Raw genomic sequence first — 72089 nt, forward strand, 5'->3', positions numbered from 1 at the left:
GTGATTCACAACTGGTAGTGAATCAGGTCTTAGGGGAGTATCAAGCACGAGGTCTGAAAATGGTGGCCTATCTGAACAAAACCAAATATTTGTTGGCACAATTTGAGAAATATACCCTCCAGCAAATACCCCGAGATCAAAATTCAAATGCAGATGCGTTAGCCAAACTCGCGTGTAATGCCCCGAATTCTCCGTTGTGTTTAACGGCGTGAACAGTAGGTCGGGAGGGCCATACTTGCTTAATTATGTTATTAATTTATTAAATGCATGTATATGTTGATTATATTATGATATGATGTGAAATGCATGCATGTGAGTCCATATTTTTTATCCACAGGGGTGTGATGGTAATTTGGCCCGTTGAGGGTAAATTGGTTATTTGTTCGCATGTTGGTGATATAATTTGAGACCACATTATGATGTGGGTTTGTTCGAGCTATTTGGCATGAGACGATCAAGGAATGTTAAATATCGGTTTGGTCATAACGGGCTTAAGCTCGGGGCTCGGGGTGAGTCACGGGGTGCTTTTAATGATTAGAGTGTTACCGGGGATTAAATGGTAACAGGATGTGAAATATTGGTGTTTGAGAATATTGATATTAGCGGGAATTGGGAAGCGTTAGTTATCATTAACGGTGTAGGTGGAAAATATCAAAATTACCCTTGAAGTGGTTATAGGAGCTTTATTAGACCTAGGGGTATAATGGTCATTTGTGATTTGGATATATATGATGTATAGATGGCTGTAAAACAGAACCCAAAACAGAGTTTGCTTCATCCTTCCCGTACCTTCACCTTCCTTCATTTCCCTTGTGAGTTTTTGTGATCTTGTTGAGGATTTGAGCTTGGGAGCTAGGTCTTGACACTTTGGGAGAGTGTTCCACAGTGGAAGAGCACCATAACCTGAACTTGAGGTAAGATTTTAGCCATTAGTTTCCATGTATGCTCTGTTTTCGTTCATAGTTTTCAGCTTTAGATTTTGGTATGGAAAGTTGGAATCAAGGGGAGTTCTTGGGATGTTTTACTTGGGTTATGATGAGGGATAGTTATGGGTGATGTTTGGAGGTTTAAATGGGTGTTTGAGAGAGGTTTGGGTGGTGTTTAAATTGGGTTTGAAGGGTTGGTTTCAAGGGTAAACGCAAGGGAGGAAAAACAGGGGTTTTGGCTGAAATTGAGCTTGCGCTGCGGCATGGCAGGGGTGAGCCGCGACCCTTGGGAGCTGCTGGGTTAGGCGCCTCTGTCTGAGGGGCGGGCCGCGGCATGGCCAAGGAGGGCCGCGGCCCTTAAGGCATTTTTGGCCAAAGTGAGCTTTTTAGCATGGGGATTCAAGCCAAAGGCCTCGGGATTGAACCTACTACCCGGTTGGGTAGTGTTTGATGTCCCAGAGGTTAGGTTTTGGTTTGGGAACCTTCTATTATTCATTTTATTGATGGAATCCCATAATTTGGTTATGACCAGGTAACCGCTAAGGGACCAAAAGGTCGAACGTTCTCAGAGTCACTCTTTTATTTGTTCTTGCTCGAACCAAAGGTAAGAAAACTGCACCCCAAGTGTGACATGCATGGATACTTGTAAGGCACGTTGATTGTGTAACATGGACATGGATTGAACATGGAATGCTTAGCATACGTTGTTCGCTTGTGCATAGCACTGACTAATTAGTCAGGTTTGGCAAAGGTGCTAGTATCAACTGTGAAGCTGTGACTGATTAGTCAGGTTCGGAAGTGGTACTGGGCACTGGTCGCGTTGCACTGACTTGTCAGTCAGAATTGGCAAAGGTGTTAGTGTCAGCTGTGAAGCTGTGACTTATTAGTCAAGTTCGGCGGTGATACTGGACACTGGTCACTTAGCGCTGACTTATTAGTCAAGGATGGACTTAGCGTGGTTCACGCAAGCCAACGGAGATTAGATCTAATCGACTACTAGCATTGAATGACTCAAGGAACATTAATGCCTGACCAACCCTGAGGGTCGGTCAACAAACAGAGCTTGGAGGCTGGTGGCTTACCTAGCAGCCACTCTCCCGCTAGAAAAGAGAGCTTGGAGGCTAGTGGCTTACCTAGCAGCCACTCTCCCGCTAAAATCATGTGATGTTCATTTGCTTGTTGAAAGCTTTATGTTCAGTATGATTATAATGATAATCATTTGATAATGTTTATGAGAAGTATTATGTTTTCTTGCTGGGCTTTGGCTCATGGGTGCTATGTGGTGCAGGTAAAGGGAAAGAAAAGCTCATCTAGCCTTGAGTGGAGAGCTGATGTGGTGTTGTGTACATATGCGGCCGCTTGACCACCACGGCCAAGGAGTTCTCAGAGGAACTAGGGGGTTTACCCTATTTTTGCCACTTAGGTCGGCAGGATTGTAAATTTAAAACAGTAGTGACCATTCTGTACTGAGAACCACTTGTAAATGTTTTGTTTAGCTCTGCAGAGCAGTTTGTAATAAAATCTCCATTTCCTTTTTATTGGTTTTATACCTTAACCTGTTAACTACACTTAGAGCACGTTTTTGACCAAAGGACTCAGGTAACGAGTCAAATTTCCGGTCCACCGTTCACCGTAACTGTTCTGGGGTAGCCAGGGCGTTACATCGCGAGTGCAAAGGAAGTTGACACTTTAAATATAGTGCTAGTTGAACGGCTGCACACGCCAAGCATACGAACAGATGAAGACAATATGGAGGTCCGGTTAGCAGATACCTGGATGGTAACATACTTGGAGTATCTCACGAGCGGTATACTACCAACAGATAGAAACAAAGCCAGGACCCTTCAGAGACAAGCTGTTAGGTATATCCTGGTCGATGGGGTTCTATACCAAAGAGGATACTCAATGCCACTGCTCATGTGCGTTACATCAGAAAAGGCTAAAGAGCTGATGAAGGAGGTACATGAAGGCTTTTGTGGAGATCATGCTGGGGGGCAGAGCTTATCAAAGAAGATTCTGAGGCAAGGTTATTTCTGGCCGACCATGAACGAAGACTTGATGAAGTTTGTGTGAAAATGTGATAAGTGTCAGAGGTTCTCCAAGATCCCACGGGCAGCTCCTAATGAGTTAAAGCAGATGCAAAGTCCATGGCCCTTCGCAGTATGGGGTATATATTTAATCGGGTCCTTGCCAACAAGAAAAGGTGGGGTGAAATACGCAGTTGTGGCGGTCGATTACTTCACCAAATGGGCCAAGGCTGAACCACTAGCAACCATAACGACAAAGAAAGTACTTGATTTTGTCATCAAAAACATTGTTTGTCGATATGGACTGCCAAGAAAGATTGTCTCAGACAATGGCACCCAGTTTGATAGTGACATGTTCACAGACTTCTGCGAAAGGCATGGCATCATCAAGAGCTTTTCTTCAGTTGCTCATCCGCAAGCAAATGGACAAGTAGAAGCAGTAAATAAGACACTAAAGGATACCCTGAAGAAAAGGCTCGAGGAAGCTAAAGGAGCATGGCCAGAACAGCTGGCTGAAGTACTCTGATCATATAGAACTTCTCATCGAACAGCAACAGGTCATACCCCATTTTCCTTAGCATATGGGTATGAAGCTATGTTGCTAGTCGAGTTAGACCCGTCCTCACTTTGAAGAATCACATACGACCAAGACCAAAATAGTCAACTGTTGATGGAGTCCCTAGACCTGATCGAGGAGAAACGGAAGAAAGCCCAACTCCGAGTCGCTGCGTACCAGCAAAAAGTCGTTCGATATTTTAACTCCAAAGTAAAAGAGAGAAAGTTCAGCGTCAGAGACTTAGTACTTCGAAGAGTTTTCTTGAACACCCGCGACCCAGCTGCTGGAGTACTCGGACCAAACTGGGAAGGACCTTACCAGATTGAAGAAGTCCTTCATCCAGGCACATACAAACTTGCACGCTTAAATGGAGATCTCGTTCCGCGTTATTGGAATAGAGAACACATGCGCAAGTATTATCAGTAAACAGTCCTTCTTAAAGGACTGGCTTGTATTAATTTTTACTTTTTACAAGTTTTGAAAAAGGGTTAGTCACGTTATATGGCTAATCGCTTATAAGTGTAAGATCTTTCAAAAATCACTCGTAAAGACATGTTTAGTCCATTTAAATACAAGAATTATAAGGGACTATGCGCAGCCAGTCATTCTTGCCAAACTTTGTAATTTTTTACAAGTATTTGTTCATTACGTGTGTTGTTTTGTTGTATTATAAGTTTGCATTTTATACCGAGTAGTAATGTTCGTACAGGTTGTGGTCAAGGCAAGTGACCAAGGACCTAAAGCTCCTCAATCACTTGGGGGGCACATAAGGCACATAGAAAGCAAAGCATACCAAGAGGTATGTAAACACATGAACAAAATAAGTAAAAGCATGGTACGGTACTTAGAGTATTTTTCAAAATTTATGTTTTGTTAAATCTAGCCAAAGTACTATGCTAAGTTCGGTCATGCGAACAGATATTATAATAAAATAGAAATATTATAATGTCAAAGGAATCCTTTTACACCACGAGCAGTATTGCTCGGATGTAAATGTTAAATTAAAAGGTAAAGCTGCCCATGTAGCAATAAAAAAGTAAACATTGTCTTAACATCATGACCCGTGGGTCATGTAAAGAAAAGAAAAGGAAATAACATAAAAACAGACTAAGAAGCAGCAGGAGGATCTTGGGGAGCATTTTGGTCGATTGCGTCTTCTGCAGCTTCCCCTCCGTCCATCCCCGTGGTCAGTGAAATCTCTGGGGAGGCAGGGACTCTGGCCTTTTCTTCAGCAGCCAGCCGAGTAGTGCAACGGGCCAACTCAGATGTCTTGGCATCCTCTGGAAGGTAGCCGAAGTTGGCACTTTGATTGTGTTTCCAGAAGTCGTAGAAACACCGAAGTGTTGCGTTCTTGTACCTCTCCAGGTCCTTGGCGTTTGTGAGCCTGAGTTGCTCCACTTGGCTCTGGAGGACGACAATGCTCCTATCCTTCGCGAGATTTTCCTTCCGGAGCCTCTTGACTTCGCGCCAGTGGGTTCGGTCGACCTCCTGGTATTCATCTCTCTGTTTTCTGGCATTTTCCAGAGAGGCTTGCGTCTCCTCCAGCTCCGCAGCCAAGGAATCCTTTTGTTGGGTTATCATCTCCAGCTCTCCTGCGTGCCTTGCCTCCACGGCTTGAAGTTCCTCCATTAGCTTCACCTCCCTAGCACGGGACTGCTCGACTCTTGCACCCGCGCAGGCACGAGCAGCCGTCATGGTCAGCATTGCCTGCAATCAAAGAATAAGAGTTAGACTGGCTTCAAAAGAGAAAATCAGGACCATGAGAATAAAAGAGAATGAGGATCACTTACACTAGCTACTTCGTTGAGGGCTCTATTGAGAATCTGGTCGACCCCCATTGTAACGACCCGAATTTGCTAATCAGGCTTAGGGCCTTGATTAGTGTGCCTGGAGGGCAATAAGTGGTTTAATATGCCTATATGTGAATTTATGTGTATATATGATTATGATGCATGTTTAATTGAGTTAAATGTGCATGTGGGCCCCGTTTGGATATTAGGGGCATAAATGTGATAAATGAGATATATGTTGTATATGTGTGATATGTCTGTACAGCACGATCCGAGACAGTCCTGGGGCGCAGTTAGCCGGAGAGTCACAACGGGGTTGAGATTCGGACTCAGGGCGAGTCGAGGGGTAATTCGGGTATTAGTTGAGTTATGGGATTACCGGGTTATAGAAATAAATATTTGGAGATATATTTGAGGATAGAATGCCTAGGCAGGAATATTTGGGGAATTTACCATTTTTGCCCTCGGGGATGTTTTGGTACCCCGAGCCTTGAGGTAACCTTTAGACTTAAGTTATATAAAACAATAAAAGAAAGGAATTGTTTAGAAACTTGTGAAACCGACCCATAATTCTCTTTGGACTGAAGTTAGCTTGAGCTTATCTCTTTCTCACTCTCTAAGACAAAACTCAAGAGGAAACTTAAAGAAATTGCCTAGGATTTGAAGGGATTACAGCTGGGATACTTTAGGAACTTGAAGTCTGGGAATTTGAGGATCAACTCAGGAATTAAGCTCAGCAAAGGTAAGCTTTTCATGGAAGTTATGCTTAAGTTTCAGCTGTGTTTTCAAGCTTTGCATGTGAGTAGAAACTAGGCTGTTTTTGGGTACTTTAGTTGTGTTTTGGGGCAGATTTCTGTTGAGTTTTGGTGTTGATATTGAGCTGGAATGATGGTGTTATTATCTAGAGTTGTTAGCTTAGCTTTGGTGGAAATTGGCTTGAAGAAAGGATGGAAAACTGATGTGAAAATCTGGGTTCGCTGTATAAAGCCGCGGCCCGCGTGCACGCGTGGCCATGGGAGGCCGAGAAATTCAAGCGCGCCGTGGTGCTTGCTAGGCGCGCTGTGGCCCGCGTGGGGGTCAGTGAAGAGCTAGCCTCTGTTTTGAGGCTAGCCGCGGCTCTAGTGAGTGGGGCCGCGACCCTTAGTGACAATTTGGATTTTAATGATATTTTAGACTTGGGAACTCAAAGGGTAAGGCTCGGGATGGATTTTATCATCCGGATTGATGGAATTCAAGGTCCCGGAGGTTAGGGTTATGGTTTGAGGTTATTTATTGGGTTGGAATTTGATGGACGATATTGTTAATGCATTGTGTCTAGGATTTCGGCGAGGCCCATGTTAGCGGACTGTGCTCGGGGCATCGGTGCTCAGGAAGCTCGGAACTCAGGTAAGAAAACCCATGTTTCCATAGAGCTTGTGTGTAGGGCTGAGCCCAATGTGTTGAATGGAAATGATATGTAGGGCCGAGCCCTATATGTTAGAATTGCAGAGCATGGCTCTTTATCTGTCTATGCTTGAATTATGTGCTTGTTGCTATATCATGTTTGATATTATATGTGTGATCGGCAAGAGCCGGGAACGGTGTAGACCGAGAACGGCGTGGGGCCGGAAACGGCATCAAGCACGATGAGTGCAAGACCGAGAACGGCAAGAGGCCGCGAGCAGCTTTGAGCACGTGGGGTGCGGGTTGCTAGGGCGAGTCCTTAACAGGATACCTGGGATATCCTTATGGCGTGGTCCGCGAACCCAGGGCTTGGTAAACGCCTGGGACGGCTAGGCCGTATGTGTTTAGCCATTGGTGGCCTGTTTATATGTTTGATTTGTGTATTGCATATGTTATCTGTTATGGGTTTTCTTGCTGGGCTTCGTCTCACAGATGCTCTGTGGTGCAGGTAAGGGTAAAGAGAAGATCAACCAACCATGAGCACAGCTGGCGTGAAGCGGCGTGTACATGTCCGGCCGGCCTGGCTGCCACAGCTAGGGGATTTTGGGAGATGTTTGTATATGAACTTAGATTTTGTCGTTTAGTCGACTCTGATCAGTTTTGTGTTGTAAATATTTTCTAAACCACGTTTTGGGATCCCAGGTGTAAACTTTTATGATTAGCTATGAAAAACTACTTTCTCTAATATTTTCTTTTTAATTATGGTTTAGTTACACAGTTTGAATTAAAACCTCGATTAGCGAGTTGAAAGCACGATTTTAAACACACTTGGTAACGTCTCTAAGGAAGTAGAGCATTACACCCATTGTTTCCGCGTCAGCCATCGCCTCCTTGCAGCGGTCATGCTTAAGGATGTGAGCAAGGCGATCCTTAGCTGACCTTAAGGCGCGACCCGATAGTTTGGCCCTTGGGGGAACCCCCTCAGTTTGTTGGGCCTGGTCGGTAGGGGCCGAAGGTGAAGGAGTCGTGGCAGCAGGAGCAAGAGGAGGCAAAATTTCCTTCTCGACAGGAGCAGGAGGCCGGGCAGATGCTTGGCCAGAGGGCCCATCCTTCGAAGGATCGGTAGCGTGATTCTTCTTGGCCGAAGGCACCTGGTTGGGCTCACCGTCGTGTTTCCTTGTCGATTTCCTCTTTCGGACCAAAGGAACTTCTTCCTCCTCCTGAGTGCTGTATAAATCGAAAACGTTTGCAGAAGCCATTTCTGCAAAAGAAATAAACATGCAGACAGTAAGCCAAAAATAGATGACAAGTCATGTTGCGTCAGAAAAGAAATATAGAAAATTACAGAGTCAAATACCCGAGCTATTACTACTGGTCGCTACATTATTGACTCTACTAGTCATACACTCACTCTTTGGCATGAAGAAGTCTGGCCCTAGGTTTGGAGCATATGTAAAATTGCCGTCCCCGTCGAATAAATGACAGGGAATTGACAAATTATCTAAGAGTGAAATAATAATACCGTTTTCGTCAGAGGACTCGTCTAAATCTACGACAGTCTCGGCTGCCTTTTGTTTTCCCTTTCCTTGAGGGGCAGAAGACCTTTTTGCTAGGGGAGTGCCAGTAGGTTCCCTGATTGTAACCCCAATCGGTCTCCGTCGAGGAGGAGACGCTGGTGGTTGCTGCTCGAGATTTTCCTCAGCAATGGCACTTACTGCCGCGGGTTCCCTCACATCCTGGTGAGGGGCCAGGAGGCCAGCTAGCCTCAAGTTGGCCTTGGTGACCAGAGACTTGATGCTATTCTCAATGTCCATCATGCTGGTCAACATAGCAGACCTCAACACCATGTCTGGTGTTGGGTCTGGTCGTAACCATGGGCCTGAAAAACACAAGGTGTTTCAGAAAAATGCAAGGAAATTTGCTAAGTAAAAACAGCGACCAGTGGAAAAAGGCACTTACCTCCTCGAGTTAAGGCCAGGTTATTCGCGACCATGTCAGGCATAAGGAAATACTCCTGACTGTATTTCCCCACGTTGGAGATGTGGGTGATGTCACTCAGGAAGGTTTGGGTGGTCTCCTTGTGACAAAAATGAAAGAACCCCGTACTAGATTGTTGGGGGTTGGACTTCAGGTCAAAGAGATAATTGACCTCATGGGGGGTAGGCTCTGGCCATTTTTTATGATTATAGAGGATATAGAGTGCAGCAAGCATTCTATATCCGTTGGGTGTAATTTGGAAAGGGGCAACACCAAAGTAGTTCGCCACCCCCCGGAAGAATGGATGGAGAGGAAGGGTAGCCCCAGCCTCTATGTGATACCTCGACCAGGCGCTGTAAACCCCTCCAAGCAAATTTGTCCTCTGATCTGCAGTAGGGATTTTGAGAGTTACCCCAATTAGGCCATACTTTCGGAGGTAGTTGGCTAGCATCCTGGGGGTTACTTGGCTAAGTGGGGAAAGATACCACTCGACATCAGGAAGAACTGAATGCCGAGGACGGGCCCTAACTTGGATGTGGGGGTCTGGAACAATGTTTCTCGACCAGTGGTCTGGAACCCCAGCCTGCGAATCAGGCCGGGCTGAAGGGTTTGAAGGGTGTTCAGGTTTTTTCTTCTTTTGGGCAGTGGACTTAACATGACCCATTCTGACTGGAGTTGGTTGGGTTTTGGCAGGAGAAAGTCTAGAGAAAGGAATCTCGTGAACGCACTGAGCTGGCTGTTCTTCGCCCTCAAGCAGCTACGCAAGAAGATCGTCGTCGATCGGCCTCTCACCTCCCCACAAATCTGGCATTAAAATCTGTGGACAGAAAAATGGGGAGGTGAGGAAGAAGAGCCTAAAAAGTTAGTTAGAATAACGCTGCTCGTGTATAAAAGTCTAAATTTTATACAGCAGTATTCTAACAAAAAACTAAATTTTTCATGCGAACAATTTGAAAAACAGATCAAAATGTGAAAGGAAAAAGTTTTTTCTGAAAAAGCTTTTTCAACTTCAGTAGGGGCGGGAAAAACTCAGTTTTTCAACTAGCATAAAAATCGAATTTTTACTTCGATTTTACGTCCTAAATTTATGATCTCAACTATCAAACTAATTCATAACTCCTAAATGGATAATATACGCCACCATATCTAGCCTCACTCGACAAATACTCTATTTTTATGCATCTCTACCCAAGAACACAGAGCAGTATCAGAACTTAAAAAACTAGCTTAAATCGGCATGCACAGCAAAGTAAAGGATGCAAAAGTTCTGAAGCTTACCTAGACGAAGATTGTGGAGTTCTGGAGAGATTCCGAGTGTAGGTGTGCGAACGGCCGATTCCTGGAACGACGAAGGATGATCTTCAAAGAGGTGCTGAGTTCTGAATTGGGGGTTCTTGGAAGAGTTCTTGATAAAAAATTAGCTTGTAAAAAGGAAAGAGGAAGTTCTGGAAGTTATATATATCGCCTGAGATATGGAAAAAGAGATAATCGTAAGTTTCCTTTTTTCAAGGCGTGGGGAAGAGTGATAGCCGTCATAGGATTGCTTGGGAACCGAAAAGGCATGATTAGACATGAGTATGTCACTTTTTCCAAGGAGGCACGAACTACTCTGACAGATTTGGTGGGGTAATTGAAGAGTCGTTTTCCTACAAGCTTATTTATTGTTGGTCGTAATAAATAAACTTGGGGGGCAAATGTTATCCAAAAAGCAGGCGTGGATGATGTGGCAGACATTTTTAATACGTGGCTGACACCTGGCAGAAGTTCTGTCCGATCATCGACTAGTGAGATTCCCCTGACATAACATTTGGATTTTATATACGACCAACTTGGTCGTATACTCCATATATTTTGAGATAATCTTGTACAATTGTAATCATATCCGAGATTATCTCCCATGATCCCTGATGATCCGATTATTTAGGAAAGAATATCTGTAACTAATTCATGTAATCCTCCTTGAGCCTATAAATAGAGAGAAATAGCTCAAGGAATGGACTTTTTTGGTTGATTGAAGTTTATGCTTTACAAGAGAAATATAGCTATTATCTTCTGATTGTATTATTCATCCCTCTAAGGCTTGTGAAACTCGGAGAACCCTAGTTCTTTGATCACCCCTTTGAGAATTAATATCAATAATATCTTTAAGTGGACGTAGGTCATTACCACTTCGTGGGGCCGAACCACTATAACTTGTTGTGTCGTTTACTGTTCTTTCCATTAGATCTATTTCAGCACTTCCCATCACATCAAGCATTTGACTCCGTGTTAGTTGACCAAAACGAGGGTCAACAGTGCACTTTATATATATACATATATTCAAATAAATACTAATTAATCTCACTAAAACCTTAAATACAAGCTCATGCAACCCAGTGTAACCTCAAATGCAAATAAATCAAGTTAAGCAACCTCATTATGCAACTTAATCATCCTAATGCAACTCATGCAATCTACCGCAACCTCAAATATAAGTCAATGCAACCCCAAACAACCCATTATAACCACAAATGCATGCTTATGCAACCGAATGCAAGCCCAATGCAACATAAAACAACTTTAAAAATCTCAATTACAAATTTCATCCTTATGCAACTCATGCAACCCAAATCAACATCAAATGTGAGCCCAATGCAACCTAAAAAAACCCACTGCAATCTCATATGCAAGCTAAACGCAACCCCAAACAACCTCAAATGCAAGTCTAATGCAACCTTATGCAATCTCAAATGCAAGCCCATGTGTTTAACGCCCAAACGTGACTTCCACTTAGTGGTAGTCGTAGTATAGATCGGGCGGTTGATTCCACATGGAGGCAAAGAAATAAAGTTAATCAATAAATAAAGTTTAGAGAGATAAATAATATGAGGAAAATAGTACAAGTGATATTTTTGTTGTTTTTGAGATTTAAAGATTAAAAATAAAGATAGATTAAAGTGTGATGTAACAATAGGTAACAAGTATAGGAATGATCAAGAGTCACCAATATGCATACTTATTTATTTGGATCTTTGATTCACAAAAATTACACAAATGGATAGTTCACATCCCAACTATTCATTTGGAAGATTTAACATTGATGCACAAATATATTTTACAAAAATGTATTCGAGTAATTATTATTCTTTATTATGGAAGGATGAGATAAATCTTATGAGAAATCTAAAAATAACATTATACCATTGGCAATAATGCAATAAAATATTGGACATAAAACCTAACACAAATATTACTTTTACTATTTATAAAATACATAGAAATAGCATGACTAATTCTATATAGATTTTAGCAAAAGTACATATATATGAGTGAGATGGAGAAAATGATAAATATATTATCTATATTATTTTCACTAATTTGATACTACATAGAAAGTGCATGACAAAATCTATATACTATTAGTAAACATAAATATAGATAACAAGATGAAGAAATAGAGATGAAGAAGTAGAGATGAAAGAAAATCACTCAAATATATAAACTTTAAGTACATGGTGAATAAAAAATACCAAACAAAGTCATAGTGCATATAGGATCATCCTAACCTTCCTAAGAAGGTTAACCTATTATGCTAGACATTCTCATGAAATTCTAGAGAGAAAATATGAGGAATGAGACTAAAATTTGGTAAAGTTTTGCTACCTAAAAATTACATACAAAATGTGAAACGAGAGTCCCTATTTATAGAGGGAGAAAATGACTAAAAAAAAATTAAACAATAAAATGGGGTTTACAAAATAAATCTGAAATATTAATAATAAAATATGATTTTAAAAAAATCAAATCTTATTATAAATATTAACCTAGTTATTTTGGTGTATGGTCAAAATACCATTTTTCAAAAATACCAAAAAAGATGAGCTTTAAAGCTCAAAATGGCAATGTGCATGGCCCAAGGTGCATGAAAGGTTAGGCCAAAGGTGGCTGGTTGGGAGCTGGTCCATTGACCATGCCCAGCCAATGAGGGCCTGCCACGTCAACAGGGGGGCTGAAGGGAGAGGCATTGGGCTTGTTGGAGGAGCTGGCAGAAGGGAGGTGCTGGGCCTACATTGGGCTTGTTGGGCTTCAGCTGGTCACGTTGGAGGAGGCCTTTAGAATTGATGAGGGAGGCTGGGCTTATTGTGTTGGGCTGCTAGAGCTGAAGGGAAAGGAATGCTGATGGATATGTTGGGTTGGTGCTACGTGGGTTGCTGGGGATTGACGCATGGCTGAAGGAGGCGAACAGGTGACTGGCAGGCATTAGGCGTCAGATGGCTCTGCGGCTCGGCGGCTTGGCTCGGCTGGCTTCGACTTGGTGGCTGGTTGGGCCTTGAGTCATAGGCCGAATTATGGGCCTAATTTTGGGCTTCAAGAATGTCATTTTTTTTCAATTGATTTTCAGTTTTAACTCTTTATTTATTCTTTCTTTTTCTTTATGCCAAAATGCAAATTTAATTCCTACAAAATAACAATAAATTAAATCATGATCAAATATTTTCATCCATAAAATATATCATATTAATTAAATGAAAATAATAATCAAAATTTAATTTATTTTGACATTTAAGATCAATAAAGTTGCATTTTTCACCTCTAATCACCATGCAACCTAATTCAACTTAAAAACTCATATGCTAATTTTATCCTTATGCAACACATGTAATTCATTGCAACCTTAAATGCAAATTATAGCATGTTAAGCAACTTGTTGTTATGCAACTAAAACAACTTAAAAAAATTATTTGCAAATTTTATCATTTTAAGCAACTATAGCAACCTTATTATACAAATTAATCATCCTTATGCAACTTCATGCAACCTAAAACAACTTGTTAAATTACCTAATTAACATTTTAAAACAACTAAGTCAATTTAGAAAAGCAACCAAAAATAACATGTAAAACAACCCATAAATCGCCTTAAGCAACCCATAAATAGATCCAACCTAATGTTTATTCTTATGCAACTCACTACAACCTCAAATACAAGTCCAATGTAACTTTGTGCAACCTCAAATACAACCCAATACAACCTAACAAACCCATTGCAACTTCTAATGTAAGCTCATGCAACATAATTATAAGTATAGTGAAATTCTTATCAACTTTGAAATTTGTATTATTTGATAAATGGAGCAAACCTTTTTTTTTTTTTAATCTGAAGTAAGTGGATAAAACCTGGCGTGTGATGTAGATGACTTTTTTGGATCCCAATTACGTGTAATTGCATGATTTGTATAACTTGACTGTGATTGTCAATATATTCTTAATTTTATTTTAATATTTTGGGAACACTATCTTATTTAATTGTGTTATTATTACAACTTTATAATTAAATTGCTTATTACATAAATACTTTTTAGTACACATGATATAGCTAGGCTTTAATAAAGGATTGAGGAAATTTTGTCTTCTATTGTAATTCTACCCTTTACAGTAAAACGGGTGTATTAAGACAATTATTTAGGTTGTTAGTCCATCTGTTTCCTCTTCCACTATTGTTCTGCCCTTTAGTAACCAAAAGAGGTGTATTGGGATAATTAGTAGGCTGTTAGTTATCTTTAACTAACATATGTAGAATTAATTAGTTTCAGTTAGTTTCAGTAACTAGTTTTAGTTACTAGTGTTCCTCTTTGTAACCACTCATTTAAGGTTGCCTTTATATAAAGGTCCTAGTTTAATAATATCAAGCATTTTCTATGACACTAAACTTTAATAGAGAAAATACCAGTTTGGTGCATGTATTTTTTTGAATACGCGATCTGCCCCTGTGTTTTGTTAAATGACAATTTAGATCATGTGCGTTTACAAAATAAATCAAAATAGTACCCTCGACCCGATTTTGGTCAAAATATTTTCAAATATAATATTTCATTCTAAGCTCCTCTACTGCCTTCTCCACTTCTCTGAACTCATCGAATTGCCATCGACTTAAAAATGGATCTTATAATTGAAAATATTTTGACCAAAATCGGGTTTATAATACTATTTTGATCAATTTGATAAAGCACTGAGTCTGAATTGTCATTTAACAAAACATAAGAGCTAATTGCGTACTCAGGAAAAACGCAAGGGACAAAATACTATTTTTCCTATTAAAAACTAAATGATGATTAGTGAAGTGACCCATGTTCAATATTCTCAAACATTTTTCATGTGGGACACCATACTTTAATAAATGATTCACGATTGTATTATCTTTTAGCGTAGAACAAATACTGCTCATCCGATTAGAAATGCATGGATAATGCATCGTTCGATTTATAATATACATATTATACAATCCACATTCAATCAAAATTTAAGTTACTTTTTTGCAATATATAACTTGTTATTATTATGTTAATTTACATATTAAACTATATAAAATGTAGAAAAAAGATAACTTTTTTTAAATAAAAATAACATCACATATATAATTAGGGAGCGACTACAACGCATCCTTTTTTTTTTGCAACATCGGTGCATACTTTTTCTATTTCGTCACCTGAATAGTTATAATCCCAATTTTTTTTTATATGATGGTGTACATTATAACTATATAGAACATCCTACAAATTTTTAAGAAATTTTGAATAAATTATGGTACCGAAACAGGGTCTAAACTGTTTGTTGCACGCGTGCCTGTTTTTTTGTGTACGCGTGTAAAATTTGACAATTTAAACTTTGTTTTTGGCTTCGTAAACTATTTATAATTTTTTGAAAATTTACAGGATATTTTAAATACCTACAATGCACACCGTCATATAAAAAAATTTGGGATTATATCTATCTAGGTGCCAAAATAGAAAAAGAATACACCGGTGTTGCAAAATAAGAGGATGTGTTGTAGTCGTTATCTATATAATTATACAATTATATAGATTTCTCCAAAATAATATCTTGGGTGAGTCTCGACCATGTAGATCCATCTTTGCAGACAATCACTTATTCTGATAAAAGTTAGTTGTTGAATAAAAGGTAGGACACCAAATTACAACATACATATGGTGTCTTTTTTTTTTTTTATAGGCAAAACAAGGTTGAATATATATAAAATTAAGAAATTGAAAATATATTTTGGGTTTAATTTTTTTTTATGGCTATTTAGCATTTTTGCCCCCGAATTAAGACCTATATAATATCGTGCCCCATGATTTTTTCGGGCCGTTAAAAATTCCCTCAGAACTATTCATAGTATTGTAAAGTGGGTCTTCCGTCCAATTTTGTCCATTATGGCTAACGACATGCTGACATGACTCTTTGCTTATTGATGTGGCATTGTCACGTGTATAATTTAAAAAATAAATAAGATTTTACCATCCGAACTATTACCACTACCAAGTTATGTCCCTAGAATTCAAAATTTTAAATTTAAACAATATTTTGAATATTAAAAAGAAAATATAAAATATATTAAACTAAAATCTATTTAGATTAAATCATACAAAATTTAAAAAAAATCAAATAAATAAAAAACAAAACTATATTAAAATTTTCTTTCACATTTTCTTACTTTCTTTCACTTTCCCCCACTTTTGCATTAACCAAACAATCTCAACAACACTCATCAAATTATCACAACTTATACAAATCAAATTTTCAATCTCTCAAATTCATACACATTTTAATCTGATATTAACAACATAACGAAAAATCCAGATTTTATATTCTTTTTCTCACACTTTTGCACCATTCAAATCCCCTAGGATACTAAACAAATGAGAGAGAGGAGATATATGAGATGGGCATGGAAATGGAGAGATGCAGAAGGACAACATAAGCGACACCAACGCTGAATATCGCAAGGGAACTTGCATGAGCCCAGCCTGTCAATGATGTCGTTACCCAGTTAACTTCAAGCTCACTCAGACGCATGTCCAACACCTAAGCCAATTTTTTTGTCACCATCATTTTTTTTAATTTCAATTGATTTTTAATTTAATAGTTGTTTTTTCATTTTTAATTTCAATTGATTTTTTTATTTTTAATTCAAAAAATTATTTAATTTTAAATTTTTAAAATTTGGGGGGCACAATTTGGTAATGGTAATAGTTCGGGGGCAAAAATCATATTTATTCTTTAAATTACAAACGAGGCATTGACGTGGCAATACCACATCGGCGCCCAAACTGCCACATCACCATTACGTTAGTGAAATTAGATGGAAGTCCCACATTTCATTAACGTGAATAATTGAGGGAAAATTTTTAACATGTTGAAAAATTCTGGGGCACGATTTGGATTGGTAATAGTTCGGGGGGAAAAAATCCTAATAAGCCTTTTTTTAATAACAGTAAAAATATAATAATTTTTTCTTAATTTGTTAATGTTAAATAATTAATTTTATTAAATTAAAGTTAAAATAGTAATTTTCAAACTTTTGGTGCTTCAAATTTAAGTATTAAATCTCAAATGATTAAAAATAATAATAATAATAATAATAATATGTGTGTCTGAATTGGCACAAAATAATACACAAATAAAACTAAACGAAATATGCATAAATCATTTAATTAATACAAACCATGACAGCTTGTTTAACATCTCTACTTTTGTCTACATTTCAAAAAGAAATTCATAGTTCAGATCCAAAGGTTTTGTGATAAACGATACAGCCTAATTGAAGTTGTTATTTATGCATGTATAAATTTACCAGGAAAAAAATCAAGGTTAATACATATATGTATAAATATTGAAGAATTTTAATAATTATGTTTTCATAGGGATTTATTAAAAAAAATATATTACTATTAATTTTAGATGTTGAGTTGTCTTAATTCATTAACTATTTTTGATAAATTATCCATTTCACACCAATATTATGGAATAAAGATTTATATAAGTATCTATAATAAAATATAAAAATAATATTGAGTGTTAAATTATACGGGGCTGAATATAGTAGGGTAATCCTTTTTACAATATATATTATCTTTTACTAATGTGAAATTTGGAGTCATCTTTTTCTAGTAGTAGTTGGGTGTAAATAAGAAGATATAGTTTTGGAGATTAATATTATTTTAAACTTTATATTTTGTAAAATAATTTAAATAAATTTTAAATCTAAAAAATTTAATATAAATATATCTCCTAATTTTTATAAATACAAAATAAAATAATAAGAATGTGATTGAAAAGCATAATTTGATCGGATAAAATATATATATAAAATATGGAAAAAAAAATAAGTGGGCCCCAAGAAGGTTTGAGCCATATGAAATGATAGAGAAAGATTGACATGATAGAGATAGATTGACCACTTTTCAAAATTTTTGTAAAATTGAAAGTAGTGGTTGCAATTATAGTATTGTAGTAATATGTCTACTCTCATCTAACCCCATTATCAGTTTCCTCCTTTTCTTTGTTATATAATATTCAATTATGAACATGAACCGTTTGTTGGGATTGTTTTTAATTAATATTTTTAGTATTTTTTTTGGATGAGGTATACGTTTTAATTTTTTTTATATGATGGTAAATAATATAAATTTTATATAATTTAAGATATTGAGAATTCGAACAACTTATTACACATATATATTTATATTAAAATAAATTTTAACATCTTAAATTATTTGAAAATGAGAATTTCAAATACTATGTAACTACTTTATGCACTATCAATTATAACTTGTATCGAAAATACTATAAGTGGTACCTATAAATATATATAAATATAATATGGTTGCTTCAAGCTCAAACCACACGTGCCAATAAATATATATATATATATAATTCAAGTCTCAGAACAGATCGACAAATTAATATATATACAGATATACATATATTCAGTCTACATTGATAAAAGAAGAGCGATTGAAGATCATATATATTGGTATAAATCTTCAAATTAGCTAGAGAGTTTTTCTAGATGGAGGGCAGAGTCGATAGCAAGGGAAAATCAATACGATGCAAAGGTTATTATTAATAATTTTTTTTTTATATATATATAGTATTGGATTGGATTAATTAGAAGTAAATATTAAGTATATGTCTATGTGTTAAATTGGGGTTTGTGGTGATTTAATCTGCAGCTGCAATCTGTAGAAACTCCGGCGAAGCACTGGTTATTGAAGAAATAGAAGTGGAACCACCTCGACCTTGGGAAGTTCGCATCAAAATTCTCTGTGCTTCTCTTTGTCACACAGATGTTACCTTCTGGAAAATGAAACCAGTAAGTAATTATTAATAATAATTAACCCCAAATTAAACAAACAAACAAAAAAAGAGTATGTACTTGATCTTGATCATTTAATCATGTATTCATCTTCATTCATTCATCATTTTACTCCTCAATTTTTTAGGGACCCTATGCAGTGTTTCCAAGAATCTTTGGCCATGAAGCTGTTGGGTAACAATTTATTTATTTTTAATTATTAGTTTTTGTTTTTTATATATATCATTTTGGAAATAGCCAAAAAAAAAAAAGTTAGACAGCATCTTAGTTGTATTCAACAAGGTGTTAAATTTTACTAAAATTTATATTATTTTTAGTTCTTTTGTTTCTTTAGTATATCATTTTGCACACTCAGTTTTAACTAATTACAAACAATGTATTTTTTAAAAAAAAATTAGTGAAATATAGTATCCTCACTTCAAATTTGGTCAAATATAAACTAAAAAATAATCTAAATTTTAGTTGTTAGTATCCTATGCCAGTGTATCTTGTTTGTAATTATTTGAAATAAAAAGTCTAAACTGAACTGATATTAAAAGAAATTAGGGGAACGTAAAATTGGTATAAACCCATTATATTATTTTACAAGTGATATTTATTTGTTTATAATTAATAAAACTACAGAAAAGTGGAAAGTGTGGGAGAGAATGTGGAGGAAGTGAAAGAGGGAGACATAGTGGTGCCGGTGTTTCATGGGAATTGCGGAGAGTGTGGAGACTGCAAGTCGAAAAAGGGCAATGGTTGTCGTGTTTTTAAGAAGAAGAAGAAGACGATGGACATGCCCAGGGACGGAACCAGCAGATTTCGGGACCAAAATGGGGAAGTTCTGCACCATTTCCTATGCGTCTCCAGCTTCTCCCAATACACAGTCGTCGATATCACTCACATCGTCAACATCTCTACTCCTCACTTTCCTCTTGACAAGGCTTGCTTGCTTAGTTGTGGTGTCTCCACAGGTAATAATAACTTTTCTATTTTCGATATTTAGAAAATTTTTGGTGTAATTTTTTTTCCGACGATTTATAGTATCCGGTAAATTTTACAAAATTTGGAAGAATTTACAGTATAAAATATAGAGTTGAAATATGTTTATTTTTATGTATATTAAAAAAAAATATGTGTCTAATAAACTATTTAAATTCTATTTTTGATATAATAAATTATTCATAATTATTTGAAAAATTGGTTAGATATTTTAAATAATTATAATATTCACGATTATAATTTTTTTTTCCAAAAGTACAAAAAAGAGTGTACCGATATATCCAAAAATAAGATGTGCATTATAGAATTTCTCATTGTTTTTATTTTATCTTCGTTTACTTTATTAGTATTAGAGCATTTTTAATAATTTATTAGATTAAAGAATGAGTCACGAGATATTATTCGATCACATTGTATTCTATCAATTTTATTTATTTTTTGCTTAACAAGAACCACCAAGCCACCATAATACTAACTAAAATAATATAAGAAAAAATGCGAAAAATAAGAAACGTTATAACTTTTAGTTTGATGATAACTTCATTTAGAAAATTTGAAATTCCTCTATTTTTCTTTTGTTGAGCTTTTCTTTTTCTTTCCTTATATAAATTGGAAGATATTATTTTTGTAATAAATATTTATATGTATATATATATATATATTAATTGGGGGAAGTAGTACGCTAATAGCACTCTCAGTAGATGATATTCTCTATCTTTTAAAATACTTCATCAAAATATTACTTTATTTATTTTACCTCTAACTTTTACATTACACCATACATCAGCTTCTCTATTTTTTTCTCTATATCATTTAAATATATATTTTTTTATTCATTTAAATTTTTTTCTTTCATTATCAATAGTATCTTTATATATTTTAATATTTATGATATTTATTCTTATATAATATCAAAATATAATTATACTTTATTTTAGATTATTCCAAAATAAATAAAATACAAATTAATACAAAATTTAAAAATAATTCTCAATATAATAATTATAACAAAATATAAAATAATAATATGTATATAAGTTTTAAAAAAATTACTAAAACCATATAATATTATTCCTAATATCAAACATATATATAGAAAAGTTAGAAAAAAAAAATATTTATAAAGGAATGAATAATTGTTTCTACATATAAATAATGAATAGTGTATTAAGCTAAAAAAAAATTAGAGTAGCTCATTTGATGGAGAACTATTTTATCACATTTGAGCTATAATTTTAAAATATAACTATTTTAAGAGAGTCATTGGGAGTGCTCTAACGCTTTATTAATAGAATTAAAGTAAAAACTCTTCTCATCAAGTAGATTTGAATTTGGGACATCTTTTAGTTTTTTGAATAGAGAGACATCTCTTATGTTAGAATGAGTGTATTACCATTTATCATTTTGATGTGTATATAATTTCAAATTTATTTATGTTTTTTTTTTATAATTACTATAAATCAATATAGCCTAATTTTGACTATTGATTTTTTTTAATGAATTTAACTTATTATCTATTTATATATTACACGAACGAACCTGCTTCACTTCACAATTCCCTATTTAAATAAGGGATATTATTATGAACTCTTTTGTGCTTGGTGGGCCGTTATGTATATTTTTATGTATGGCACATGTGACTTGAGATTATATAATATGATAAAAGTATGAGTTGATAATTGAAAGTGACAAAAAAAAACCATATGTACAATACACTAAAATAATACGTTGTATCAGCCTGCAAATGTCGTTTATTTCACCAATAATTAAAGGATTAGTTTATTTGAATATTAATAAATTTTTTTTGTTTAAAAAAAAAGTAGCAGAGAGTGATAGAACTTTAATTAATGGATTATGGGGTGCAGGTGTTGGAGCAGCATGGAAGGTGGCCATGGTGGAAGAAGGTTCAACTGTAGCCATTTTTGGACTTGGAACTGTTGGACTTGCGGTATGTAAAAATTATGGAAAAATCCACCTATTTTATTAATATTATTTTTTTCTAATAAATGACATTTTATGATTATCTCGAAATAAAATCATTTTAGGATACTAAACCTAATCTCATCTCCAATGGGAGATGTAGTAAACAAAAAATTAATATGTAAAATAATGTGCTTTATATTTAATTGTTGATAATTAGAGATAATAATAATAAAGTAAAAGTTCTCGCATTTAATGGTTATTATTAAAAATAATACTAAGATAATAAAAATGGCATAAAAGTAATAAAAAAATGTAGCATTTATGGTGATGCAAAATATGCACCATGTTATATTGTGTGTCAAATTTTGCATATCATTGGAGCAATTTTTTTGTAAAGTGAGCTATATTTTATGAATGCATCACCAATTTGACACTCTACTGGAGATGCTCTAAGATTATATCTAATGGAGATATAAATGTATGATGCATTACTAAAATATAGCATACTTCAAAGAAAAACTTCTCCAATATGAGCTAAAGGTTGTGCTATATTTTGCATATGCTAAAAGTTTATCTAAATTTGAATCAAAATATAGCACAATCCAAATTTGAATCACCACTTTTTTATTTACTTTTTTATCATTACTTATTATTTTATTATATTTTTTTATATCTTATTTAGAGTGCTAAGAAAATTCTTTGTTGCACTCTTTTTTACACTCTCATTTATCCATGCATGATACGTGGATATTATTTAATTTTTTATATATTAATATTTTTTCAAATCATTAGTGAAATCTACATGTCATTCATTGATTTAACAGAATACAAAAGTGTAATTGTTTACCGAGTTTTTCGGAAACTATAATAATAAAATATAAGAGAGATTAAAGAGAAAGAGTTTAGAAGTTGTAAGCAAGATTTTTACGTGGTTGGGGCGTTAATGAGCCTTAGTCCACGAGACCGTTGCATTAGAGCTTAGAGAATGTAACGCCCTGGTTACCCCAGAACAGTTACGGTGAACCGGAAATTTGACCCGCTACCCGAGTCCTTTGGTTAAAAACGTGGTCTAAGTGTTATTATCAAGTTAAGGTGAAAAACCAATAAAAAGGAAATGGTACATTTCATTAAGTAAATAAACTGCTCATGAGCCTTTCAAAATGTTTACAAGTAGTTCGTAATACAAAAGAGTCGCTACAGTTTCAACTTTACAATCCCCGCCGGCCTAAGCGGCAAAAATATGGTAAACCCCTAGTCCCTCTGAGAACTCCTCGACCGTGGCAGTCAAGCGGCCCTGTATGTACATCACATCGCCCAAGCTCTCCACTCAAGGCTGGCCAAGCTTTTCCTTTCCTTTACCTGCACCACATAGCACCCATGAGCTAAGGCCCAGCAAGAAAACATAATAAAACATGATATAATATCAACAACGATCATAATAACCATTCAGGACTATCCGTCCAACAAATATGTGACAATAGCCAAAAGTCACAATAATGAGCATCGCTCCCTCTAGCCATGTGACGATAGGGTCACCAGGGCTTAACTGATAGGTGATTCTTTCATAAGTTCGACCAGGACAGGTGCATGGTGATTAGTCACCAACATAACCTTCCTCACGACTCTAGAGTCGAAGCTATGGACAACGTCCCTTAGCCACGTGACTAACGGTCACCGGGGTTGTATACCTTGGCTAAAGACATCTGGTCGTAGACCAGGCAAGCACTTATAAGTTCTTTGACCTTAGGGTCGGTCCTGCATTAATGCCATAGAGCCATTCAATGCGTGATCATCGACTTTAGAGTCGGTCCCTGACTATTCAGTGTCTTAAACAGTTAATCAGCATTCATTAGCATTTAATATGCAATCCACGTTCACATATATCAACCAACTTGCCTCAATATCAAACCATGCATGTCATATACCTGTACAGGGTGCAACTGTATTCATACACTGTTTTCTTACCTCAAGTTCGAGCGAGAAATATGATAAGGACGACCCCTGAGAACGATCGATCTTTTAGTTCCTTTGCGGTTACCTAATCACAATCAATTATAACCTCCATTAATGAGAATCCAAAATAATAGGGTCTTAACCTAAGCACCACCCTCGGGACCTCGAAACACGCCCACACGGTGAGTAGATTCGATCCCGGGCCTTAAGAATTGAAACCCCAAGTCAAAAACCCTTAAAAACACTCAAAACGGGGTTTGGAAGGAACAGGATAGCGCTACAGCGCTCAACCCCTAGCGCCATAGCGCCCTACACAGAACCTCCCAAGAGCCAGAAAACCTCCTGAGGAGCGCTATAGCGCCCTAGGGTGGGCGCTGTAGTGCTACCTCCAGGCCCAAACACCCCTGAACCGACCTTCTTCATCTCCTTCGATTCTAACTCGATTTCCAAGCTTCCAAAGCCTATTCTTGATGCCAAATAAACCCAAAAACCATCCCAACACACCCCAAACATCACAAGCATGGGAACCCTAGCCAAAACTCCCAACAAAAACCATGAATTCACCCTAGTAAACTCAGCTGCAAAACAAAACCAAAACAGGGCAAACAAGAGAAAACCATGGTTAGAAACTTACCCAAAGCTTGGCTTATGATGGTCTTCAATGGTGGACCACACTCCCAAACTCCCAAGGCTTGCTTCCTAAGCTTGAATCCTCAAAATTGGTTCAAAAACCACAAAGAACAGTGAGGAGAAGAAGGTACGGGAGAACTCTAAAGTATACTCTGTTTTTCCATCACTTTTCTCAGCTACCAAAGGTTATATCTATCCTAGGGGTGAAATGTCCATTGTACCCCTAGGTCAATTAATACTTTCTAAAGGCTCCCAAGGGCATTTTTGGTACTTCCCCCTATCTCGTTAATCATAATTAACGCTCTCCAATTCCCGCTATTCTCAATAATCTCAAACACCAATAATTCACATCCCGTTACCCTTTATCCCCCGGTAACGCTCTAACCATCAAAATCACCCCGAGACTCAACCCAAGTCCCGACACTTAACCCCGTTGTGACTAAACCGCTAATCAATATTCTACGATCGTCTCATGTCAAATAGCTCGAACAAACCCACATCATAATGTGGTCTCAACATATGTCATTGACATGCATACAATTAACATTATATTATAATATAATTCTCATAAACATGCATAAACACATTTAATGGCGTAATTAAACAATTATGGCCCTCCCGGCCTACTAACCCGGCCATTAACCACAATAGGGAATCCGGGGCATTACAAAGAATCTATAACAATGGAGTTTTCTTATAGTTTTAGCAAAGTAACTGTATACATGCACCCCAAAAGTCCCTTCCCTAGTGCTCTGTTACATGTATTTATAGGTTCATAGGTGCACTGGGCATGGGCCAGGCTGACCCGAGCCCAATAAATGTATAAATACTGCTGGCTTCTCTACCGGAAGCCCAATATAGAAGAATTAAAACACAAAAGAAAAACACTAACTCGAGCCCATTGGGCCAGCCCAAACTGTATCTATCATCCGAAAAATTGGAGCTTTTGGTCTGGGCATCTCAAGTTACGAGACAGATTCAGAGGACAAGATCGGTCAGAGCAGTGGTGGCACAGGTCTGAACCAGCGGCGTACAATCCCGAGGTGGCCTTTTCCGCAGGTGAAACGTGGGGACAATTCCCACGCTTCATGGGGCGAAGTCAGGGTCACGAATGCTTTTCTCTGCCAACATTGGCGACCCGACCCGAGTTCGTTTACCTATGTCCCTCTCTGTTTACCGCGAGCCCGGATCGTTTCCCAGGCTTTGGGACCGTTCGCACCAAGCTCGACTGTTACCCCCAGCCAGTTGTATCGTCTCTCGGATGACCGTCCCGGACAATACTCCCTCGGACGCCTTCCGGGCCTAACCCAGAATTGGGCTGTCGATATCCATCATACTCCTTGCCATAGGCCCCAACTGGCACAACCTTAATTGGCCAGCTAGTGGGCCTGGGTCGCAGTCCCGGGCCCACGGCAGGAAACGGGGATAACATTTACCCCCCAAGCCTTCATCTGGGCCTGCGCGGTGGAGGCTTGCCTTGGTCCTGGATACTCTCGGCTATCTCCCTGGTTCCTTCTTAGAATAGTTGGTCCGGGGTAAGGGGCCTCGCGTGTCAGGCGACTGCGGAGCTCGGACCATTTACCAAGGTTTGGGTTTGTTTACCGGTGTCCTGGTTCGCGACGAGGGGTACACGTGTCGTCTAGCAACCGCTGCACCGATGGCACTAGACCTTGAAAAGTCATCAACCACCTCAAGGGTCGCTAGGCCTAGGCTATTGTGTCGGCTCGGATTTCAAAGCGTCCCATCCGCATGGGGGCTTTCCATTAATGCTTCTACGCTGAGGTGGATCGTAGGATGGGGCGACTTTGAAGTGTCTCCTTTTCTGGGACGTTGGATCAAAAGGGAGCGGATCCAACACTCGAGTGGATTCATTAAAGCCTCTGCACAATCTTGGACCGTCCGATGGGGGATCGATCTTATCCGCTGGATCAGAGATCAGCCTTTGGGTCTTTATAAATACCCCTCAGGCATTCATTTGAAACCTTTACACTCTTGAGCCAGTCTAAGAACCTGAAAGATTCCTTTATGTCCAAGCTTGCCGACGAGATCTTCCACCGCCTGCTCATTCTGCGCCGTCGTCTTTTTCCAACAGTTCCGGCATCTGCACCCTTGCCCGAACCTACGTCGTTAGCCTGTCCTCTCGACAAGTTGCTGAACCGTCTTCATCAGTTCAAGACTGAGATTCTGCCGTCCTTATCGCCGGATAACCACCATTTTTCGTGACCAGCAACTCATAGTAAGTTCCTCTGCCTTGTGCCTATATAGGTATACAAACGTAGATTTCCTGTCACTTTGCTTATCTGCTTAGGCTGCTAGAACTTGTCTGTGCTTAGAATTAGTTCTAGGGAAAGACTGCCTGGTCCGGGCCGCTCTTGGCCCTTCCGGGTCCGGATGCTTCCCGGACAAGTGGTGATGGATCGAATTAGGAGTAGCCTACTTTTTCGTTCCCGATCAGGGCCTTGTGGTTCCCTGGTGAACACGGGTCTGATCTGGAGGGGACTCCAAGTAGTTCGTAGGAGACCCCCCGTACCGTAACCAACTTTCTTGGGTTTTGGTATTGACTGCTTGTGTAATGCCCTACTTCCTTAGAGTCGTTACTAAGTGAGTTTTAAAATGTGCTTTTAACTCGCTAATCGATGTTTTAGATCAAATAGTGTAATTAAGCTGTAAACAGAGGAAAAACTTTAGAAATATAATTTCCATAGAAAATCATAAAAGTTTGACACCTGGGATCCCAGAATACAGTTTAGAAATATTTACAACAAATACATTGAACTAGGTCGACTAAACGACAAAATCTAAGTTTTACAACCATCTCCCAAAATCCTCTAGCTGTGGCAGCCAGGTTGGCCCAACATGTACACGCCGCCTCACGCCTGCTACACTCATGGTTGGTTGGCCTTCTCTTTACCCTTACCTGCACCACAGAGCATCTGTGAACCGAAGCCCAGCAAGAAAACCCACAAACAGATAACATATGCAACACATATACCAAGCATATAAACAGGCCACCAATGGGCTAAACACATACGGCCTAGCCGTCCCAGGCGTTTACCAAGCCCTGGGTTCGCGGACCACGCCGTGAGGATATCCCAGGTATCCTTTTAGGGACTCGCCCTGGAAACTCGCACTCCGCGTGCTCAACGCTGCTCCCGGCCCCTTGCTGTACTCGGCCTTGCACTCAACGTGCCTAACGCCGTTCCTGGCCCCAGCCGTTTTCGGCCTGCACCGTTCCCGGCTCTTGCCGATCATTCACATAATATCATACATAGCATAACAAGCAAGTACATAATTCTAGCATATCCAGTTAAGGGCTACGCCCCACAGTTCAAACACATTGGGCCCAGCCCTGAATACAAGCTCTATGGGAACAAGGGTTTTCTTACCTGAGTCCCGAGCTCTCCGAGCACCGATGTCCCGAGCACAGTCCCTAACTTGAGCCTCTCTGAAACCCTAGTCACAACACATTAGCAACATCCATCCATCAAGTTCTAATCCAATAAATAACTTTGAGCCATAACCCTAACCTCTGGAACGTTGAATTCTATCAATCCGGGTGATAAAATCCATCCCGAGCCTTAACCATTGAGTTCCCAAGCCTAAACACTTCTTAAAAACACTAACTGGCACTAATAGTCGCGGCCCTACCCACAAGCACCGTGGCTAGCCTCAAAACAGAGGCTAGCTTCCCACTGACACCCACACGGGCCGCGGCGCGCGCACCAAGCGCCGCGGAGCGCATGAACTCCTCGGCCTCCCTTGGCTGCGCGCGCACACGGGCCGCACCGCGCCCGTCCTACGGTCACGGCCGTCACCTCCAAACCCAGAATTTTCTATCACCTTCCCTGCATTTTCCTCAAGCTAATTCACTCAAAGCTTACCTAACCAAACCCAGATAATAAACAAAAACATCCAGCCCAGTACCAACATCTAAACCCAACAAAATCTGCTCCAAAACTCAACTAGAATCCCCAAAAACAAAGCAAGCTTAACTAACATGCAACTCTAACAAACCAGCAACAATTCTAGACATAACCTTAATAATTGGAGCTTACCTTTGCAGAGTGTTGTCCCTGAGTTTGATCCTCAATCCTCAAGCTTTTCGCTCCCAAGTTTTCTCAGCCCAATTCCTTGCTTAAGCTAGCTTACACCAGATTTTCCTTGAGTTGTTTCTTGGAGAATGAAAGAGAGAGAGAGATAAGAATTGTCTTCAGCTGGGGGAGAAAGCTTATGTCGGTTTCCCAAAGTTTCTAAGTAATTCCTCCTTTTTGTTTTACTTAACTTAAGTCTAAAGGGTTACCTCAAGGCTTGGGGTACCAAAACGTCCCCGAGGGCAAAATAGTAAATTTCCCCAATATTCCCTCCTAGACATTCTATCCTCAAGTATATCTCCAAATATTTATTTTCATATCCCGATAGTCCCATAACACACCTAGTACCCAAATTACCCCTCGACTCGCCCCGAGTCCGAATCTCAACCCCGTTGTGACTTCCTGGCTAACCGTTCCCCAGGACTGTCTCGGATCGTGCTGCGCAGTCATATCACATATATATAGAATTATCACATATATAACCCTAATATTCAGGCGGGGCCCACATGCACATGTAACTCAACTAAACATGCATCATTATCATATATACATGTTAATTCATATATCAACATATTAAATCATTTATTGCCCTCCAGGCACACTAATAAAGGCCCTAAGCCCGATTAGCAAATTCGGGTCGTTACAGCTTGGTTTGTTTTTGCTTTGCTCCCAGATCACAAGCCATGACATCGGGTGTCACCCTTCATTCGGAGGAGGAAGTCAACAAGGCCCCTGTCCTTCTTCCCGGGTCCGGGACCCCCAAAGGCAACAGATGGGAGATGGATGCGGTACCAAACTTGTTCCGAAACTACTGGATGCTGTACGCCTTGGAAACGTGCTTGGGCGCAGAGTCAACTCCCAGACTCTTCCATAACCGTCTGGCCAGGAAGGAGGAGAGGGCCCACACCTCCGTGAACAGGTTCGGGGCTTGGAGTGTAGGCCACATTAGTGCGGGAGCTACGCTCCCACTTCATGATTATTTCGTGCAGTTCCTAATGTTCGTGGGGATCGCGCCTTTCCAGCTTCTGCCCCAAGCTTACCGATTGCTTGCGGGATGGCACGTCTTCTGCGCCGCGAAGGAGATCACGGAGCCGACCCCCGCAGAGATCTTGTACTTCTACAAGATGAAGCCGCAGCTCAACGCCAAGGACAAGACCCTGGACGGCTTCTACAGGCTCAAACCGCGGGGGAACTACCCCGCTCCTACTAGCGCCTGGAAGCATCCCCCGGACGTCCGACACTACTGGTTCATGACGTCCGAGTTTCTCGTAGACAAGAACCCCACACTGATGCTGGACTTCCAGCAAGTGGGTGAGTGGTTTCCCGATCCTTTACATTGTCTTTGTCTTCTTTTTCTTTTGTTCTCACTGTATCACCTTGGCTGGCAAGACCTTTTGCCCAGACTCCCCTCACCCAGTTCATCTTGGAGCGGAAGAAAATCTACTCCGAGTTGAGCGCGGAGGATCTGGACGTGGGTGGCTACGTCACCACTGAAATCCTCTGATTGATCGGATTGCTCGCGGCCCATCAAACTATCAACACCTCAAGCCTCCAGGGAATACAGTGCGAGAAAGATCCCACTTTGAGGGAGCAGCTGGCCCTGGATCACATCAGTGTCGTAGAGGCCGCGACGCTCACGGATGCGGTCAAGCGTAAGGGGGAGCTAGCTCGGTCGAAGGAGGCGGCCACCTCCGAGGAGCTGGAAGCCCTCTTCGACGAGGCACTGCCGAACACGGGGGCTCCTGGGGCTAGCATGTCCGGGCAAGGTAACTCACCTATGATTTTGACTTATGCTCCCCAAGTTGGGGACTTAGCTAGGGCTAGGCTAGCACATCGAGGCCCCGTGTTCGGGGCTGACAGGGAAACGAGACCTTCGTCTCCCGTTCCTGTAGGCTCGGAAATTCTCATGTACCTGATCGGGTTCCACCAATACGGGAATTTTCTATACCCGGATGACATGGGGGACCGAGTCTACTCTTTCGCGTTAGATGAATTGAGTCATGTTCGGGGCTTAGATAAGGGTTCGTCCCGGGTCACTCTTAGTCTTGATTTCTCTGTTTGCTTGTTAATTGTATTGACTCCTTTTTATTTGTGTTTGTTTCAGAAGATTCCGACATGTCCGACCCCGTGGACGAGATGAGGCAGCTCCTCGAGGTTCGGGCTGCCAAGGTCGTGGCAAGGAAAGCTGTGAAGAAAACATCTAAGGCGCCAGGTCTGGAGCTTCACCATAGAAAGGAGACGCTAGGGGCGGATCCTCGACCCGGCCAGGTTGCACTTGCCGCGGTTCCGATTACGGCCGTGGACCCGGCCACCGTCCCCAACCTTCCCGTTCACCCTTCGATGATTGATCTGGAGCTGGAACCAGCGGTAAGCCAGAGTTCTGGGAAAAGGGCCGCGGAGACAGGCGCAGCGAAGGCAGAAACCGAGAATAAGAGGGTCTGGACGAGGCGGGCTGGCTCGGCTGGAGAGTCTTTCAGGGAAAGCCGCCTTGCCGCGAAGGATCTTCCGGCAACACCGACCCTTCCCGTCCATCCGACCTTACTTGAGGAGGGGGAAGCCATCTTGCGGGATGAGCGGTCCAAACTTATTTCTCGGACCTGGGAGAGTGGCCGGGAAAGGAGGGACAAGGTCTACAAGGCCTTGACGATTCATCGTCAGGTTGAATTCGCTGATCGCCCAGCGGCTTTCAGTGCCCTCAACCGATCGTGGATCGACCAGTTGCTGAGACGGGTTTCCGCCCCAAGCTGGGGCAGGACACGACCCCATTTGCGACCAACCTGCTGGATCAGGTGGGGAACACCATGTCCAATCTCCAACTGAAGCGATATGCCACCATCGCCAACCCAGACATGCTGTTCATTTCCCAAGCTCTCCGCCACCAAGCCACCGCTGTAAGTTTGTTTTGCATCTTCTCATTCTCCTTTTCCTTGTTCAATAAGGATTCTTCTAACTTTTCTTTGTTCCAGGATGTTCTATTATCCCATCGGAATGTCGACCTGGTGGTCGAGGTGGCCATGAAGATGGAGACGCTCCAGCTGGAGCTAGAGGTGGCCGTGAACCAAAGAGAAGCCGCCAAGGAGGCCTTGGCCAGGGAAACACTCCAAGCAAGGGAGTCCCTGGAAAAATCGGTTGCTCAGGCCGAAGTGGACCGCGCGGAGTTCGATTGGGCCACTCTCCGGCTCGAAGAGGCCATGTCTAAAAAAAAAACCGAGGCTGATGAGAAGATAGCCCTTCTGGAGGTGGAGCTTCTCCGGGTAAAGGCCGCACAGGAGGCGGCCGTGACTCAGTCCATCCGGGACCGGGAGAGGGTCGAAAGTTTAGAGGCCCGGATCCACGAGCTAGACGGTTTGCTTCACAAGGAGGTGGAGGTGCATGAGGGGACTCGTCGCGAAAAAGAGCAGGCGAATGGCCTGCTGTGCGTCACCTTCGAGGAGGTCATCTACATGGCCTTGCGCAAGGACAAGAGCATGAACCTCCTGCTTTATCCTGACCTTGATTCAAAGAGAGCCGAGTTTGAGGCCAAGGAGAAAGCTGACGCGGAGCTCCTGGATGACGAAGAGGCGGACGGAGACGTCCCGGGGGGATCAGGGCCCGGCGAAGCCTAAACCCAGATCCTCATCATTTTTTGCTCCTTTTACTTTGTAATATTTTTACGGACGCGTACGCGTTCAAGACAGTTTTTGGTGTTTTATCCATTTTTTTTTTGTTGCTCTCTTTTTTACCATCGTGCATGAATGATCTAAGCGTTTGGTCCTGATTCCAACGGCCTGGACTAGAGTATTCCTGACTTTAACTTATCAATTCACTTTAATCCTGTTATCCAGGACCCAACGGCCTAGGCCATTAGGGAGTTGATAGTCATTACTGAATCTACCCGTCCAGTCCTCAATTCGAAAATTTGACGGCCTGGGCCATCTGGGTTATTCGATTAACTTATTTTGAAACCTAAACTAGGTTCCCACGCCCTGGGCCGCACTACTTTTGCACACACCTAGGACCCGCAGCCTAACAGTCGCGAGCTATGTCCTTGCCCTGGGGCATATCAAATATTTCTATCCTCCGGACAGCGTTCGTCCGGGGTGGGACCAACCTGAGGCTTGGTCCTTTTTGTTATACCCCCGGACATCGTTCGTCCGGGGCAGGACCAGCCTGAGGCTCGGTCCTTTTATTTCTACCCCTAGACATCGTTCGTCAGGGGTGGGACCGGCCTGAGGCTTGGTCCTTTTTGTTATACCCCCAAACATCGTTCGTCTGGGGCGGGACTAGCCTAAGGCTCGGTCCTTTTATTTGTACCCCCGAACATCGTTCGTCCGGGGCGGGACCAGCATGAGGCTTGGTCCTTTTTATTATACCCCCGGACATCGTTCGTCCGGGGCGGGACCAACCTGAGGCTTGGTCCTTTTTGTTATAACCGTACATCGTTCGTCCGGGGCGGGACCAGCCTGAGGCTCGTTCCTTTTATTTGTACCTCCGAACATCGTTCGTCCGGGGCGGGACCGACCTGAGGCTTGGTCCTTTTTGTTATACCCCCGGACATCGTTCTTCTGGGGCGTTGGTCCTTTTATTTGTACCCCCAGACATCGTTCGTCTGAGGCGGGACCAGCCTAAGGCTTGGTCCTTTTTATTATACCCTCGGACATCATTCGTCCGGGGTGGGACCAGCCTGAGGCCCGGTCCTTTTTATTATACCCCCGGACATCGTTCGTCCGGAGTCTCCAAAACTAAGGGCGTGGTTCTCCTCGTTGTGCGGGCATTCTCGGCGATTTTTGTTCACCGAAGCGCTAGGATGCAAAGACCTTTCCCATCCGGCATACCGAGGCCTAGTACCCGGCGGCCACGTCCCCTATGGATTGGTCAGATGACCCAGTCCTAGGATGGGGCACACCTTCTCTTTCCTAGGGAGCGGCCGGGGACGGGGCCCGGTTCTCTAGACGTGGGGATTTTTCCCTTGGGTGTTTGCCCTGGCCTTCTTTTTTCTCTCGGTCCGGGTTTCCTAGGCCTGGCTCAGAAGCCTACCCTGGAAGAGGGGTCGGCCTCACATCTTCAGGGGCTCCGGTTCTGGCCTGCGGAGCGGGCTGTTGCGCTCCCGGAGGCGGGCCAACTGGGGGATTGGATGCTGGGCCCTGCGCGGCTATGAAAGCCTGCAAGGCTTGGAGGGACTCTTGCATCCACCGAGATGCCTCCGCTTGCTCAGCAATCCTAGCTTCTTGGTCCAGGACTTGCTGCCTCAGTCTGGTCACCTCCAGATCCTCCTGGTTGGGGTCCACTCCTCCTGGGATCTCAGGATCATCAGCTTCGTCATGGTACTCCTCCTCATTCCCTTCCTCTTCCTCGTAATAGTCCTCCTCATACTCCGTTCCACCTTCGTGGTCTTGTGACCCGTCAGGGTGGGACGTCTGATGAGGAGTGTCCTCAGGTGGACTTTGAGGAAGAGGTTGGGTGGGCAGTGGCTCTCCATTGCCCTGTTTTGGGCTAGTAGGGTCGAAAGTGGTGTGTCTTGTATTCACCATTGTTGTAGAGGCTTGATGCCAACACTAGCTTTCTCAGGCTCTCAATGAAAGCACAAAAATGTTTACCGAGTTTTTCGGAAACTATAATAATAAAAGATAAGAGAGATTAAAGAGAAAGGGTTTAGAAGTTGTAAGCAAGATTTTTACGTGGTTGGGGCGTTAATGAGCCTTAGTCCACGAGACCGTTGCATTAGAGCTTAGAGAATCTATAACAATGGAGGTTTCTTTTAGTTTTAGCAGAGTAACTGTGTACATGCACCCAAAAAGTCCCTTCCCTAGTGCTCTGTTACATGTATTTATAGGTTCACAAGTGCACTGGGCGTGGGCCGGGCTGACCCGGGCCCAATAAAGGTATAAATACTACTGGCTTCTCTACCGAAAGCCCAATATAGAAGAATTAAAACACAAAAGAAAAACGCTAACTCGAGCCCATTGGGCCAACCCAAACCGTATCTATCATCCGAAAAATTGGAGGTTTTAGTCTGGGCATCTCGAGTTACAAGACAGATTCAGGGCACAAGATCGGTCAGAGCAGTGGTGGCACAGGTCTGAACCAGCGGCGTACAATCCCGAGGTGGCCTTTTCCGCAGGTGAAACATGGGGAAAATTCCCACGCTTCATGGGGTGAAGTTAGGGTCACGGATGCTTTTCTCTGCCAACCTTGGCGACCCGACCCGGGTTCGTTTACCTATGTCCCTCTCTGTTTACCGCGAGCCCGGATCATCCACCAGGAGCCCAAATCATTTACCAGGCTTCGGGACCGTTCACACCGATCCCGACTATTACCCCCAGCCAGTTGTACCGTCTCTCAGATGACCGTCCCGGACAATACTCCCCCGGACGCCTTCTGGGCCTAACCCAGAATTGGGCTGTCGATATCCATCATACTCCTTGCCATGGGCCTGGACTGGCCCAACCTTAATTGGCCAGCTAGTGGGCCTGGGTCGCGGTCCCGGGCCCACGGCAGGAAACGGGGATAACAGTAATATATAGTTTATTTAGCATTTATCTCTTATTTAATATTGGCATTAAATGTTTATTTTTTTATTTACGATTTTGCTATTACTTATTTTTGGTATCTTATTTATTATTAGCATTAAATACAGCTTTTTATTTTTTTAAATGAGAATAGCTTATTTGTTAATTAATTATTTAATTGATTTTTTTATTTATGAAATAGTTTTCCTTGCCAATAAAAATGTACTTTGATTATAAGACCAAAACTACAGTTTATTTGTTAATTGACTATTATTTTAGATCATTAGACATATTTCTCATACTCAAGTTTAAATATTCTAATAAGGGTTTATACTTTTTTAGATTCTGTGTTTTGGATTATTATCTGTTTGGACCTTGTGTTTTAAAAAATAACTTTTTGGATCCTGTATTTTCTAAAATAGTTCAAATAGACCCCTAAACCCGATTTTGATCAATTTTTTTGAACTAAAATCACTAAAAATTCATCAAACTAACAACTCAGAACAAAAATACAGTCATTCTGCCTAAGAACTGTGTTGTTATATTCAATTTTTTGTTCATCAAAATCAGGCTTAGGGACCTATTTGAACAATTTTACAAAACATAGGGTCCAAAAAATAATTTGTCAAAACACAGAGTCCAAATAGGTAATGAGGCAAAACACATGATCTAAAAAAGTATAAACCCTTCTAATAAATGAGACCAAAGATTTATATATCCAAATTATAAAAGATTAAAATGCACATTATAAGAGAAATGTTAAATACACTATTTATTACATCATCTTTTGTACTTTCTTAAATCAATAAATGACATGTGGATTCTACTAATGAGTTGAAAAAATATTAAAATATAAAAAATTGAATAATATCCACGTGTCTTGCATAGATGAATGAGAGTGTAAAAGAGAATGCAATAAATAATTTACTTAGCACTTCTCAAAGAATTGTGATCTCAAAACTGTAGCTAGTTAAACTAGATTACTCATACAAATTTCTGTAGCTAGACAACTTTTAAGATTTGACTGGATTATTGTTTTGTTTTTTAAGCCTATAATGTTAGGTAGCTTAAGATTTTTTAGGGGAAACCATATTATTATCAAAATAATTATTCTATCATGACTAAATGTCAAAACAATTATGTTTATGTTATGGATAATTATATTGCCTCAATGGAAAATAAGAACTATTACAACTCTAAGCAAAAAAAATACAAAAGACAAGATGATGATTAGATAAGTTTACAACTGTATTGCAAAAATACAAATAAATATAGTAAGAAGATGAAATAGAAGAAATTGCAATTCTATGACAAAAATTACAAATAAACTAAAAATAGTAAAGCAAAGTAGGTAGAAGAAGAAACAATTCTTATAGAAAGAGGAAATAGAAGAAATATGACAAGATGAACAATAGAAGAAATAATAAACAGCAAGAACAATTTTGTAACTCTCAATAATATGTTACAAGGTGTGACAAATCACATTTTGTCACATTATTTAATTTAGTATTATATTATATGAAATAATATAACATTCCTCCACTAGATTAAATAATAACTTTTGTAACACTTATTTAATCAATCAAACATTATATTAAAATATAATATTCCTCCACTTGATTAAATAATTACTCTCTATGGAAACCTTTGCATTGATGCATAAAGTAAAATGTCTTTCGACTTGAATTTTACCTTAGTGTAACTATCACAAAGTTTGTTAAAATTTTGGTTGCTGAAGTATTGAATCACTATTCCTTGATAACAAACCAGTGATAAAATACACACATTTGTTATGTTCACTTGAGACCTCAATGTCTCGCTTTTGCACGGTTAATGACCATGTGCACATTCCATTCATAGACTTTTCTTGAGAATGACTCCTAATTCTCATGAGGGGCGGCATCACCCCTAGCTCTATATAGGTAGAACTCTTACAATATTTTGTTTCCCTAAAATACTTGTCTTTTCAAGACTGAGTTCTATTAAAAAATATTTCGATTTTAACCATCATTTTGGTAACACTATAGTACTCATATCTCAAATGAGACAAATTTTTTTAGTAATATTACTATTCACTTGATTGACTTGTCATTACCTATTAAACCTAATACTAGTATGATTACTAGTATTAAGATAAGTTACCATCAACCGCGAATCTCTTTAGGGAGTCTAAGTCTCATCTCTTGAGATGTAGAAATGATTCAATTTGAGTCATTTCTTTTCTCATGTATGGATACTTAAAACACTCTCATTATTTTATTCAAACTGTGTTGCTAGCTATAGTTTGATTAAAATAGTTACACCATTAAAATAATGATTTTGACTAATGTCAACACCCTTACTATTTTATACTTCAATATCTAAGATAAACATTTTCTTGAATATTAATTCTAGAAACCTCTTTGTTTCTAAGAATTCTCCTTTATGTTTTAAATTGATTCCTTCTTGAATCAAAATATTAAAAACAATAACTTTAGACACCAATCATGTCTATATTTATCTATTCTATACACATATAGCCAAAGTGATTTAAAATGTGGAATTCCAAGTCACATATTTAATAGGATGACCAAATTAATCAACCATTATGAAAATAAATTGATTAACTTTGGAGCATCATTCTCATATTTCTCACATAAAGTAAAAATATCACTTTTAAATAGAAATCTATTTATTTCTATTAAGTTTTTTATCCTCCAAGAAAAATCTAGACTTATAATTTATAAAGTTCATCATGAGTCATTTAAGCCACATGACAAACTCTCAGTAGATCAAGATAAACAAAAACCTCAATGTTTATTTTGATTTATTTACTTGCTAAAGCAAGACACTCTTCTTTGAAAGTAGTTTTCACTTAGTTGCTTTTTTTTTTTATATATTTCACAAAATAAAAAATATGAACACAAATGTCATGTGAAAATTTATCAAAATAATCACTAGTTTTCACTTTTAGTTGTCTAAATAATCTCAAAATTACTTAAGCAACTTTTGTGTATTTTCTAAGAGTCTCTTTGAGATTCTTTTCAAAACACCACTTTGACATCCATTGATTTTTCTCTCTAAGATCAATTTGAAGATGTTAAAATACTTAAATCAGAGAAAATAAACTCTCATTGATTCATTTAAATACTTTGATTTCCTATACTTTAAAATTGGTTTTACAATTAAAAATGTCCCCTCATTGAGATTAAATTATTCAGATCACCATTTTATTATTTTTAACCAAAATGAACAAAATCCTCATCAATTCATTCACTATTTTGGTTATAAAATTCAAAATTGTTTCTCCAATTTTGTAATGTCTCCTCATTGAGATATTGAATATTTAAGAAATACTGTCACTAAATAATTCTCAAATATATTTCATTTGACCACACTCTAGACTCCAAGTCTATTGAGTCAATATGTCATCCCACAATTTTTGAATCCACCTTGATCCATTTTTCTTGCAATGGCAAGACGCTTCCAATAAAAGATGTAACCCACTTTGGTTCATCTTTTCTTATCTTATAAGTTGAGATGCTTAACACTTAAATGAGAAATTTTAATTTCTCAAATTATTCTTTTATTTACCAAATAAATTGTTACTAATTACATTAATAATCATATTATATGGCACACCATAAAATCACGATAATTCACATATATATATATCAACATACTTTATTTATTAACATAAGAAAGAACGCTAATACAATCTCATTACTATTATATAAAATAGTGTATACCTTTTACACTTATCTTATCTTACCACCTAGTAAAATTGGATCCATTAAACCTATCCAACCTCACTAGGTCTTGGTTCATGATATTGATAATCTCACCTTCTATTGAAACAAACAAGGGATTAAGCTTTTGATTGTTAGAGATAATTATATTGCCTCAATAGAAAATAAGAGCTATTACAACTCTAAGCAAAAAAATACAAAAGACAAGATGATGATTAAATAGGTTTACAACTCTATTGTAAAAATACAAGTAAATATAGAAATAAGAAGATGAAATGGAAGCAATTACAACTCTATGACAAAAGTTATAAATAAACTATAAATAGTAAAGCAAAGTAGGTAGAAGAAGAAACAACTCTTATAACAAGAGGAAATAGAAGAAAGATGACAAGATGAACAATAAAAGAAATAATAAACAACAAGAATAATGAAATAAATCACTCTCTCACTTACACAACCAAAGTGAAGATCATTGGGGATCACCAACTTGAACAAGGTTTACAACCTTTGTCCAAAAGCTTAGTTCCCCCTATCTCAAGCACTAAGGGATTCTCTCGATATTAGAAATAACTTTCTGGAATAATCAAGCATTTATGTGTATTTCTAGCCAAGTGCTCTATTGGATAGAAATAATGTTGTCTTACAAGTGAGCAATAGACTCATATTTATAGAGTTTTGAGGCGCTCTTTGAATTTCAAATTCTGCCAACCCTCATGGGTGTTACCAATTTTTAATTAGATGTTTTTTGAATTAAAAATGAGTTTTGGCAGTTACATGAGATGTTAGAACTCTTCAAGATAGAAAGAATAAGTTGGAGTTGGTTGTATGCGTCCCTGGCCGTGGCCAGAGATGTTCTTGGCCGCAGCCATTGGCCTCTGTTCCCCAGGCCGTGGGCATTGGCCTCTGTCCCCCAAGCCGCAGCCTGAGATTTTCAATGGCCGCGGCCACAACTCCAATATCAGCAAAACTCAGTTCTTGCATTTCCAAACAGTTCTATCATTTTCCCATGACTCTGTAACCTCCATACACATTATGGAGGTTAAAATCATGTATCCAACAACCATTTCATTTATTGGTTTGATGAATTTAAATCAAAATGTGTAGCATATACACATTATTGGGTGATATTTGAGAGTTACAATTTTGTAACTAATTTTGTAACTCCAAAATATGTTACATTTGGGCACACACACGTATCCAATTTTGTAACTCTCAATAATATATTACAATGTGTAACAAATTATATTTTGTCACATTTTTTAATCTAATATTATATTATATTATATAAAATAATATAACAGTTTACAGAAAATTAAAAGTATAATGTATTTTCAAAACAAGAGATCTTCAAAACTAGCAGTGTTGAGAGGAGATATTAGTTTTAAGTAGTTATTATTACCCATCAAAACAAAAATTGGCTAGAAAGTCTAAGAGCACTCACAACAACTTGTCTACTCTATTTTTTAAAAAATATCACCAAAACTTCATTTTTTTTTTATTTTATTTCAAATTTTTACATTACACTATATATCAACTTCTCTAAATATTATATTTCTAGATATTATTTATTTATCTAAATAAAAAAAGATGAGAGAGAAAGAAAGAGTGAAGAATAAAAAAAATTAAATAAGTTTAAATGATGAATAGTGTGTAGCTAAATGTGGAGAAGGATATACTTTTACTGTAACTTAGTTAAACACCTTAGCAATTATACATCATATGATGGAGAAGAATTTTAGTGCTTTTAACTACATTTTTAGCTTTCTAACTATTTTACATAATTTATTGTGAGTGCCTAAGTAATAAGTGATAATATAATTTGATTTGATGGATTATGATTCCATTAGATAAAGGTGATCAGGGAGGCCTCCCAATAATTTAGACCTTTAAATTATAGAAAAAGTTGCTTCTAAAAGAAACTCGTGTATATACATCTAATTAATTTAAGAGCACAATTCTTTCTTTTTTAAAATAAATATTTTATCTAAGTATAGATATTTTGATACAGGTTGCAGAGGGAGCTAAGCTTCGTGGAGCTTCCAAGATTATTGGGGTTGATTTAAATCCAGATAAATTTGAGATGGGTGTGGATGAATGCTAGTTCTTATTGAACATGAAATTATTTCTAATTAATCTATTACAATATATTTAGGATTTATATTTTATAATGTTTAAAAGAGTATGTTTTATAATGCAGGAAAGAAATTTGGGATCACTGATTTTGTCAACCCTGCCGACACTGGTGGGAAGCCAGTGAGTGAGGTTGATCCACCTTCCTTAATCAATCAATCATATTATATATATATATATATATCAAGATAAGATTAGTAAAAATATAGAGAAACTAAGATAAATTTTAAAGTGGGTGTGAGTTGAAAAAATTATATCAGTATATTATATTTATTTTAATAAATAAAAATAAATATGTATCTATATATATTATATAAATATTTTTTGAAAAAAAAATTAAGAATTAAATATTGTTTATTTTATTTTATTATAATATTAATTTATTTTAAATATTTTTATCACGAGTAATATCTAAGAAATAAGTTTATTGTAAAAAAAATTTTAAAAATTATTTTCAGAAAAGATAAAATTCTTCTAGCTGTAGGTTAGGCAAAAATTCTCCAATAAATTATTTCTGAGTGTTTACCAAACATCATTATTACACAAATTTTTTATAAAACAGCTTTTAACTATTTTAAAAAGAAGTTTTCCCAAACAAGGTCTAAGTACATAGCTTTTCCAATCTTAATGTATGTATACACAAATTTTTAATTTTAATTTTTTGTTGTGATTTTTTATTTTCAGGTGATTAAGGATTTAACTGATGGAGGTGCTGATTATTGCTTCGAGTGCATAGGGTTGGCATCTTTAATGGAGGATGCTTTTAGTTCTTGCCGAGAGGTCTTTCATTATTTATTTCACTAAAACCAAAATTATTATCTTTATTATATAGGACACTTGGTTCTTTTATGATTTTTTACAAAATAAACTTTAGGCATACTAATACTTTGTCAGAAATTTTTTGCACGAAGATCATTTTACAAAAAAAAAAGTATTAAAAAATATTACTTTTGTAAAATGATATTATAAAAAAGTTTATTTTCATTAATTGATTTTTTAATTGTTTTGATAAACATTGAATTTTGAAAATTGAGTTCGGTCAGGATTGGGGCAAAACAGTAGTACTGGGTGTGGAGATGCATGGGGCCCCATTGTGCGTGGCCAGTTACGAACTTCTTAATGGTAGAACTTTGACAGGCTCATTATTTGGAGGTGTCAAACCCAAAGTTGACATTCCCATCTTCGCCCAAAAATACCTTGACAAGGTAAAATTTTTTGCATTATATAACTTCCAACATTGTTTTGGATAAATTTTGGGCTTTGCCAAAAACACATTAATCATACACAGTATATATTTATATAATTACAGGAACTTAATTTGGAAGGGTTTATAACACATGAGGTGAGGTTCAATGATATTAACAAGGCTTTCGATTTACTAGTTCAAGGGAAGAGCCTACGATGCATTATTTGGATGGATGACTAGATGGGATTATCTTCTTCAAATTCTCTCTCAATTGCTGCATCTTACAATGTTTTTACCTCTTTATGAAAAATTATGTGATTTCAAATCAAACATGAGACTGATCTAATTTGTGGTACTGCTATACCACTTCAATCTATGGTGCACAAGACTCAAATTTAAAGTTTTGAGATATGAAAGGGGGCATTGTTTGTCTCATTGTAAAAATATATATGATGCATTAAATAAGGTGTCTTCTCAACTCGCGGGTTGTTTGGACCCTTCTGAAATTCTGTTTTTTAAGATTACCAACTGAATTTATCAAATAATTTAATTAATGCGGAATATTTATACAATTGTTTGATCAGACAAATATTTTGATGTATCAGGAAAGATTGTTGAAGAATCAGAATAAACGAACAGAAAGTAAACAAATTAAAAGTAACGTGACACAATAAGTTTTTTACGTGGTTCAGAATACCTAGTCTACGGGGCCACGCACAGAGATAAAATCAATTAGTAAAGTCTCAAGAATACAATAAGCAATTGACTTATACCAGTTTAGACTTCCTCTAAATCCTTGTCGCAACCTTGAAGTACTCAACTTTAATAATCTGGCTTTGATAAACACCAAGAACACGGAATCTCTTCTGATCTTGATGAGTGTTCGCTTCCTCCCGAAGTGAGACTTATGGAAATCTTCTCCCGGAGATTGTATGTCACGTTCACAAGCTTTATGACCTGCTTAAGAATAAACAACACAAAGCAAAACAAACACACAAAGAGATAGTTGAACAAATACTACTCTTTACATAAAAAAGAACTCTTCAAAATATAAAACATTAGAATAGTGAAGAGATGAGATTAGCTGCTACTTATGTCTGATATTTATAGAGTTTAGGAAATCCTAAGCCAAGCCAATCTCGTTCTTGATCTCAATCAGACCAAATCAGAGAGTTTTCAAAAATAACTCTCAATTATCTTTACTGCAGAGAATTCCAGATGTAACAGAAGATCATTTTGTAGCATCAAAAAATGGACGAACCTGGACTTAATCCTAAACTAGATTCATTTCGAAATTTAACTTACTTGGGCACAAAGATACTTCAGTTTACTCAAATTAAATCAAATAAAATCAAGAAATATATGCAGTAATCAATTCTATAGTAGACATGTTTATTATAGACAAAATTACTATAAATAAATAGGGAAACTTGACTATATATAACACATTCAATATACAATTCATAATTACCCAAAAGTGACAAAATCAACTAATTACCATAGATAGAATTTCAAAATTATCATAAAATTGGAAAAATATATTTAATAAAAAGTCAGCCAATATTAGGACTTTACAATCTCCCAATTTGACAACTTTTTAGACAAAATATATTTTTAAGCAATGTGAGCACAAAACCTGCAACAAAGACTTTGTTAGAAAAACGATTAAGTTCCTAAGAATTTCCCCTCCAAACAAGCATACTAACAAAGATAAGGTTTGTTAATGTAATGCCCCGACTAATTCTAAGACCTCGGACCATTAAAAACTACTAAGACATAGCTACTATTTTGGAAGACATGCATAAAATAATAAAACTTTATTATAAAAATCCAAAATACAGTACGGAATACAAAATGTGGAATCCCATCGTTATTTACATAAAAACATAAACATAAACTTTAATTAATTGTTTAAAACTAAGTGCAGAAATACATAAGAACATAAATTGAAAGACTTGAAACAACGTCGCCCTCGATCTTCCAGCAATCCATTCAATCAATCCATCCCCAATACACATGTCAAGCTGCCACGAATCCATCCTGCCTTCCAAGTTTACTATCCTGCACCATCTAAAATAAAATGAATGAGCCTAATAGCCATCAAGAAAAATTCTACTAAAAACATATATCATAAATTATAAGACTATATCATAAAACATATGACGTAAAAACGTATATCATATAGGACTATAATATTAATGTCCATTAACTCATTACTATAGCTTGTGATAAAACCATCTAGGTCCTCAGTCTACTAATCGAGGTAGGGTAAATCATAACTCTAAACCACAATAATGATAAAAATCTTGGGGTTTGCTATCTAAGCAACTATAAGCCCCAAGCGACTATAACATAAAACATATATTCATACATATATACATAGCACATAACATATCATAGCATATAAACATATCATAACACATATAATCTAACCTATTTTCCTTACCAAAAACCGGGATAATGGAGACAAGAATGGGATTGGAAAACTCCTAAAATCAACAATAAGAATCATGAATTTCTAAAGAAAAGGAGATGAACAATCAAGATAGAAACGTACCGAAGAACCTTAAGTTTCAAGAACTTAAATACCTAACCAAGAAGACATAAAATCAAGTTAGGATCTGAAAGAAAATGGAAGAAAATAAAAGAACTATAAGAAACTAAATCTGAGGATTAGAATACCTTGATAGACTAGAACTTCGATCTACACCTCAAATACCGAAATGTCACTCTATCTTACTTCCCAAGTGTTTAGGAAAAGCTTAGATTGAAAAGCTTTTAAATCCCAAACCCTAGGGTTTTCTTTCTAGAATAAACTTAGCAGCTTGGAGCCTCTGAAGAATGCTTGAATAATGAATGAAATGGCTTGAGTACTAGGTCCTATTTATAGAGTTCAAGGAGTGAAACTAACCCCTTTTAAAATGAATAGATAAATAAATATAAATTGAATAAATTTGAATTTTTGGTTCAAAAAATGCCCAGAACTCGGTCAAAACGTTTAGGAGCAGATCTAGGTTGTTGAGGGTTGTTTCTAATTTAAATCCACAAAGTTTCAAAAATGGCTCCGAGAGCCGATATATCGCCTACCCTAGGCGATATATCGCCTATACTTATTGTAACGACCCAAATTTCCTAATAAGGCTTAAGGCCTTGATTAGGGGGCCAGGATAGAAAATCTTGGAATTATATGATTATGTGATATTTATGTGTATCATTATGTGAATAACATCATAATATGACTTGATATGCATATTTCGGTGTATTAAATATGCATGTGGGCCAATTTATGTTTAATTGGGCAATTTTCATATGTTGGCCATTTTGGGCATATTTGGCATATATGTGGTATATGTGTGGTGCTTCATTATTATTTGGTTATGCTAGGGTTACTCAGCACGAGATGATCCTAGGAAGCAAGCTAGTGGGAAAGTCACAACGGGATTTATACCTGACTCGGAGTGAGTCAAGGGGTATTTAGTACATTACTGGGATATTGGGTAATGAGAATAAATATTTGAAGATAAATTGGGAGTTAGTGAGATCAAGGGGAAATTCAGGAAGTTTTGACTATTTTACCCCGGGGGCATTTTCGGGACCCCGAGCATTAGGATGTGCTTGAGGTTAATTAAGCTTTAAGTAACCACTTAAGAAATAAAAAAACGTTCTCTCTCCCTCAAAGTTCCATTTTCGACACCTGATCACATTTTCGAAGGAAACTTGAGTTTTAGGACTCAGATTCAGGCAAGGATCGAGGCATAGCGATTCTAGGAAAGATTAGAAGCTTATTAGCCGAAGGATTTAGCTGGGAAACAACTCAATCGGAGGTAATCCAAGTTCTAAGTTCTAAGTTTTTAAGCTTGAATCGGATTTTGTGTTTTGATGAGTTTTTGAATGAATTGAAACTTGGGTTTTGTTGGTTTTGGATCATGGGGATGTTTGGGAACTTTGATTTTGGGATTTGGATATGTTTGGGTAGGTTTTTGGAAGGCTTTTAAATGGAGAAAACGAGGTTTTTGGCTCGGTTCGTGGTTGGGCCGCGACCCTGTTCTTGGGCGCTGCAGCCCACACTTGAAGAAGGAGGAGGCTGGTTGATATGCAGGTAGGGTCGCAGCATAGTGTTGGAGCGCTGCGACGCTTGGCACAGTCAGAGAAGAGACTGACTTCTGTCTGGAGACGGGCCACGCCATAGGGTTTGGGGGGCTGCGATGCTTAAGGTAAATTTTGCCTATATTTGGTTTTTAGTCATGGGAACTTAACTCTAAGGGTCTGGGATCGATCCTACTACCCAGTTGAGTGGGATTCGACGTCTCGGAGGCTTGGGTTGGGTCTGGAAGTATTTATTAACTCATTTTGATGAGGTTTTATATTATAGTTGTGACTAGGTTATCGCTAGGGGCTTGGAAACAGGATTGTGCTTGTGGCTCATTTATTGGTAACATGTGCTTGGACCAAAGGTAAGAAAACTGCACCCAGTTTGTGATGCATGTAATGCATAAGATACATGTGATTAGGGCATGACATAAATTATAAATATGGAATTGATAAGAGCTTGAGTCTCTGTAATTGTGCATGGTCATAATTATGCTAGTGATTGTGAGTAAGCATGTTGAATGCCCTACATTTGGATACTTGACATATGACATGTGCCTAGTTGCATTGCTTACTTGCGAATGGAATTGACCTATGAGTCAGGAATTGGCAATGGTGTCAGTATTGACTGTGAAGCTGGGACTTACTAGTCAAGTTCGGCAGTAGTATTGAGCATTGGTCGTATGGTATTGGCTTATAGGTCAAGAACGGTATTAGCGTGTTTAACGCAAGCCAAAAAGATTAGATCTAATCAACATGAGCATGAAATTCTTGATCGACCTTAAGTTCGATGAAAACAAAAGCGCTTGTGTAATGCCCCAAAATCCCTAATGCGGTTTAATGGCTGGATTAGTAGGTCGGGAGGGCCATAATTGTTTAATTATGCCATTAAATGATTATATGTGTGTTTATGTGAATTATATTATAATATGATGTTAAATGCATGCATGTGGGTCCACATTTCATTACAGGGGTGTTTTGGTAATGTGGCCCATTGAGGGTGTAATTGTATATTTGTATGCATGTCAGTGACCTATTGTTGAGACCACATTATAATGTGGATTTGTTCGAGCTATTCGGCATGAGACAATCTTTGAGTATAAATTAGCGGTTTAGTCATAACTGGGTTTAAGTTCGGGGCTCGGGGCGAGTCTCGGGGTGATTTTAATGATTAGAGCATTGCCGAGAATTAAAGGGTAACAGGATATGAATTATTGGTGTTTGAGAATATTGAGAATAGCGGGAATTGGAGAGCGTTAATTATGATTAACGAAATAGGTGGAAAATGTCAATTTTGCCCTTGGGAGCCTTTAGAAATCCTTATTTGACCTAGGGGTATTTTGGTCTTTTCACCCCTAGGATAGATTTAAGCCATTGAAGGCTATAGAAGGAAGGGAAAAATAGAGCATTGAAAAGCCTTCTCCCGTACCTATTTTCTCTCATTTTCTCTTTGGATTTTTTAGTCTAATTTGAGGATTCAAGCTTGGGAAATAAGTCTTGAGAGCTTGGGAGTGTGATCCACCATTTAAGAGCATCATAATTGGAACTTGAGGTAAGTTTCTAGCCATTAAAATTCCTGGTTTGCTCTGTTTTAGCTTTGGTTTTCAGTTGGGATTTCTAGGTTGGATGATTGGTTTTGTTGGGAGTTTTTGGCTAAGGTTCTTGTGGTTGTGATGCTTAGGGCTTGTGGGGATGGTTTTTGGGTTCACTTGGCACCAAAAATGAGGTTTGGAAGCATTGGATTCGAGTTGGAATTGAAGGAGTCGAAGGAAGAGGTTTCAGGGGTGGATCTGGCTAGGTGTAGCGCTACAGTGCCCACAAGGGGGCGCTACAGTGCCCACAAGGGGGCGCTATAGCGCTACCCAAGGTTGTGTTGGGCAGTTTGGGGTTCTGAGAATAGCGCTAGGGCGCTAGTGAGTAGCACTGTAGCGCTACTCTTTTCCTTCAAAATCTCGTTTTGAGTGTTTTTAAGGGTTTTTGGCTCGGGGTTTCAATCCTTAAGGCCCGGGATCGAATCTACCCACCGTGTGGGTACGTTTCGAGGTCCCGAGAGTGGGGTTTAGGTTAAGACCCTTTCATTGTTGATTTTCATTAATGGAGGTTATAATTGGTTATGGTTAGGTAATCGCTAAGGAATAAAAAGGTCGATCATTCTCAAGGGTCATTCCTTTATTCATTCTCGCTAGAACGAGAGGTAAGAAAACTGCACCCTGTGTATATGACATGCATGATCGTTATAGAGGCATGTTGGTTGTTAAATGTGGACATGGATTGCATATTAAATGTTAGCAGAGGTTGTTTACTTGTGTATGGTACTGACTATTCAGAATCGGCATTGGTCGTGTATTACTGACCTAAGAGTCAGGAATGACATAAGCGTCCTAAACGCAGGGCCGATTAAAAGATTAGATCTAATCGATATCGGCATTGAATGATTCTAGGAGCATTAATGCTGGACCGACCCTAAGGTCGATGAAACTTATAAGCGCTTGACTAGTCTAGGACTAGTTACTCGGAGCCAGGGCTTAAGGCCTAGGTGACCGCTTGTCACGTGGCTAAGGAGCGGAATCCCATGGTTGTGACCCTATGGTCATGTGGTAGGTTATATTGGTGACTATTTCATCGAACACCTATCTTGATAAGCTAGTAAAAGGTTCACTTATTTGTAATGCCCAGGTGACCCTATCGTCACATGGCTAATGGGAACGGAACCCATTTTAGTGACTTTTCCAATTGTCACTCCTCTATTTTTGACTGAAAGTCCTGAATGATTATTATGATCATTGTTGATATTATATTCATGCGTTATTGTGTTTTCTTGCGGGGCTTTGGCTCATGAGTGCTATGTGGTTCAGGTAAAGGGAAAGAAAAGCTCACCCAGCCTTGGGTGGAGAGCTTAGGTGGTGTTGTGTATATATGCGACCGCTAGACCACCACGGCCAAAGAATTCTCAGAGGAACTAGGGGGTTTACCCTATTTTTTCCGCTTAGGTCGGCGGGTTGTAAATTTAAACAGTAATGGCCATTTTGAGTTGTAAATAACTTGTAAATGTTTTGATGGGCCCATGAACAGTTTTATGTTTAAAATAAAATATATCCTTCCCTTTTGATTGGTTTTCCACCTTAATCTATTAATAACACCTAGAAGCACGTTTTTAACCAAAGAACTCGGGTAGCAAGTTAAATTCACGGTTCAACATTCACCGTAACTGTTCTGGGATAACCAGGGCGTTACAACTTGATATCAGAGCGTGCCGAGGTTAGGGTTCCTGTAGACTGGTTGGGCATGTACACTCACCACTGAAGACAAGCTTGACTCATGGTTTGGTAACTATTTATGTAGTTATATGTATAACTGCTTAAATATAGTATAAATGCTTCACCTGTATGCATGAGACACCATGTTAAACATGTGCCCTGAATAATAAATTCTCGGCAACCGTGTGCTAAATAGTACTGAAATTGCTGGAACATACTTATTAGTATTGTTGATTGTGAATTATTATGTGATACATGTTAAGTGCTAAATGCTATGATCATGTATATGTTTGTGTATATTTGTATGACTGTGGAATATGATAATTATCTGCTTGTTCTTGGACCGTAAGGCGGCAAGAGGTTTAGTTATTACTACCTGACTGGCCGTATTGACTATTGTTTCAGCAAGGTATAAGTGATAAGAATGAATCCAGGGTAGACAGATACTTCAGCAGGCCAGAGTGATCAAGGCCATAATAATAATAATCAGGGTCAAGAGAATGACCAAGGACAAATTCCACAGCCAGCTCCTGCAAACTGGCAACAGTTGTTTAATGATCTGCAGGCTACAGTGTTGAGACAGGGAAAAGAACTTCATCTCTTGAGACAACAGCAAGCACCTGCAGTGGCTAATGTGTCAGAGGCACCTCCTTTGTCGGTGCCAGCAGCTGAGTAGCTGCCTGAGGTTGTTTATAAATGGGAGCCTCAATATGAAAGGTTCAGGAAGCAGCAACCTCCAGTTTTTTAAGGCAGTGCAGATCCTGCCAAGGCAGAGTAGTGGATGAGTATGATTACCACCATCCTAGACTTCATGAGGGTGACTAGTAGCTGCCTGAGGTTGTTTATAAATGGGAGCCTCAATATGAAAGGTTCAGGAAGCAGCAACCTCCAGTTTTTTAAGGCAGTGCAGATCCTGCCAAGGCAGAGTAGTGGATGAGTATGATTACCACCATCCTAGACTTCATGAGGGTGACTAGTAATGAGAGGGTGGCTTGTGCCACTTATATGTTTCGGGAGGATGCCTGAATTTGGTGGGAGGTTATTACCCAGACCAGAAATGTTAATGCCCTGAGTTGGGAAGAGTTTCAGACTCGTTCAACAAGAAATATTATAATGATGCCATCAGGGCGGCAAAGGCTGAGGAGTTCATTAGGCTACTTCAGGGAGGTTTGTCAGTCACTGAGTATGCCTTGAAGTTTGATCGTTTGGCGAAGTTTGCCATGGAGTTTGTGCCCACTGATGGGACCGGGAGGGAGAGATTTCTTCAGGGGCTACAGCCCAGATTAGCTCGTGATGTTCGTATTACCACTGTGGCTGGGGTTACTACCTATGCACATGTGGTTGAGAAGGCACTCACAGCTGAGAGTGCAGAGAACAAGATCTGGTGAGACAATGCAGCCAGAAAGGAGTTCAGGAGGACAAGTCCTCCATTTATGGGTTCAGGTAGGGGTGCAGGCCCCAGTGATCAGAAGAGGAAGGTTCCTAACACCTTCCCAGTTCCAGGTCCTAATAGGCGGCCCCGTGGTGTTTCAATGGGTCGTCCAGGTGGTAATGAGGCCTGGAAGTCTTATCTAGAATGCTCTAAATGCAAGAGACATCATTTGGGAGAATGTAGGGCAAGGGCCTGCTTCTCATGTGGAGCAGTGGGTCATCTTAAAAAGGATTTCCCTAAGGCCAGAAAATAAGAACCCAGGAAAGCGGACAACTCGGCCCCAGCTCGAGTGCTCGCATTGACACAAGCAGAAGCTGAGGCTTCTCCCTCAGTAGTTACAGGTCAGCTTCTTAGTGCTGGAACCCCTTATAATGTTTTGATTGATTCTGGTGCTACACATTCTTTTGTTGCTAGTAGTATTATTGATAGACTGTGTAGACCCTGTGATTTTTATGGTGTGGGGTTTGGAACTTTGTTACCCACTGGGAAATTAGTGGTATCCAGGAGATTGGTCAGATCTTTGCCAGGGACAGTGGAGGGCAAAGAGTTATCAGTGGATTTGATAGAGTTAGTTATGACTGACTTCGACATGATATTGGGTATGGATTGGTTAGTGAAGTATGGGGCAACCATTGATTGCAGAAGGAAGATGGTCACCTTTGAGACTGAAGGTGAGGATCCTTTTGTGTTTGTTGGTACTGTGCATGGACCTCACATACCTATGATTTATGTTTTGAGGGCTAGGGATCTATTGCAAGGAGGTTGCATTGGATTCTTGGCTAGTGTGGTTGATACCACTCAAGTCGTGCCAGTGAGACCAGAAGAGACCAGACTTATTTGTGAATTCCTGGATGTATTTCCAGAAGATTTTCCCGGGTTGCCACCGCACAGAGAAATAGAGTTCGTGATAGAACTGGTACCAGGGACGAAGCCAGTGTCTAGAGCTCCTTACAGAATGGCCCCAGCGGAGTTAAAAGAACTAAAAGTACAGTTGCAAGAGTTGCTAGATTTGGGTTTTATCAGACCTAGTTTTTCACCTTGGGGTGCGCTAGTTCTGTTTGTGAAAAAGAAGGATGGGACTCTGAGGATGTGCATTGATTACAGAGAACTGAACAAGCTGACAATTAAGAATAAGTATCCTTTGCCAAGGATAGATGATCTGTTTGATTAGTTGCAAGGTAAGAAGGTTTTCTCAAAGATCGACCTTCGTTCTGGTTATCATTAGTTGAGGGTCAAGGAGGGAGACATACTGAACACTGCTTTTCGTAACAGGTATGGGCATTATGAGTTCTTAGTCATGTCTTTTGGATTGACTAATGCCCCTGCTGCTTTTATGGATCTGATGAATAGAGTGTTCAAGGATTATCTGGACCAGTTTGTGATCGTCTTCATCGATGATATTCTGGTATATTCTCAGTCTGAGTCAGAGCATGAGCAGCATCTGAGGTTGGTTCTGCAGAGATTGAGGGAACACAGATTGTTTGCAAAATTCAAGAAATGTGAGTTCTAGTTATCTCAGGTATCTTTTCTTGAGCATATTGTCAGTAAGGAGGGGATTAAGGTAGATCCAGCGAAGATAAAGGCAGTCAGAGATTGGTCAAGGCCAAAGAATGCTTCTGAGGTTAGAAGTTTCCTTGGATTGGCAAGTTATTATAGGCATTTTGTGGATGGGTTCTGAAAGATAGCTACTGCATTGACTGAGCTGACACGCAACAGTCAGAAATTTGTGTGGTCAGATAAATGTGAGAACAGCTTCAGGAACTGAAGCAGAGATTGATTACAGCTCTGATTCTGAGTCTCCTGACAGATCAAGAGAAGTTTGTGATTTATTGCGATGCTTCTCATCAGGATTTGGGCTGTGTTCTGATGCAGTCAAAGAAGGTAATTGCTTATGCCTCTTGTCAGTTGAAGGAGTATGAAAAGAGATATCCCACTCATGATTTGGAGTTGGCAGCTGTGGTCTTTGCTTAAAAGATATGGAGGCATTATCTTTATGGAGAGAAGTGTGAGATCTATACAGACCACAAGAGCCTGAAATACTTCTTCACTCATAAAGATTTGAATATGAGACAAAGGCATTGGCTGGAGTTAGTAAAAGATTATGACTGTGAGATTTTGTATCATCCAGGAAAAGTCAACGTGGTAGCTGATGCTTTAAGCCGGAATGGTCCGGGGCAGATTCGCAGTGCGAGGCTGATAGCCAGAGAGTTGGCTGATGACATGACCAGAGCTGGTATAGAGTTGCTGGTGGGCCAGTTGGCTAATATTACGCTACAGTCTACACTGTTGGAGAGAATCAAGGAGGGTCAGTTGAGTGATCCACAGCTGATCAAGATCAAAGAGGATGTTTTGGCTGGAGCATCCAGAGATTATACGATGTCTGATTTGGGCTTGTTGAGATACAAGGGGCGGATATGTGTTCTGTTAGACACTGCTATGAGGAGAGAGATTCTGGATGAATCTCATACTACACCTTACTCTTTGCATCCAGGCACCATGAAGATGTATCAAGATGTGAGATCGTTGTATTGGTGGCCGGGGATGAAGGGGGATGTAGTAGAGTATGTGGCTAAGTGCTTGACATGTCAACAGGTCAATGCTGAGCATCAGAGGCCAACAGGGTTATTGCAGCCTCTGGATATCCCATAATGGAAGTGGGAAGACATCACGATGGATTTCGTGGTGGGTTACCCAGGACTGTTGGTCAACATGATTCTATTTGGGTGATAATGGATCGCTACACCAAGTTAGCTCACTTTTTGCCAGTGAGGACTACATATACATTTGATCAGTATGCAGATCTCTATGTGAAAGAGATCGTGTGCCTCCATGGAGCGCCAAGGTCGATCGTGTTAGATCGGGACGCCACCTTTACTTCCAAGTTCTGGGGGAGTTTACAGAAGGCCATGGGAACACAACTGAAGTTCAGTACTGCGTATCATCCTCAGACAGATGGGCAATTTGAGAGAATGATCCAAATATTGGAAGACATGCTGTGAGCATGTGTGCTGGACTTTGGTGGATCTTGGAGTAAGTATCTACCCTTGATAGAGTTCTCCTACAACAACAGTTATCAGTCTACCATTAGAGTTGCACCTTATGAGATGATGTATGGTAGGAAGTGCAAATCACCCATTCATTGGGATGAGACAGGTGAAAGGAGATAGTTAGGTCCTGAGGCAGTTCAGAGGACCAGTGAGGCCATTGATAAGATTAGAGCTCGGATGCTCGCTTCTCAGAGTAAGCAGTCAAGTTATGCAGATCCCAAGAGCAGGAACGTGGAGTTCCAAGTGGGAGACTATGTCTTCCTTAGAGTCTCACTATGGAAAGGGGTGAGAAGGTTTGGGAAGAAGGGCAAGCTGAGCCCTATATTTGTAGGTCCATTCGAGATCCTGGAGAGGATTGGTCAAGTGGCTTACAGATTGGGCTTGCCTCCGGCGTTGTCAGCTGTGCATAACGTATTTCATGTTTCAGCTCTTCGGAGGTATGTATCTGATGTGAATCATATTTTGAGTTATGAAGATCTGGAGCTTGAGGCAGATCTCTCCTTTGAGGAGCAGCCAGTCCAGATACTTGACAGAAAGGATAAGGTCCTCAGGAATAAGACGATACCTATGGTTAAGGTATTGTGGAGGAACAACAAGGTCGAGAAAGCGACCTGGGAGCTGGAGTCAGATATGCAGAGTTAGTATCCCGAGCTATTCCAGTAAATTTTGAGGATGAAATTTCTGTAAGGAGGGGATAGTTGTAATGCCCCAAAATCCCTAATGCGGTTTAATGGCTTGATTAGTAGGCCGGGAGGGCCATAATTGTTTAATTATGCCATTAGTTGATTATATGCATGTTTATGTGAATTATATTATAATATAATGTTAAATGCATGCATGTGGGTCCACATTTCATTACAGGGGTGTTTTGGTAATTTGGCTCGTTGAGGGCGTAATTGTATATTTGTTTGCATGTCGGTGACCTATTGTTGAGACCACATTATGATGTGGATTTGTTCGAGCTATTCGGCATGAGAAGATCTTTGAGTATAAATTAGTGGTTTAGTCATAACTGGGTTTAAGTTCGGGGCTTGAGGCGAGTCTCGGGGTGATTTTAATGATTAGAGCGTTGCCAGGAATTAAAGGGTAACATGATATGAATTATTGGTGTTTGAGAATATTGAGAATAGCGGGAATTGGAGAGCGTTAATTATGATTAACGAAATAGGTGGAAAATGTCAATTTTGCCCTTGGGAGCCTTTAGAAATCCTTATTTGACCTAGGGGTATTTTGGTCTTTTCACCCCTAGGATAGATTTAAGCCATTGAAGGCTATAGAAGGAAGGGAAAAATAGAGCATTGAAAAGCCTTCTCCCGTACCTATTTTCTCTCATTTTCTCTTTGGATTTTTTAGTCTAATTTGAGGATTCAAGCTTGGGAAATAAGTCTTGAGAGCTTGGGAGTGTGATCCACCATTGAAGAGCATCATAATCTGAACTTGAGGTAAGTTTCTAGCCATTAAAATTCCTGGTTTGCTCTATTTTAGCTTTGGTTTTCGGTTGGGATTTCTAGGTTGGATGATTGGTTTTGTTGGGAGTTTTTGGCTAAGGTTCTTGTGGTTGTGATGCTTAGGGCTTGTGGGGATGGTTCTTGTGTTCACTTGGCACCAAAAATGAGGTTTGGAAGCATTGGAATCGAGTTGGAATTGAAGGAGTCGAAGGAAGAGGTTTCAGGGGTGGATCTGGCTGGGTGTAGCGCTACAGCGCCCCCTTGTGGGCGCTATAGCGCTACCCAGGGTTGTGTTGGGCGGTTTGGGGTTCTGAGAATAGCGCTGGGGCACTAGTGAGTAGCACTGTAGTGCTACTCTGTTCCTTCAAAATCCCGTCTTGAGTGTTTTTACGGGTTTTTGGCTCGGGGTTTCAATCCTTAAGGCCTGGTATTGAATCTACCCACCGTGTGGGTACGTTTCGAGGTCCCGAGAGTGGGGTTTAGGTTAAGACCCTTTCATTGTTGATTTTCATTAATGGAATTTACAATTGGTTATGGTTAGGTAACTGCTAAGGAATCAAAATGTTGATTGTTCTCAAGGGTCGTTCCTTTATTCATTCTCGCTCGAACCAAAGGTAAGAAAATTGCACCATTTGTATATGACATGCGTGATCGTTATAGAGGCATGTTGGTTGTTAAATGTGGACATGGATTTCAAATTAAATGCTAGCAGAGGTTGTTTACTTGTGTATGGTACTGACTATTCAGAATCGGCATTGGTCGTGTATTACTGACCTAAGAGTCAGGAACGACATAAGCGTCCTGAACGCAGGGCCAATTAAAAGATTAGATCTAATCGATATTGGGGTTGAATGACTCTAGGAGCATTAATGCCGGACTGACCCTAAGGTTGATGAAACTTATAAGCGCTTGACTAGTCTAGGACTAGTTACTCGGAGCCAAGGCCTAAGGCTTAGGTGATGTGGTAGGTTATATTGGTGACTAGTTCATCGAACACTTATCTTGATAAGCTAGTGAAAGATTCACTTATTTGTAAAGCCCAGGTGACCCTATCGTCACATGGCTAATGGGAACGGAACCCACTTTAGTGACTTTTCCAACTGTCACTCCTCTATTTTGGACTGAAAGTCCTGAATGATTATTATGATCATTGTTGATATTATATTCATGCGTTATTGTGTTTTCTTGCTGGGCTTTGGCTCATGGGTGCTATGTGGTGCAGGTAAAGAGAAAGAAAAGCTCACCCAGCCTTGAGTGGAGAGCTTAGGTGGTGCTGTGTACATATGCAGCCGCTTGACCACCACGGCCAAGGAGTTCTCAGAGGAACTAGGGTGTTTACCCTATTTTTGCCACTTAGGTCGGCGGGTTGTAAATTTAAACAGTAATGACCATTTTGAGTTGTAAATAACTTGTAAACATTTTGATGGGCCCATGAATAGTTTTATGTTTAAAATACAATATATCCTTCCCTTTTGATTGGTTTTCCACCTTAACCTATTAATAACACATAGAAGCATGTTTTTAACCAAAGAACTCGGGTAGTGAGTTAAATTCACGGTTCAACATTCACCGTAACTGTTCTGGGGTAACCAGGGCGTTACAACTTGTCTAGTCTAAAGGCTAGTTATTTAGTGCCAGAGCCAAAAGACTAAGGTGATCTACACGTCTCATGGCTAGGAGAGTATGGGACCTCATAGATAGACTTATCAATCATCTACATAAGGATAGACTTATTAGTCATCGATACGGAGTATGACTTATTAGTCATCTATTCAGAGAGAGACTTATTAGTCGTCTACCTCAGAGAGACTTATTAGTCATCTACCTTAGAGCGAGAGACTTATTAGTCATCTACTCAGAGCGCAGGACTCCATAAACATTTAATTGTACCTTCTTGCATGCATGAGTAGGGTTATTACTGCTAGGCATGCCTATTATGATTTAGTGACATGTTATTACTTGTTCATGATCATATTGAGTTTTCTTGCTGAACTTTGGCTCACGGGTGCTATGTGGTTCAGGTAAAGGCAAAAGAAAGTTGGACCATCCTTGAGTTGGAAAGCTTAGGTGACGATGTGTGCATATGCAGCTGCTCAACCACCATGGCCGAGGGTTTAAAGAGGAACTAGGGTTAAACCCTATTTTGCCGCTTAGGTCGGATGGTTGTATATATTTTATTGTAATTAACCTTTAAAATATATTTTTGGGATCCCAATGTATACAGTAAACATTTTAGTGAAATGTTGTATCTTAACAAAAAAATTTAACCCTAAACCGTAATCGCACTTAGTTACACAATTATGGCCAAATGGTTCGGTTAACGAGTTTAGCATTATTTAAAATGCACATCGTAACGGTCCTTGGGTAGTAGGGTGTTACAAACTTGGTATCAGAGCTAGCCAAGGTTAAGGGTTCCTGAAGATAAGTTGGGCATGTACACTCGTCAATAAAGATAGCTTTACTCACGGTATGGTGACTATTTATGTGGTTATGTGCTTAACAGCTTAAATAGAATGTAAATGCTTTACCTGTATATTGTATTAGGGAGCATGAGATTCTGATAGAGTCTGGCTCTTGACTATTGAAATGATTATATGATTACCTGTTCCATGAATATATAAATGTATTATTTGCATGCTGGAGTTGGAGACATGGTGTGTATGTTGGAAGAGCAGGAGTTATGGATTGATGAACAAATGTTATGGCCATGTTTTTAGCACTGTAGCGGTTTATGATTGTAGTGTGGTATGATTGTTCCCGTGGGGAAGGCTTTTGCATATGCTCATCATGTTTAATAGGTCAAGTTATTGACTGCAGATTCAATCAACAGGTATGTATCCAAGGCAGATAATGAGACCTAGTGATGATTATACAGTGGCTGGGAATTACAGCCAGGGTTTGAGTTCTTCATTTGCCCCTCATAATTTCCAGCAAATGTTTATAGATGTGCAATTAAGATTGCAGAGGCAAGAGGCAGAGATCAGGTGTTTAAAACAACAGCATAATCTATTAGGGAACACCTTTTCCTTTGATATGCCAGGAGTGGCACCAGTATTGGCTCAGCCTAGGGTTGAGAACATGTGGGAATTATTTGTGGAAGATTCCAGGAATACTTCCCTCTAGTCTTTGAGGGTGGCCTAGATCCATTCAGAGCTGAGCAATGGATGGGCATGATCAGTTGCATTCTCGATAGTATGGGGGTGGTAGGTTACGATAGGGTGATCTGTATGTATTGCGGGATGATGCCCGGACATGGTGTGAAGTAGTATTCCAGACACGAGATACAGCTGTGATGGACTGGAAAGAATTTAGGCAACTGTTCAATGAAAGATATTACTGTGATGCAGTCAAGACTGCTAAGATGAATGAGTTTCTAAACCTTGTTCATGGAAACACAACTATAACCGAGTATGTTAACAAATTCTATGGGTTGGCCAAGTTTGCTTTTGATATGGTACCCACGGATGTAGCTCGGAAGGAAATGTTTATTTAGGGATTGAATCCCAGAATAGCTTAGGGCATTAAAGTTGCCCTAGTGCATGAAATCTCTACCTACACTCAGGTGGTAGGGAAGGCTCTTGCTGTTGAGAGCACATAAAATGAGATTATAAAGGAGAGTACTGTAGAGCACAGAGCTTAGACAGTGACACCTCCGTTTATTGGTTCGAGCAAGTATAAGAACTGGAGGACTTATCCAAAATGCGCTCAGTGTAAAAGGCGTCATCTGGGAGAATGCCGAGCAAAGGCATGTTCCTTATGTGGAATGGTTGGGCATTTCATGAAGGATTGCCCAGGATGGAGGACGGATGAGCAAAATGGGGTGGACAGCTCGACTCCAGCTCGAGTGTTCAATTCAATACAGTCAGAGTCAGAGACTAAGACTGAGACTGAGGCTGGTTCCTAAGGGCTGGCATGTCAGCTTTCTAGTTTTGATTGTTGTATTGTGCTAACTGGTTTTGGTGCCATGTTGTTCTTTGCTTGTTGCATCTAGGGAAGCATAGACTTAATATGCAGATTACATGGTTATGTTGTGATGAGTTAGATTATTGTGGAAATGCCTCATCAGTTCTTTTGATAGGGTTGGTTATGACTAACTTTAGTATGATCCTGGATATAGATTAGTTAGCCAAGTTTGGGGCAATGATGATTTGCAAGGAAAGGATAGTAACTCTTGGGTTTGAGAGTGGGAAACCCTGGTGGTAGTTGGCACTGTGCATGGATATTGTATGTTTATGACATATGTATTTAGAGCTAGAGATCTATTGTAGGAGGGTGCCTAGAACTCTTAGCTAGTGTGGTGGATACCACTTAGGTTGTGCCAGTGGGATCAGGACAAACTGGATTAGTCTGTGAGTTTCTGGATGTGCTTCCAGGAGATTTTTCAGGATTACTTTCACACAAAGAGATAGAATGGTGATTAGATTGGTGCCTGGGATGGAATTAGGTCTAGGGTACTGTATGGTACGACTTCAGTAGAACTATAAGAACTAAAGGCTCAATTATTGAGTAAGATGGTATTCTCCAAGGAGGATCTTTCATCTGGTTAGTACCAGCTAAATATTAGGGAGAAGGATAAATAGAAGACTGTTTTTATATCAGATATGGGCACTAGGAGTGCTAAGTTATGTTTTGAGGAACTGGTTAACGCTGAGTTATGTTTGGATGGATTAGATGAATAGAGTATGTGTAACGCCCTGGTTACCCCAGAACAGTTACCCGAGTGAACAGTGAACCGAAAATTTAGCTCGCTACCCGAGTTCTTTGGTTAAAAAAACTGCTTCTAGTGTTATTAATAGGCTAAGGTGGAAAATCAATCAAAAGGAAATGATATATTTTATTTAACGTATAAAACTGTTCATGGGCCCATAAAATCTTTTACAAGTTATTTACAACTCAAAATGGTCATTACTGTTTCAAATTTACAAACCCCGCCGACCTAAGCGACAAAAATAGGGTAAACCCCCTAGTTCCTCTGAGAACTCCTTGGTCGTGGTGGTCAAGCGACTGCATATGTACCCAGTACCACCTAAGCTCTCCGCTCAAGGTTGGGTGAGCTTCTCTTTCCCTTTACCTGCACCCATGAGCCAAGGCCCAGCAAGAAAACACAATATATCATGAATATAGTATCAACAATGACCATAATAATCATTCAGGACTTTCAGTCCAAACAAATGAGTGACAGTCGCAAAAGTCACTAAAGTGGGTTCCGTTCCCTCTATCCATGTGACGATAGGGTCACCGGGGCTTTATAGATAAGTGAACCTTTCACTAGCTTAACCAGGATAGGTGCATGATGACTAGTCACCAACATAACCTTCCTCATGACCATAGAGTCATAACCATGGGATTCCGCTCCCTAGCCATGTGACAAGCAGTCACCTAGGCCTTAGGCCCTAGTTCTGAGTAACTAGTCTTAGACTAGTCAAGCGCTTATAAGTTTCATCGACCTTAGGGTCGGTCCAGCATTAATGCTCTAGAGTCATTCAACACTGATATCGATTAGATCTAATCTTTAATCGGCCCTGCGTTCAGGACACTTATGCCGTTTCTGACTCTCAGGTCAGTAATATGCGACCAGTGCCATCCCTGACTAATCAGTGTCATACACAAGTAAGCAAGCTCTGCTAAGCATTTAATATGCAATAAATTTCCACATTTATCAACCAACATGCCTCAACAACAATCATGCATGTCATATACACAGGGTGCAGTTTTCTTACCTCTGATTTGAGCGAGAATGAATAAAAGAACGACCATTGAGAACGATCTGACTTTTAACCCTTTAGCGATCACCTAGTCATAACCAAATATGGGACACCATCAATAAAATGAATAACAAAAGTTCCCAAACCAAGATCTAGCCTCCGAGACATGAATCCCCACTAATCCGGGTAGTAGGAACAATCCCGAGGCCTAAAACCAAGTTCCCGAGGTCAAAATACTCAAACGGCCTCAAAACCACCCAAGAGCCGCAGCCCTAACACCTTGAGCCGCGGCCCCCAGCCACACCAAGAGCAAGGGCTGCGACGCCCCATACCCAGGGCCGCGGCGCCCAGCAAAACACTCCACCTGCTTCTTCGAACTAGGGCCGCGGCCCCCAACCCAGAACCAGCCCTAAGCTCGATCTCCTTCATCCCAAACCCTCCAAAAACATACCTAAACACTTCCAAATCTGAAAATCAAAGTTCCCAAACTTCCCAATGATCCAAAACCATCAAATCCCGAGGCTCAAACGAATCAAAAACTCAATGATTCACAAAATCCTTAGAAACTCTAAAAACTCAAAACTTAAAACTTAGATTAGCTTTTATTGGGTTGTTTCTCGTCAAATCCTTCGGTCAAGAAGCTTGTAATCTTTCCTAGGATTGCTATACCTCGATCCTCGCTTGATTCTGACTCCTAGAACTCGAGATTTCTTCGAAAATGCCTCGAACAGTAAAAGGAACTAACTGGAAGAGAGAAAGTGTTTTTCTAACGTACGGTTCTATCTGACAAGCTACTTTAAGCTTAAGTAACCTCAAATAAAACCTAATGCTCGGGCTCCCGAAAACACCCCTGGGGACACTATAGCCAAAACTTCCAGAATTTCCTCCTAATCTCAATAACTCCCAATTTATCATAAAATAACATTCTCATTACTCAATATCCCAATAAATGACCCCGTTATGACAAAACCGCTAATTTGAAATATAAGACCATCTCATGCCGAATAGCTTGAATATATCTCCATAATAATGGGATTTCATCCATAACTCACAATATGCACCTAAATACACAAATATGCCCTCAACAGGCCAAATTATCAAAACACCCTAATAATCAAATGTGGACCCACATGCATGCATATAACATCATATTATAATATAATTCACATAAACATGCACATTATCATTTAATGGCATAATTAAATAGTTATGGCCCTCCCAGCCTACTAATCCAGCCATTAAACGCATTAGGGATTTCAGGGCATTACAGTATGCAAAGATTATCTGAATTGGATTTGTGAACGTCTTGATCGACGGTGTTATGGTATATTCTCTGCGGATATTTGCCAAGGTCAAGGAGCGCCTTAGGGGCAGGAGTTTCCTTAGACGAGTAGGATATTATATGTGCTTTAGGGAAGAGTTCTGAGTCTTTTTACAGATCAAAACCAGTTTGTAGGTTGTTATGACACCTCAGTGACAAGGAAAAGTGATTGCCTATGCATCATGTTATTTGAAGAGTATGACTAGAATTAGAGCAGAGTTTCTGGTGGGCCAGGTGGCCAACTTTACACTTGAGTTTACTCTTTTGGAGATGATCAAAAGGAAAACAATTAAGTGAACCACAGATGGGAAAAATTGAGAGGAATGTCTCAGCTGGATTAGCTAAGGATTATACAGTGTCAGGTGTGAGATTATTGTGGTATAAGGATCGGATTTGGATTCAATGGACATTGAGATTAAATGGGAGATTCTGGATGAATCTTATACTACCTCTTATTCTTTTCATCCAGGCATCATGAAAGATGTGTTAAGATCTTGAAGCTTTATAGTGGTGGCCTGGGATGGAGAGGGACATAATGGAATACATGACAAAGTCCTTAAGCTGTTAGCAGGTCAAGACAGAGTATTAGAAACCAGTGAGGCTATTATAGCCTTTGAGTATTCCATAGTGGAAATAATGAAACATCGCGATAGGTTTCGCGATGGCACTGCCCAGGTTAGTGGTCATCATGAGTTGGTTTGGGTCATTATGGACCAGTATTTAAAGTGAGTTCACTTCTTTCAGTAAGGACAAGTAACACAGCTAATCAGTATTCAGATCTTTGTGTGAGAGAGGTAGTACGCCTTCATAGATTCGAGGTCTATCTTATTAGATGAAGAATCTATTATTACTTCAAAGTCTTGGGAAGGTTACGGAAGGCGATGAATATATAGTTGGAATTTAGTACAGGTTATTATCCTCAGACTGATGGTAAATCAGAGAGAGAGTTATCCAGTATTGGAGAGGCACCTTATGAAACGTTGTATGGTAAAGAATGTATATCACCCATTCATTGGAATGAGATAAGTAAGATATTATATTTGGATCTTGTGATAGTTTAGTGGATCATTGAAGCTATTGAAAAGGTTATAGCTTGGATGCTCACTTCTCAGAGTAAATGGAAAAGTTATGATAATTTGAAATGTAGGAACATGGAGTTCCAGGTGGAAGATTGTATCTTCCGTAGAAGATCACCATGGAAAGAGGTGAGGAAATAAGGGCAAGTTGAGCTCTAGATTAGTAAGGACTGTTTGAAATCCTAGAAATGATCAGTCAGGTTGCCTTTGGGTTGACATCAGTTTTGGCACTGTCGGCTGTATACAATGTATTTTATATTTCCATGTTGAGGACATGGATTAGAAGGGACTCATGTGTTGAGTTATGAGAATCTGGAGATTTAGGCTAAGTTATCCTGTGAGGAATAGCCAGTCCAGATATGAGACAGAAGGAACAGAGTTCTGAGAAACAAAGCTATACCTTGGGCTAAGGTATTATACGGATACAGAAACAGTCAGGTCGAGCGAGCGACCTGGGAACTGGAATCAGTTATGAAGAATTGATATTCCGGGATATTCAAGTAAAATTTCGAGGACGAAATTTCTGTAAGGAGGGGATAGTTGTAACGACCCAAATTTCCTAATAAGGCTTAGGGCCTTGATTAGGGGTTCAGGATGGCAAATCTTGGAGTTATATGATTATGTGATATTTATGTGTATCATTATGTGAATATGTGAGTAACATCATAATATGACTTGATATGCATGTTTAGGTGTATTAAATATGCATGTGGGTCCATTTCTGTTTAATTGGGCAATTTTCATATTTTGGCCATTTTTGGCATATTTGGCATATATGTGGTATATGTGTGGTGCTTCATTATTATTTGGTTATGCTAGAGTTACTCAGCACGAGACGATCCTAGGAAGCAAGCTAGTGGGAAAGTCACAACGGGATTTACACTTGACTCGGAGTGAGTCAAGGGGTATTTAGTACATTACTGAGACATTGGGTAATGGGAATAAATATTTGATGATAAATTGGGAGTTAGTGAGATCAGGGGGAAATTCAGGGAGTTTTGACTCTCTTACCTCGGGGGCGTTTTCGGGACCCCGAGCATTAGGATTTGCTTAAGGTTACTTAAGCTTAAAGTAACCCGTTAAGAAATAAAAAGAATGTTCAAAACGTTCTCTCTCCCTCAAAGTTCCATTTTCGACACCCGATAACATTTTCGAAGGAAACTTGAGTTTTAGGACTCGGATTCAGGAAAGGATCGAGGCATAGCGAATCAAGGAAAGATTAGAAGCATATTAGCCGGAGGATTTAGCTAGGAAACAACTCAATCGAAGGTAATCCAAGTTTAAGTTCTAAGTTTTTAAGCTTGAATTGGATTTTGTGTTTTGATGATTTTTTGAATGAATTGAAGCTTGGGTTTTGTTGGTTTTGGATCATGGGGATGTTTGGAAACTTTGATTTTGGGATTTGGATATGTTTGGGTACGTTTTTGGAAGGTTTTTAAATGGAGAAAATGAGGTTTTTGGCTGGGTTCGTGGTTGGGCCGCGATCCTGTTCTTGGGCCCTGCGGCCCACGCTTGAAGAAGGAGGAGGATGGCTGATTTGCAGGTAGGGCCGCGACATTGTGTAGGAGCACCGCGGCGCTTGGCACAATTAGAGAAGAGGCTGGCTTCTGTCTGGAGGCGGGCCACGACATATGGTTTGGGGGGCCGCAGTGCTTAAGGGAAATTTTGCCCATATTTGGTTTTTAGTCATGGGAACTTAACTCTAAGGGCCTGGGTTCGATCCTACTACCCAGTTGAGTGGGATTCGACATCTTGGAGGCTTGGGTTGGGTCTGAAAGTATTTATTTACTCATTTTGATGAGTTTTTATATTATGGTTGTGACTAGGTTATCGCTAGGGGCGCGGAAATAGGATTGTGCTTTTGGCTCGTTTATTGGTAACCTATGTTTGGACCAAAAGTAAGAAAACTGCACCCAGTTTGTGATGCATGTAATGCATAAGATACATGTGATTAGGGCATGACATAAATCCTGAATATGGAATTGATTAGAGCTTGAGTCTCTGTAATTGTGCATGATCATAATTATGGTAGTGATTGTCGAGTAAGCATGAAGAATGCCCTACATTTGGATATTTGACATATGACACGTGCCTGGTTGCATTGCTTACTTGTGAATGGAATTGACCTATGAGTCAGGAATTGACAATAGTGTCAGTATTGACTGTGAAGCTAGGACTTACTAGTCAAGTTCGGCAGTAGTACTGAGCATTGGTCGTATGGTATTGGCTTATGAGTCAAGAACGGTATTAGCGTGTTTAACGCAAGCCAAAAAGGTTAGATCTAATCGACATAAGCATGAAATGCTTGACTGACCTTAAGTTTGATGAAAACAAAAGCACTTGTCTAGTCTAAAGGCTAGTTATTTAGAGCCAGAGCCAAAAAGCTAAGGTGACCTACACGTCACATGGATAGGAGGGTATGGGACCTCAGAGATAGACTCATCAGTCATCTACACAGAGATAGACTTATCAGTCATCTACATAAGGATAGACTTATTAGTCATCTATACGGAGTATGAATTATTAGTCGTCTATTCAGAGAGAGACTTATTAGTTGTCTACCTCAGAGAGACTTATTAGTCGTCTACCTCAGAGCGAGAGACTTATTAGTCATCTACTCAGAGCGCAGGACTCCACAAAAATTTAATTGTACCTGCTTGCATGCATGAGTAGGGTTATTACTGCTAGGCATGCCTATTATGATTTAGTGACATGTTATTACTTGTTCATGAGCATATTGAGTTTTCTTGCTGAGCTTCAGCTCACGGGTGCTATGTGGTGCAAGTAAAGGCAAAAGAAAGTTGGACCATCCTTGAGTTGGAGAGCTTAGGTGACGATGTGTACATATGCGGCTGCCCGACCACCACAGCCGAGGGTTTATAGAAGAACTAGGGTTAAACCCTATTTTGCCGCCTAGGTTGGCTAGTTGTAAATATTTTATTGTAATTAACCTTTAAAATATATTTTTGGGATCCCAATGTATACAGTAAACATTTTAGTGAAACGTTGTATCTTAACCAAAAATTTTAACCATAAACCGTAATCGCACTTAGTTACACGATTTATGGCCAAATGGCTCGGTTAACGAGTTTAGCACTGTTTAAAATGCACACCGTAACGGTCCCTGGGTAGTAGGGCGTTACACATATGCCTCGAGCTTTCGTAATTTCGTTCGTGCAAAGTCGATGTGTTTTTCATATCTTCCGTAGGCGATGTATCGGCCCTATAGCTGCGATATCGGCATACGATGATATTTTAAACACGTTTTTGCACACTTTCAGCATATTTGAAGTATGTTAAAACAACTTTGACTGAGTAAAACGTGATCCTAACAGCTGCTGGAAGGTTTTAGAGCTTCTAGATTCATTCATTATTAATTAATTCATCTAAAATCCTCAAATAAACAAGCATGTGACAAGTGTCATGCTCTTAATTATTCTATCTAAACCTTAGGTTATAATAAATAATATTTCTAGGACCAGCTATATTAATCAAACCTTATGTTATAATTCATATTTCTAAACTATAGGTTAGACTTATAAAATCTATAACTATTTCTACGAGTTTCCAAATAAATCTCAGCTTGAACCAATATCCACTAAAACTAAAATACTACAGCTACTACTATTACTACTACTACTACTACTACTACTACTACTACTACTACTACTATCTAGCTAAGCAAAATTCTAAGATGCTATAGTTAACCTTTGGAAAAAAGTTTAACAAGACATAACCGCACAACTCCCCCTGAAAATAGGGTCGAGAGTTGTACACAAAATACTTTAAAATACCAAGATACCAACTACTCCCCCTTTTTGTCTATGAAGGTGCAAATGGTACGAAAATAAAAAGTACAATAGACAAGATACCTTATTTGTAACGCCCTACTACTCAGGGACCGTTACACTATGTATTTTAAATAATGCTAAACTCGTTGAACGAGTCATTTGGCCATAACCGTGTAACTAAACATGATTAACGGTTTAGGGTTAAAATTTTTGGTCAAAGGTACCATTGTTTCACTAAAAAGTTTATTTCATACATGGGATCCCAAAATACATCTAAAAGGGTTTACTACAACTGAAAAGTTACAACTAGTCGACCTACACGAAAAAATAGGGTTTGACCCTAGTTCCTCTTAAAAACCTCGACCGTGGTGGTCGAGCAACCGCATATGTACACATCATCGCCTAAGATCTCCAACTTAAGGATGGTCTAGCTTTATTTTCCCCTTACCTGCACCATATAGCACCCGTGAGCCAATGCTCAACAAGAAAACTTAAACATGCTCATAAGCAGTTAATAACATATATCCAAATCATAATAACCATGCCTAGCAGTAATAACCCTACTCATGAATGCATACCATTCATATAAATGACTACAGTGTCATATGGGGCCAATAGCCCAAGATAAATGATCAATGACTCATATCGGGGTCCAATGCCCAAAATACATGATTATGGAATCATACTGGGGCTCAGCGCCCTAATACATGATTAATAAATCATACTGGGGCTCGGCGCCCTAGGATATAGGACTAATGAGTCACGTTGGGGCCCTTTGCCCTATCCTCAGTATAACCAGCCTTTGAGCTGGCCCATCGTACCTGGCACTGAGATTTCCACGACCAATAGGTCGGTCAAACGTATATCACGCTCCTGATTAGGCATAATCATATCAACTAGCGCTCAACGCACTATTGTCGTCCTTGACTCATAAGTCAATACTTTTCGACCAGCATTGCAATGCCCTGGTTAGATACGACTATCACACTGTGTACTTTAAATAGTTCTTAACTCACTAAACGAGTTTTTAGGCCATAAACATGCATCTAAGTGTTATTAATGGCTAGGGTTAAAATCTCGGTAAAAAGGAATGGATATTTTATTAAAAACCATTATCCATGTTTTCCCTCTGAACACGTGGCATGATGCAATGGTCCTGCGGGCTCCTTTAAAGAGATCCGAGTCCATCCTGAGCCCGATAAACAAGGAAGTAGAAAGTTCTAAAGGCCCAATCACCAGTAATCCCAACAACGTCTGATAGGCGCAACCATAACGAGGGACCCGGGACCAAGATGCAGGCCCAACTCATCTTCCCGGTCCCAACCTACCTGTATCCTCCGAGATGTGAATAGAGGGCAGGCTCATGAGTCTGGGAATACAACCTTGTCAAGAATGAACCCGAACCTCGGTAAATGAACCAGGATATTAGTAAAGGAATTCAGACCATCTGTCCGGATGGGGTAAGATTGATCTGTTAGGAGTGTGTCCTAAAAACATGTAAAGACATTTTTTTTCCTGTGAATAATTAAATACAATGGTTTATTATTATTGTTATATTTAGATTGTTAAATTATTATTTGAATAATTTTGTAAATATCAGAAAAATTCCATATTCATTATTGAGGATGTGATCTTGTATTAGTACGAGAGAATTAAGATCACATGAGTGAATAAAAATAGTCAACAACAACAAATTAAAGTTATGGAATTCTTTAATTGGAGTTGTAAGTACGGTTTACTGAGTATCGCAATGATACAAATATTCTAGATTCGGATTATTGATGTGGTAAGACATATCCGTAAATGTGCTTTATATAATATGATTATATATGACATGGACCGATATGAATTAAAGTCTTTATCCAAAAACCATTTAACAATAAAGACTTGTAATTCATATCATAACTAATGATCATTTATAGATCAACCTAAATCCTGAGTGTTCATGAACTCCTGTTCATGTTTATTAAATCTTTTGATTCATTCGTTAAGGTCTCTTCAAAGAATGAGGCTAATGACTTTTGTTTTGGAGATTTAATATCATGGATGGCTGGGAACATGTATCAACAATAAGGAATCTAATCTTTCCTAATGGATCGTATATTAGTTCCCTTAAAGGTTAATTCTGGAACTGAATGATTTTTAGCTCAAATCTATAATTAGATTATAGATTAATTATTCACTAGTGAATTAATTGTTACTTAAGGAATAAGAAGTAAATTAGAAAGGTAAAATGGTAATTCTTCCATTCTAATTTATGAACTAATTAATTAGAGGGTTGAACTATTGTAAGATGGTTATATCAATGGACGACTTAAGATAAGATTTCTGTAAAAGTACATATATAACATAAATAGTGTAATTATGAATTTATAGTGGAGTAATATTAGAATTAATAAATTAACTATTATAATTAAAGAGTTTAATTATTTAGTTTATTTATTGGAGCTTAATGTTATAGGTCCATGGTCCCCGAAATAGCTCAAATAATCACTGACAAAGGTAAATACAAAAATGGGCAAAAATGACTTATTTGATAAGTAAAATATTTTTCTATGTATCAAACATAATTATTGTTTAATTATGTGTAATTAATTAATTAAGAATTAATTAATTATTTGATTTAACAAAAATATAATTTATTTTTGGGATTTTTGGTATTTAAATAATAATAAAAATTGGGAAAAATCACATGCCAATGATGGCATGTGGTACACGTGTAGCACAGTGCACAGTCATTGTGCTACATGCATAAGAGACTGTAATTAGTTTCTAGGTTCCACAATTTTAGTTATTTAAATATTAAATAAATAATGAGATATTGTAATTTGATTAAAATATTATTATTTAAACAAAAATCTGATAAATGATTAGTTATTTTCAAATTGTTTAAAATAACTAAGATTTTATTTTAATATATTGGATATATTAAATATAGGATATCAGTTTTTTAGAACGTAACTTTTCAGGAATAGAAAAATATCTAGAAATCTCTCTCAGAGAAAGAGAACAGTGATACAAACAAAAGTCACTGTTCTTCACAAAACCTAGGTCCAAACTTTATCAGATCTCATGTGTTGAGAACATCTGATAAATAGTTTTTTGCCTATTGTTTGTATAGCGAGCCCACACTCGTTCTTTGTGTGCTGAGAACATTTTGGAAGATCTTGGTGTGAGATCTCAAGGATTTAGCCATACAAAAAGATAGCAGCAAGGAAGGACCTGAGGTAATTTTTCTATTCATGTCTTTGATTCAATATATATATGCATGTGAAGAAGTAGATCTAGAAATCTTAAGGGATTAAATTAACAATTTGATTGTTGTTCCACTGCGTATAATCTCTGATTTGATCAATAAAAACCAACATGATCTTCCCCGACGCTGACACATTCCCAAGAAACACGGAAGTTGGTCTCCTCAACTAACCTGTAGAAGAGGTTACATACGGAATGTACGCTGCTACTAGGAAACAGTACTGCCACTACTCTAATAGATCCTGTCCCCAGGATCCCCTTAGAAGCCCATGCGGACCAGTCTGAGGTTATGTACTATTGACAGTTGTACGACTTGGCCATGTCCAAGCCGGCCCAATGGGCCATGATTAATATGTATTATTTAGCAGCATCCTTTGTATTAAGCCTCCATTAGCGAGCAAACCATGATTACATCCCTATTGGGCCTAGATTAGTCCGACCTAAGCCCATCGCACCTAAACTGCCTATAAATAGGACCAGTTGTGCACTGTAGCGGGGATCCCAGATTTTTCTCTTGTAAGCAATTACTCTACTCAAACTTGCAGAAAACTTCATTGTCAAAAGCTCTCTAAGCTCTAATCCAACAGACTCGTGAACTAAGGCTCATTAACTCCCCAACCACATAAAAACCATTGCTTGCATATCTTAAGTCCTTTCTTTTTAGATCTCTTATCTTTCATAATTCTAAGTTTTCAAAAATCTTGGTAAACATTTTGGTGCTTTCATTGAGAGCTGAAGAAAGCTTGAATCAATCTTGATCGTCTGCAACAATGGTGAACATCAGGCATACCGTGTTAGATCTTTCTCACCAGCAACAAGCAGCAAATGAAGGACCATTGCCCGATCAACCATTTCCTCAGGACCAACCTAAGGATACTCCATATCAAGCGCCTCTACCTGACGACTCCCAAAACTTCAAGGACGAGGCTGACCATGACGAATGTTACTACAAAGAAGATGAAGGCGAATATCAGGATCACGAGGCCGAAAACCCTGTTGACCCCGAAGAAGAAAATATGAACCCCGAACAGGAGGATCCAGAAGTGGCCCACCTGAGCCAGCAAGTCCTGGATCAAGAAGCCAGGATAACCGAATAGAAAGAGGCTACCCGCCAGATGCAAGAATCCCTACTTGCTCTTCAGGCCTTCATCGCTGCCCAAGGATTGTCATCCAATCCTTCAACCATTCTGCCTCCAGGAACACAGTCGCTAGTCCCACCAATCAAGACCGGCATACCTAAGATCACCAGCCCGATCCCTCCTCCAGGACCACACGACCCGTCAAATCCCGTGCAGGGAAAAGCCAAAATGGCCGATCCTATGGGAAAAGAAAACCCCCAAAAGCAAGCTCATCCTGTCCAAAAACTGAGGCTAACCCAGGGAAATTCCCTAGGAAACAACAGATGCATCGTGTCCCAGGACGGGATCATCCGAACGATCCGCAAGGGAAGCGCTCGCAGGGTGGTAGGCCCCAGAATGTCCCTAGACATAATGAACGGGAACGAAGCTTCCTTCCCAGTGCTTTCGTGAACAAAGATCACGGAGGACACAAGCATGAGGAAGAGTCGGAAGTCATCAGTTCGAGAGGCGATACTTCATTGGTAGACTTGTGCGACGGCCTTAATGCCCGAAAGGAACGGGCCCGCAAGGAAAAGATTTGCCCCTAAGGAGGCGACTTGAGGAATAACCTCAACGACAGGAGGAACGAGAGAGTCCCCCTGGATGATGGAATGGCCAAACAGTTCATGGAAAAGTTAGCC

General features: G+C 39.2%; 1 protein-coding gene across 1 annotated transcript; it reads left to right on the forward strand.

Annotated features, from left to right (window-relative positions):
- Nucleotides 1-18400: 18400 nt before the first annotated feature.
- LOC133803542 (alcohol dehydrogenase-like 1) lies at nucleotides 18401-42414 on the forward strand. Its single transcript, XM_062241626.1, has 10 exons — nucleotides 18401-18536; nucleotides 18654-18793; nucleotides 18924-18970; nucleotides 19421-19752; nucleotides 21646-21728; nucleotides 40602-40677; nucleotides 40791-40855; nucleotides 41408-41503; nucleotides 41767-41928; nucleotides 42033-42414. The coding sequence occupies exons 1-10, from the start codon at nucleotides 18491-18493 to the stop codon at nucleotides 42147-42149; spliced, it is 1164 nt and encodes a 387-aa protein (XP_062097610.1). The 5' UTR covers nucleotides 18401-18490; the 3' UTR covers nucleotides 42150-42414.
- Nucleotides 42415-72089: the final 29675 nt, after the last annotated feature.

This window comes from Humulus lupulus, chromosome X (assembly GCF_963169125.1).
Source record: "Humulus lupulus chromosome X, drHumLupu1.1, whole genome shotgun sequence".
In the NCBI taxonomy this organism is placed as follows: domain Eukaryota; kingdom Viridiplantae; phylum Streptophyta; class Magnoliopsida; order Rosales; family Cannabaceae; genus Humulus; species Humulus lupulus.

What these genes read in the sequence shown, in the direction of transcription:
- LOC133803542 (XM_062241626.1), top strand. Translation starts at nt 18,491, where the DNA reads ATGGAGGGCAGAGTCGATAGCAAGGGAAAATCAATACGATGCAAAG. An exon ending in CCTTCTGGAAAATGAAACCA is followed by an intron (nt 18,794 to 18,923) that starts GTAAGTAATTAT and finishes TCAATTTTTTAG; the next exon opens with GGACCCTATGCAGTGTTTCC. An exon ending in CCCAAAAATACCTTGACAAG is followed by an intron (nt 41,929 to 42,032) that starts GTAAAATTTTTT and finishes ATATAATTACAG; the next exon opens with GAACTTAATTTGGAAGGGTT.